General features: G+C 53.8%; 2 protein-coding genes across 6 annotated transcripts in view; both read right to left on the reverse strand.

Annotated features, from left to right (window-relative positions):
- Positions 1 to 16,306, reverse strand: part of ARHGEF18 (Rho/Rac guanine nucleotide exchange factor 18) — a 37,830-nt gene extending 21,524 nt beyond the window's left edge. The window contains exons 1-10 of one of the 5 annotated variants that reach the window (XM_065748832.1): positions 16,071 to 16,306; positions 12,435 to 12,571; positions 11,625 to 12,088; positions 10,276 to 10,480; positions 9,608 to 9,719; positions 9,126 to 9,183; positions 8,860 to 8,904; positions 8,525 to 8,605; positions 8,051 to 8,156; positions 7,765 to 7,939 (exon numbers count right to left, since the gene is read on the reverse strand). In XM_065748832.1, the coding sequence (XP_065604904.1) occupies positions 7,765 to 7,939; positions 8,051 to 8,156; positions 8,525 to 8,605; positions 8,860 to 8,904; positions 9,126 to 9,183; positions 9,608 to 9,719; positions 10,276 to 10,480; positions 11,625 to 12,088; positions 12,435 to 12,571; positions 16,071 to 16,146 (1,459 nt within the window). In that variant the 5' untranslated portion in view covers positions 16,147 to 16,306. Of the gene's footprint in view, positions 1 to 7,764; positions 7,940 to 8,049; positions 8,157 to 8,524; positions 8,905 to 9,121; positions 9,184 to 9,607; positions 9,720 to 10,275; positions 10,481 to 11,624; positions 12,089 to 12,434; positions 12,572 to 16,070 lie in introns of those variants that run through there. The other 4 variants (XM_065748828.1, XM_065748829.1, XM_065748831.1 and 1 more) reach the window with 4 other exon arrangements.
- Positions 16,307 to 20,906: 4,600 nt separating this feature from the next.
- Positions 20,907 to 54,377, reverse strand: INSR (insulin receptor). The gene is made up of 21 exons (XM_065748825.1): positions 54,202 to 54,377; positions 49,828 to 50,379; positions 37,676 to 37,991; positions 35,750 to 35,895; positions 35,313 to 35,457; positions 34,866 to 35,080; positions 32,484 to 32,610; positions 31,615 to 31,865; positions 31,292 to 31,459; positions 30,404 to 30,605; positions 26,647 to 26,918; positions 26,233 to 26,375; positions 25,481 to 25,640; positions 25,076 to 25,175; positions 24,762 to 24,829; positions 24,416 to 24,645; positions 23,990 to 24,100; positions 23,757 to 23,916; positions 23,099 to 23,228; positions 22,737 to 22,871; positions 20,907 to 21,542 (listed from the first exon to the last, which is right to left on the reverse strand). The coding sequence occupies exons 1-21, from the start codon at positions 54,278 to 54,280 to the stop codon at positions 21,188 to 21,190; spliced, it is 4,065 nt and encodes a 1,354-aa protein (XP_065604897.1). The 5' UTR covers positions 54,281 to 54,377; the 3' UTR covers positions 20,907 to 21,187.
- Between the last annotated feature and the right edge of the window lie 3,447 nt (positions 54,378 to 57,824).

Below are 57,824 nucleotides of genomic sequence, written 5' to 3' on the forward strand. Positions count from 1 at the left end.
GGCACACAAATACCATTTCTCCCCCAGCTGCAATCCCAGTGTCTGATCCACAACACAGTAATGTCCCACAGGCGCCTTCCAGAATTGGATTCCAGGACAAATCTATGACTCACCAAATATTATGAGTATTATGACCCTGACCTTTGGTCTGGAACGGTACTGCCCAACAGAAGAACTCTTAAAAGGTCATTTGCAGACAGTCACAATGCTTAGATAGAAAATTCAACTACTGATGGTTTTTCTCCCTTCAAATATCTATCATTGTGGTGTTTTAAAATGACTAATTAAAAAACCCAAACCCTTTAAAACACTCAAGTTCAGGCAAGGACACCTTTCATACCATTTCTAATGACAGAACAAGTTCACGTACTGCTTTAAAGCTAAGGATATCTCTACTGCCTATTAAATCCAACCAGCCAAAGAGGGCTATGGATAAGAGCTTCCTGGTGAAACAGCAGGTTTATGTGTTTTCAAATGTCTGACACTTCAGAGATCAAAGAGAACCTCATTCTTACACCACACAAGGTTATTATCCTTTCCTGAACCGACAAAGAAAACATGCAACTCTGAACAACACTCGTGTGAATGATTAACACAGAATATAAAAGCTGAATTTAAACGAAGATGCACAACACGGCGACAGAGAAACACCTCAAGTAGCTGCAGCACTCCAAAAGAGGCAGAGCAAGTGGATGACAAATGCCCTTCGGAAAGGGGAGGAGTTCCACTCGAACTTGAGGAAGTTTCTGTATTTGGTTAATCCAGGTCATGCACTTCCAGGAACTCGGAACTGATTTAACTTTATCCCGGTGGCTTCAGCAACCAGTGTTTGCTTATTTTGCTATCATGCCTAATTGCACAGAGGCAGAAACCAAATACTGGAAGAGTACACAGCGACAAGATACTTCACATTCTGAAACACCAGCAGTCCATGTGACAAAGCAACACCAGACTACATTCAGCTTCAGCTTCCCCCTTGCTCTCTCAAACCAACCTATCCCACCGTATCTGGTTTTATTGTCAAAACAGCACACAGCTGTGCAGAGGGCCAGTGTCACACCCAGCACTGCACTTCTGGGGGCTTTCATGTTTTCTTTAAGTACAGAACCCCATGCTGAAACAAATGGGCAATGGACGTTTTTCTTTTTAAGCAATACCAAATCAAATGAGTGCATTACACTAAAAGAAACAAGTTCTATTTCAGTTCTGTCACACAGAACCCTTCCCCCACTCCACAGGAACACCGCAGGACTGAAGCTGCAACGATGACAATCTTAAAAGGTATTTAAAGCATTTCATATGTAAACATTAGGTGGAACTTCAACACACCGTGTCAGATGGCTCCTGGTTGACAGCCGAACTTCACGGGTTTATTTTTATACCATACTAAAGGGAATTTAACTATTTCATTCATCAATTTAGAAACCCAAATCACACAGCCTGCTGCTAAACTCTTTCAAAAGGGATTGCACGGAACAGCTGAGAAGGAAAAGTTTCTTCCCTTAGTTTTACACAGAAGATGTGGAGACTGCAGTAACAAAACCACAGCGGAGTATCTTCGAGCAACAGTCAGCAATTTGTCTCGTTCGTTGGGGCAGCAAAACCCAGCACAGCATCAGATGCATTCCTTCCCCAGAGTTAAGGGATCTGACGTGCATCCGAGGCACATCTCCGCGCTGCAGCCCCAGCGCCTGCAGAGCTGCGTGCGAGCACACAGGGCCGGTGCTCCACGAACACAGAGCTGCTCCGGCCCCGGCAGCGGGGCGAGAACCGCCTGCACACGAGGCCGCAGCAGCAGCTCACCCCCCTCAGCCTCCCAGGGGCTCTCAGGTAAGGGCCGCCCCACCGCTGCGTGCCCCGTCCCCAGGTTAAGTCCCGATCCGTAAATCCCGCGCAGGATTCACAGTGAAAGCGAAGCGCAGCGCCAGGGCCCAAAGCCGCGCTCCCACCGCAACGACCCCGCGTGCCTCCCCCCACCCGAGGCGGCCTCCACGCCCGGCCCTGCGGGGGGGGGGCTCGGGGCCGGGCGGGCCCGCGGGGCGGCACCGCGGGGAGCCGGGGACGGCCGGCAGCCCGGGCCCTTACCGGACTCCCCCGGGAACCGCCGAGCCGCACTCCCGGTCCCGGGAACGGTCGCCACAGAAACAGGAAACGCCCCTCCGTGTCCCGGAAGCAAAAAGGGGCGGGGGGAGCGCACACCTGCGCATGCGCGGCACCGCCCCGCAGAGCGCCGGGCAGGTGAGGGCGGGGCGGGGCGTCGTGCGGCTCGGGGACACGCGGCCCCGCCCGGTGGCACGGGGACGGTGAACCGTGACACGACAGAACGTGCCGAGCGTGAAGCGAGCCGGGAGGAGCGTCGAGTCGGTCACCTGGCTCCGCACAGCTGCACCCAAACGCTGCCGAGCTCCGGCAGCTCCCCGGAGAGGAGCACAGGCCGCCGTGAGCCTCCCCTCAGCCCCACTGCTCTGGGCCCTCAGCCCCCCCTTCCCAGCAGCAGGACCCGGCAGTTGCTCTCGTTAAGCTGTGTGCAGCCGGTGATTACTCTCTTAACTTGTCTGGACCTCTGCAAGGACCTCTCACCACCCTCGGTAGAGTCAACAGCTCCCAGGTTTGGAGTGCTGGTGAACTTATTTGCAACACCTTCTCATCCTACATCCAAGTAATTCAGGAAAACTGCCCTGAAACGGAGCCCGGAGGAGCTGTGCCGTGCGGGTTTCCAGGGGACCTGCCTTCCATCAGCCCCTGCCTGCAGCACCAACAGAGACAATGGGCCGTTAATAGATGGCTCACAGCATCCCAAGTGACAGCTTTAGCACGGCACTGTGTGTGTTTGTGCGGTGCCAGGGCTTTACTCTTTACTCAGAGTTCATCATTCAAAGCCTGGCAGGATTTGCTGTTCAACATAGTCTGTTTGCAGCAGCTTCTGCCGAGGTGTTGGGGTTGGGTTGGCAGCACTCACCTGCCCTGCAAGCACTGTGCCCTCAGCAAAAGCAAAGGAGGCACTGTTTCACTGTCAGCAGCTTCATGCACTGACCTGTGTAACTAATCTGCTGGGAAAGTGGTTCCCTGGTACCCATAGGGTCTGTGGTGGGACAAGGTGCTAGAGCCACCAAAGAACACCTCTCTGGAAAGAGGAGAAATCAGAACACCTTGCAAGCTCCTCTCCCACCCAACCTGCTTCTCCCTGAGCTCCATCACAAATCTGTGCATGTGCAAGTTGCCTGTAAAGCCTGAAAATGCAACATGTGCTGTTACAAAGCAAAGCTTGAAACCCACCTTACAGCTTTCACACACTGCTTTGGAAGAACCTGACATCATTTTGTCTGGAAGTAGGTTGAAATCCTACTGCCATGAGGCCAATACTGTCTCTAGTTTCCACACTGCAACCTACTTCATTGATTTTTTTTTTCATCTTATATTTGCAAGCTTTTCAGAAATGATCCCTTTTGTTCTGCTGCTGTACAGGACTAAGTACAAAAAGATCCGGATTGTTTATCGGGCCTCTCAGCACTAAAGTCATACAGAGAAATAATCATTAAATAAAGCAGTTTGAGGGTAAACAGCTGGCTGCCACTTTGTGCCAGATGAATCCTTGGACACTCCAAACTTTGTGCTTCGCTATAATATTAAACTACAGCACCACAGCTTGCCCAGTGACAGCTTTCATGGAGAGAACACGCTGTGCTTGTGTGGCTGGCCTCAGGGCATCTCCACTGAATCAGTGCAAAATGTGGCATAGCAACCAGCTGAAACACTCCATGGCTTAGAGCTAAGGTTTGAGTTGCAAAGAAGAGAAGAGCACCGCACCAGCTTTCTAACCCTGGGTAATTCTCTGTAACAACAGATGTTTTCTTACAGAGTGGGTAGCGAGTAGCTTGCTGTCACACAGCCTGCTGCACTTGTCAGGCCAGGTATATGAGTTACTGAGGAAAAGCAAGGAACAGTGCATTGGAAATGTTCCAGACAAAGGCAATTCTGCCCACAAAGAACGAAGTGAAAAGCAGAGAAGCACTGAGAGCAACACACTTTTCAGCTTCCTTGTCTAAAACCTCAACAGTTGCTGTGAGCGTTCGGCAGGGCTCTGCAGATTCCTAGTTCAGGGTTTCCTCTGAAACCAACCTCACAGACCACTTTCACAATTGCCTTAGATCCCATTTCGTTGCCTTGTTGACTACATTAACCCACAGCCTATCACAGTCGCTCTGGTTTTGCCTGTTTTATTTGGACTCCTGTCAGTAATCACTCATTCCAAGCGGGACTCCCAGGCCATTTATCGCTGTCATCATGTTACAGCAGCCAAACCTCCTTTTCCCCCAGAACAGAAGCTTTTTTGGCAGTTGTGTCTCTTTCCAGAAACAGTTTCAGGTTGCCTGCTGCTTTTCAGATTTCCCAGGGCTCTGTGCAGCCTGTGAGCAGAAATCTCACAACAGAAAATCGACGACATCCTTCTGATGGAAAGGTAAACCTCTCCTTCCCTTATTGGTGCTGCACTGGGAATTCTAAAAGCAGAAGTGTGTAGGTACAAGAGCAATGTAAGAGCTGAATTTCACACACTGCTTTTCAAGCCCAAGCCAAGAGCTGTCCTGACCAAAACCTACCAAAGCAACTGCAGTAGCAACCGTAGGTTTGCTTTAGAAAAAGACAATTGATCTGATCTTGCAAAAAAGAACTGGGGCTGCACCTTTCCCATAAGGTAATGAAGATGTAATACTCAACAGAAGTCCCAGACATCCCACCTCTACCCCAGTGCTCAAGCTTAGGCCCCCAGGAGGGAAGCAATCCTGCCATCACACCCTTGGCTTCCCTCCTGTATGGGAACTGTTGAATCACGGCCTGAACCACTGATTGATCACCTGAGGTGAGCACCGAGTCAGCCATGGGGGCACAGGTGAAGGTGATATACCTGTGTGAGTGGAAGGGGTGGAGCCTGGCTCCACATCTCCCAAACCCCATTTAAGGGCTGACCACCACCAGGGAAGGATCTCTTCTTGGAGATCCCTCCCACGTGGAGTCCCCTGTGAGCCTTGTCATCATAAAGGTGAGCCATCTTCTCTTTTGTATTATCTGTATACTGTTTATATAGAACTACTTAAAATATACCATCCTCTATGCTATCTCCTTGCGGAGTGCCATCATTGGGAGTTATTTACCTTACACCTCCATGGCACAGCCTGCTTGGAGGGCTCCCTCCTGTCAGGGCTTTCCTGGGATCCATCATAACTCCCATTGCATAAACACTGGAAGCATGTTTATAAGAAAGGATTAATTTAGGCACAGAACCTTTTCCACCCTTGACAGCAGAGGCTCAAAAGGAGCTTTCTTCATTTCCAGGTGAACAATAAACCCAGAGCCTCTCATCTCAAAGTTTATACAACAGCAAAATTTGGGTGGCTGCAGCTGTTGAGATCCCAGTTACCATAAACACTGCTCTTTGTTCTTCATCCCTGCCAGACTCGTACCACTCCGTCTGGGAGACTGAACCTGGAGCTCCCACCTGCACCGAGAGGCACAGTGCTGCAGTGTGAGGGCGGATGAGAGGAACTGGGAGGGAGAGGTAAAAATTACCCCACGCTCAGCCACCCAGGCTGCCTACCTTCTTCAGGGTAGCAGAAGAATGGTAATTCTTTGCTCCGATTTAGAATTCCTCCTGCTATTACTTTGTCTAAGAGCTCTTGCTCCTCTATCACATCCCAGCGGCAGCCACAGAGAGTGATAAGACCTCAGACATGAGAGCGGCAGCTCGTTCCAGCCCTCCTCCCCCGGCTTCAGCCCAGCCCTTCATTAGTTTTTATTGTATTTCCCTTCTCGGAGCCCGGTTCGTTTTCCACCACACGGTGGTGCTGCAGTTAAAAATACCACGGAGATCACGTAAACGCGAGCACCTGACCGAGAGGTGGACCGGGAGGTGGCTGCGGGCCAGAGCAGATAGCTGGGCGAGCATCCCGAGCTTCTGGCAGCGGCTGCAGCTCAGCCCCGACGGAGCGGCTCTCGCTTCCCAAGGGCAGGAGCATCGCTCCGGCTGCACGGTGGCCCAGATCTCGCTTCTCCAGAGCCCTGTGACCCACCGGGAGACCACGCGCTGCTCCTAGCTGCAGTCACAGCAGCTGGAGATAGCAGCTATCAGCTCTGCTGCCCAGCAGCAGCTTGCAAAGGTTTCACCCTTGTGTAATCCAAATATAAGCACTCTCGGGCTAGCAGCTGTCGTGCAACAAGTCCTCTACACAGATCTGGACACAGAGAGGCCGTTAATTGTTACGAGCATTGCAGATGCACAATTGCTCAGCCTTAGTTAAAGCCACCAGAAAGGGAATGCATGAAAATGAGCTGTGCTGCCCACGTTTGCTCAAGCAGCATAATCCCCAAGCAACCCAGAAAGCCAAAAGAGATGTCATAGTCCCAAACACAAAGCAGTTTGTCAGTCACCATGGAGTTTTTCTGCTGAATGTTAATAACATTTGAGGACACGGACTCCTCGTGGTAAGTCTAAGTAACAAGGTAAAGGTTAAGATGACTGATTTCCAGTCCCCACACACTTGCAATTCCAAGCCACACTGCCATTTAGACAGTGTGCTCCTGAGATCACAGAGCTCCAAAACTGTTGTTGAGAGAAGGATTGCTCACCCTAGCAGTGACCCCTGAGTTCCCTGGAGCAGGACGTGGCTCCAAGCTCTCGCTGCAGTGTGGGTCAAGGGCTACCTGCAGCTGCTCAGATTCAGGTATTTCTGGTACAGCAGCATGCAGCACTGCCAGCAGAGCCCTAAGAGGTTCCCGAGGCAGAAAGAGCAAAGCACAACTGCCTCCTCTCAAAATACTTGAGTCCCCTCTAAATGTCTACTTGCTTTTACTCAGCTCCCTCCTTTCTACTTTCTGCTGTGATGCCTTCAAAATGTTCACTAATGGCCTGTGGTCCTTTTCAGTTCTCCTCTGCCCTGAAAGGAGAGTATGTTTCTCACACCACATGCACAAGGGCAGCCAGAGCTTCTGCTCCAGGAAGGTTTTACTGACCTTAAGAGCCTCTGAGAGTTCTTCACTTGAGCATGAGAATTATTGTAGGATACAGGGTGGAGAAAGAGAGCAATTCTCTCATTTCCAAAAGATTTAATCTACCCACAGACAACTCCTCAGGAATTAAAGTGTTCTTCAGTGCCCTGAGGACCTGCCAGAAGGGGAAGGGACAGGGTTCATCAGCCAAGGCCATTCAGCAAGGCCCCGGGGAGAGCAGCAGGAGGACAGAGTCCTGTGCATGCCTGCAGAGGCACAGCTGCCATTCTCATGCACCACATGCATCTGAAAAGCAGCATCCTGGGAGGCCCAACTCAACTGCCGTGTTAGTTGTTAAGGGTCTGGGTGCTCCAGGACTCCCTATGCACATACACGGGCTGGTGCTGAGCTGACTCATCACTGCATTAGTAAAAAAACAGCCTAAAAAACAGCTTCACTCGGGCAGCAGGGGCAAAACAGAGCATTGTGAGAAAACAGCTTGTTAAAGTTGACCTAGAAGCCTCCTTTGGGAAAGGGGCAGGAAATGATTAGGTGGCCAAAGATAACAAGGATAAAATATTGCCCAGCAGGATTTAGACTATCTGGAGATTGACCAAGCCAGGACAAGCAGCAGGGTGGGTAAATCAAGCCAGGCAGAAAAGTGAAGCAACCCACAAAACCCACGGGGCTGGCTGAAGCAGGGGAATGGGTGTCCTGTGCAGGGAGGGCAGGGAGCAGGTGAGAGCCGGGCTGGGTCAGAGCAGCAGCGACAGCCGTACTCACTCAGGCACTGCAGACCACTTTTATTCACGAGGGGTTTGGCACACAGCGAGCAGCTGGTGCCACTGGAGAAAACCCCTGGCACAAGCTGGTGCCGATTGACCTCTTTCCAACTCTCTTTTGGCTCCTTTGTTTCTTTCTCCTTCTCTTTCTCTTTTGATTGCTCTTTGTTCTTACCCTGGAAGGAGAGAACAACATAGATCCATTATGCCTTGCACTGCTCGCAGTCTGTTGGTTAAACCAAGCAGGCAGGAGTGGCACACAGCAGTGCAGTGCATCTGTCCCTCACCTTATCCTTCTGCCAGGACCCGGTGACACGGCTCCGCAGGGAACTCAGGCGTCGCATCACCTTTGTGCCTTTCTCTGCTTTGTCACTCTTCCCGCTGTCCTCGTTTCTGAAATAAGACCAAAACCATCTCACCTGATGGAGAAGACAACTGACCAAGCACAGGTTAAGGAGATCACTGATGAAGTTTATCAGAAGCATTGCCTTCAGACCCCATCCCTGGACTCTCCACCCCCTGGAGGTTCTTGTTCAACATCAGTCATTCTTGAAAATAAGGAGATAAGCTTTCAGATTTTGTCTGGCTCTGGTTTTGGTCAGAGTCATGCACAACTGGGCCCCAGTCCATGCTGAGCCATGGCAGACACCAATATCCTGTGCACAGCATTAGCAGGGCAGTTGAGCTAGATGAATAGGGGCTAAAAATAAGAATCTGCTCCATGGATACGAAGTGTGTGGATTACTGCCCTCCTCACTTACTCGTTAGACAGGAACTCAAACCAGGTGAGGTTCTGCTGGGAGGAATCACTGCCTTCTTGCACACAAACTCTCTTTTTCGCTCTGTACAGGGAGAAGACATCAGTCACACAGCACATGACACAAGAGCAGATCTTTGGAGATGGGCAGCAATGCGTTTAGAGACACAGAAGAGATATTTGAAGTGCTACTTCTCTGTGCAGTTCCTCCCTGGCTTCACTGGAAGGATATGGTGATTCTGGTACCCTCCCTACTTGACCACTGGGCTCCACACCTGGTTTGCAGGTAGGTCCCAGGCAAGACCTCCCTGCCCAGATCCCTCTTCCAGACACACTCACCCATGGTACTGTTTCAGCTCCCGGAGTACCTGCTGTACAATCAGCCTGTGAGGGAAAGGGCAGAAGAAAAGCAAAAAATTAGAAAATTTCCTTTGCAAAGGAATTCTGCACCCCACAAAGAATCAGGCACTGTTTTATGACCAACATTGAGCCATGCTCTAGTGTGGAGTGGGATCTCCCTTATGGCTTGCTGATGGATCTCCAGTAGCTCAGATGCACTCAGAAATTTCAGTTATCTCAAAGCAGCCAGGGCTGACAATACCTACACTTGGTCTGGGGACACATGGTCCTTCTCCAGCATCTCCAGAGCAGGGGGTTCAACACCTGGAACAGAAAACACTCTCAACAGACACCCTCATTTTCTGTATCACACCTTCCTTCTCCAGTCTATATTACACTGACTTCCTGCTTGCAGCTAGACAGGGGCTGCCACCACCCCAGAGACCCTCCAGCTTCCCTGCATGGCTGTTCCTGCTGTTACTTCTGGACAGTTCTCTACATTTGGCTGAGTGTGAGTGGGGAATGACCAGAACATGCCAATGAGTCACTGGGGGCATGTCTGTGCTTAGACTGCTCTGAGCTGAGATCAGACTCCAAGTCAGCTTGACTTCATCTCGGGAGCTCCCAGGACCACATGGAAGAGAAGGGCAGAGGCTATCTAGACTTGCAGAGGCATTTATAGCTGTTTTATAACAGAACCACAGATGAGCTGAACTCATTTGAAGCTATACATGTAGTCTACACGAACCTTCTATGGCCGAAAGAGAAGTGTTGAAACTGCAGGGCATCTGGGGGGAGGCAGCCTTGCAGGCTGATGGGATGGACTGTGGCCTCAGTCTCTTCTTATCACTGGCACATTCCTAGAGAGATAAAAAGTCGTGGACATCTTTGGTCCTTCGTGCACCAGGAGAGCTTCCACCAGGGCACAACTGGCAAGGCAGAGAATGGGGCTCCCATGCCAAGTGCCAGCAGTCATCCCTGCCTTCCTGCAGCCCCCCGCCCTGTGTGCCCACCCAGAGAGTGCCAGGGCACATCCCTCACTGCATGCTGCTAGCTGGGTACAGCAGAGCACAGGATTAGGCCAAGACCTAAGAAATGCTTCTTGTCACCAGCACTGTCCCAGAGTCTCAGTGGTGAAGCTGGTGAGCAGCTGCTGCATGGCCTAAACTGGGGGTGGGAACGTTGCTGGAACAGTCAACTCTTCACTCATTCCACGCTGCAGCAAGGGAAATTCCAACTAGATATTTGTTAAAAAAGGGCTCTGCAGCAGCCAGCTCCCAGGGCCTTTGTCCTGCAGTTTGTCCCACAGAAGAGCAGCCCCGTCCTCGGTGAGGCTCCTGCAGTCCTCCTGGTTCCGTGCTGGTGGGAAGGAGCCAGCCTGCAGCTGGTGGCTCCTGCACCCCATTGCACACTCACCGCCTCCTCCGAGCCCGGGCAGGCCGGGCTGCTGTGCTGCAGTGGCTCTATCTCCACTTTGATCACCATGCTGCCCACGCTGCTGCTCCACGCTTCCCCCCGGGGCAGCTGCAGGGGCACACGAGGCTGCACGCAGGACCCGCTTCCTTTCTCTGCCTCCTCCTGCTCGGGATCACTGCCTCTCTCTGTGGTATCCAAGCTGAACCTAATTCAGCAGAGAGGAAGAAGCCAGCTTAGCAGAGCCATCCCATAATGCTAGGCACAGAACAGCCCCTGCCACATCCTGACAGTCCTAAAAGGTCTACAGCTAAGACAAGGACAGCCACCACAGCGGGCACATGGGAGAGGGAATGCCAGGAAGAGTCAGTTTGGACACCAAGAAAGCAAAAGCATTTTGTCTGGCTGCCCTCAGCTGGTCCATGAGCTCCTCAGCCACCTGGGATGTCCCGTGCTGGGATGTACAGCAGCTCCTGGGACCCTTCAGCTGCCTCTCCTGTGTAGGAGCTGCTGCCTCGATGGCTGCAGTGCCCTGTGGGCATTTAGAAACGGCAGATGTGGTCACTTGTTGACTCACCGCCGTGATGCCATGTCATAAATTCTGCCCCTCTGGGCCCAGGTTTGAGGAATGGAAAATAAATAAACCCTCCTCAGGGAAATGAGAGGCAGAGCAGCCCCCCAGCACCCCATGGCATCCTGAACACCGAGTGCTGCAGCACCAGCAGCACAGGAACAGAGTGGTGGACAGGGCTCCGTGGAAAATCTCACTCTCTGCAGCAGGTTCTGCCTGCAGCTCACTGCCATTGGTTCCTACGGCCAGGCTTCAGGGAGCGTGTGCTTAGAGGACAGCAGGGCACGTTCCCCTTCCCTACCCCTCCACTCACACATGCTTCATCGCTGACCGAGGAGACCAACGCGGACGGCCGCTCTGTGCCACCGCTGCTCGTGCTCCTGTTGCTCTATAAACTGTGAATGATCCACGGCACATGGCACAACAATGGCTCTGAGAACCAAAGTCAGAACTTGATAAAGAACTGCCAAGATTTCGGGCTGAGATAATTTTAGGGCACCTTATAAGGAGGAGAGAGATAAATAGTCATTGCTGGCTTGCACCTAGCTCCCAGCCAGCAGAAGGATCAATACATTTGCCCGCAGGAACCCAAAGCAGAGCACTGCAGGAGCGGAGCACAGCAGTGATTCCAGGCCTGGAAAGCACCCCCAGCTTCCTATCGCACTGCCTCTGTCCCTCCCCATCCCACCCCACATGGGCAGTGAGCACACAGCTGCTTCGGGGCAGGAGATCATCCATCAGCAGTGCTGTGTAGCACACGTCCCCTCTCGGGCTGTGTTACCTGCGCCTGCAGTCCACAGGTGACAAGGGGCTCTCCCAGCTGTGCCTCCTAGACGTAGACATGGATCTCACCAGCGTGGGGAAGGACCCCGTGGCCTCCTCAAGGTCCAAAGCTTCGTCTTCCTCTGCAGGACACCCAGCAGTGCTGGCAGCTTTGTTCAGAAAGTGGCAGTCGGCCTCACCATATCGCACCGAGCAGGAGATGGGATTGGAGAAAGCAACATCCACAGACATTGTGCCCAGAGCCCCTGCTCTCTCCTCCAATAAGCGAACAGCAGACGCAGCCTGGGGGGCTGGTTCTGACTGTGCTGCCATCTCTGGTGCTGCACTGTTGGCTGGAGGGCTCAGGATCCCCAGGTCTTTGTAATACTCTGTGCCATGCAGAGCGGAGTCTGACAGGAGATCCTCTGTGCTGCTGTGCAAGTCTGCTGCTGGGACATCCAGCTCTGTGGAAGATGAGTCCTCCTGCAAAGGTGGCAAAGGCTCAGCCTGAGCACAGCGAGTCCACCCGAGAGCCTCGTGCACCATGCTGGGACTGCCCTTCTGCAGGGACCTGCCCCATACCCAGCAGCTGAGCTTGCTCCAGGGTCTTACAAAGGTTGCCTCCATCCCCTAACATCTCTCCATGCCTCGTTCCCACTGATGCTCAGCAACAGAAGCACTATAACCTTGTATCCCTAGTGAGTTTGGGTCAGTACTCCTCCCTCCCATCCCCACTCCATCTCAGATCTCACTGAATGCAGTGCTGACCCAAGTGCCAAGCCCAGCTGCTGTCCTGCATGGTGGTAGTGGAAGGAAAGAGGACACTTGCCTTTTCTTCAGCTGTGCTGGTGAACAAGGGGTCATCCTCAGCAATCAGGGATGGGAGGAAACGCTTGGGGCTGTGGTACTCCAAAGCAGAGGGACTGCGGTCGGTGAGCTCCCGTAAGCACGGCTTGCAGTCAGACCCTGCAAGACACAGAGGGTCACAGCGTGCCACGGGATGGCCAGGGTCAGCCCCACAGAGGGGTGGCACCAGGAGGAGCCCTCTGCTCCCTCAGTTCTTGTGCTCTCAAGGATGCCACTGGGCAGTAGGATTGGAGGACTTCAGGCAGCACTGAATCATTAAGGTTGGAAAAGACGTCTAAGATGAAGCCCAACCATCAGCTCATCCCCACCACTCCCACAGAACCCCGTCCCCAAGTGCCACACCTCTGCAGCGGTGGGAAAAGGCAACTCTCCCACCACCAGCTCACTCTGCTCCACGTGGATGCTCCCCACGCAGAGCACGGGGGGGGGTGTGAGCTCTGAGTGTGTGTGCACAGCACCCAGCAGCTCATTGAGAAACAAGCAGGGCCTGGCCTCGGTGCAGCACAGAGCATCGCCCGGCTGACTGCAGCACATTCCTATGCAGCGAGACACAGTGTAAACCTCAGCCACGATCTGAACCATCGCATATGAGTCACGGAGGCCCTTTATTCCTCTGAGATGCACACAGCTGAGGGGAGTGGAAAAAGGCCAGGCTGCAGGCTGCAGTGCAGGGCTGAGTGCTGGGGAACAATAGTGAGAGGCTGTGAGCTGCAGGCACCAGCTTTTCTGTGCGAAGCAGTGTTCGTTGTGTGCAGCTCTTTAAAGGGGCTCTGGGTTATACAGCAGAGAAAACAGCCCACGAAGGCACTGTTTTAATTCAGAGTTTTCCTAAAGCAGGCCGTCTAAGAAGGCTGTAGGATTGATTTCACAGGAAACTTCTCCTGAATAGACAAATTCCCGCTGTGATCGAAGTGCCTCAGCTGTAGGGTTGGGTAAGGGTCACCCAGCAAGTGTTAACATCACCTTTTGTTTCCAGATGGCAGCCAGAAATGAGAGTGCTGGCCAACCATCGTGGGTCCTGGCACAACCCCAGGGAAGCTGAGCAGCCAAAGCTGTCGGTGAACTGCAAAAGCCACTGAACCCCAGAAACAGGCTGGGATTGAGTCCCAGGTAAGCTGACCCAAGGGGAGCAACCAGGGGGATGGGGACATGTGAGGACAAATCATGTTTCTCCTCTACAAGCCCAAGGACGGACACAGGAGCAGGCTGCCTGCCTTCACTGTCCCTTGCAGCAGTGCCTCAGAGAGAGGAGCAAAGCCCCGAGAGGCAGAGATGGAGCTGCAGGAGCTGACAGCTGCTCAGCCTGACAGAGGCCAGAGCCCTGCGGGTTGGGCTGAAACAAAGGGGTGTTTTCCTGCAGAGTGGGTCCTGACCAGTGCCAAAGCTGGCCCTGCACCAGGCTCCATCCCGCAGCTCTGAAGTGGGTCCCTGGACCAGACTCAGCTCCTCGGAGGCCTGGAAAACATTCCCTGTCCCGTGCGAACTTTGGCTTTGGCTGTGATGTCAGCTGCAGTTGATGCCCCCCAGCCCCACCACACAGCTCGTGCCCCCCCAGACACTTCAGACACTGCTGTTCAACACATGATAAATCAGCTTTGCAGCCAGTGGCAGTGACCGTTGGGCACCAGCACGTGGCCGCGGTGGTGGGGACACCATTTTAGGCAATGTGTGAGCACCACGCTGGATCCTGGGCTCGCTGGATCCTGGGCTCCTGCATTTACGTCCTCCGTTGGGTGACCCTGGGCTAGCACCGCTTGGGCACAGGGATCTGGTGGAGGGGCTCATTGGGGAAAACACATCTCCAAGCATCAGGTTATGGTGAGATGAACAAGGAAGGAGCACACAGGAGCTGGGAGCATCCCTGTGTCTGAGATGGAGGTGGTCACCCCTACCCTAACCCTAACCCTGGCTGTTGGAAGGGTGCCGCTCCATCCTGCTGCTGCGTGGTGCTCAGGGGATGGCCCTGCAGCTCCCCGGGCACAGCCAGGCACCTGCATTCACCTTTCCTCTGCTGAAACTGGAGATGAGATGACAAAATGACACTTCCAAGAGCACATGCTGTTTGGTTAAGGGGAACATTAAGCAGATTAGGTATTGCTGTTGCTTAATTCGCCTCTGGCCAGGAACCATAAAAGGTTATGGCTGCAGGGAGCAGCTCCACCAGAGGAATTCCCAGGGTAGAGCTGGGGACAAAGCATCACACATGAGTGGGGCTGCACTGTGCTGGGCTTTGCAGAGCATGGAGACGCTGGGCTTCTGCCTGGGGAGGAAGGAAGTGGTGGCTGGTGTCCCTGGCACGCGGCGGTCTGGGGCAGCCCTGGGGTGTATGGTGCCACTGGGACAGTGGGACCCACCACCTGGGTCCAGAAGGAAGAAAAATGCAGAACAAAGCTGGGCATTTCCCAGCAACTGGGGGGTAGGGGCTGCTGGTAAGCTCTGGGAGCCCCCCTGCCCTGCCCTGCTGGCCCAGCACAGCCCTGCAGGATGACCAGAACTAGAGGGGCAATGAACTGCAGAGCAAGTGCTGAGCTCACCGTGCCAAGATCGGATAAAGCGCAGCACTTCGCCCGCGCCGGGCCCCAGCTCTCTGGGCACTGGCAGCAGTGGGGATTGGCTCACACAACCGGGGCTGAAGGAGGGGAGAAGATAAGGCGTCCAATGCTGCAGCACGCTGCACAGCAAGTGTCCTTATCACTGCCTCTGGGACCTGGTGCTCCGGGCATGCGGGGCCAAGCGAGCGGGGAGGGGGCTCAGCTGGGCTGAGCAGGTCTGCAGCCCCCCACAGTACCATGGTACTGCCCAGGCCATGAGCTCAGGACGGCCGTGTCGGTGCTTGAGGGCACTGGGGCTGATGCATTTTGAGCCTTTGCAGTGATCCCAGCACGGTGTGGGGTCCCCAGTGCAGGGCTGGGGGCTGCTCCTGCTCCAAACCAAGCAGCTCAGACCAGGTTCTCCTGCACATCCACAGAGGGAGAGGAGAGCGAGGGGGGAGAAAAGCACTGGTGCACATCACAAGCTCTAATGGCACACAAGCTGTACCCAAAAGTGTCGGGCCTAGGGCAGAGCAGTGTCCAGCTCCTCCAGGACCACGGCTGTCTCCTGTCCTGGGGGTCTCCCTCCTCCCCTTCCAAGTCACAGCTCTGTGCAGCGATGAGGCCGGCTCACACAATCGCTGGTGTTTCCCATCCCACGAGCCACCACAGCCCGGCCCGAGCCCTGGGCACGGGGCTCTGAGGCTGAAGGAGCATTTCACCCAACATCTCCTGGGACACTGAACTCTGAGCACAGAGCTCGAAGCTCAGCCTCGGCCGGCAGCACACACACAGCTGCCTGCAGGCACTGGGACCTCCGGCTGCTGGCAGCAACAGAACGTATTTATTACAAAACCAGAAGGCTGATTTTTAACCCGTTATCCAGCACACGAAGGCATGGACGTGCCGTGAGAGCAATCGTAGTGGAAGGAGCAGCAGAAACGGACACGTAAGCAGTGTCCCCACGGAGAGAAGCAGTGGGTGCCGGTGCTGGGGGACCCCAAGCTCCCCACTGTCCCCTCCAGCCCGCACAGCTCGGCCCTCGCTCCCCACACTCACACCATTACCTCGCTTAAAGGACCACCGCTTCTTCCAGCGCTTGGAGAACGACGGCCAGGAGTGATTGAGCAGTGAATCCGACATTGGGGGACCCCCTGAGCCCCACCAGGGACAGCTCCGGGCGGGAGAGGACGGCACAGATCACAGCAGAGCTCAGTGCGGTCTAAGGCAGCGCTGCAGGCTGCAGCCCAGGGGCTGCCAAGGGGGGAGTGGAGCAGCCAAGTGTTTTGTCAGAAGTATCAGCTGATGGGAGCTGCAGCCAGAGAGAAATTCCTGCTCTCCAGCGTTCCCACCTGTGTGACAGCTCCCGGGCTTCCTGCGGCAGGGACCGGTGACCCACGGAGCAGATGATGCAGGTGGAAGCAGAACGTGGGCACTCAGCACACCCAAACCTGCCCCGAACTCCCTGCTCCATCCCCTGTTTTCTGGGACCACTCCGGTGTCAGGGGGAGCCACCTCCAAACTGCTCCCCGAGGTTTCCCCCCTGTGCTGCTGCCGGCACAGCCCGGCTGCTCTGGGGCCTGCTCCGGGGCGGTGTCACACAGGGGACGACGGCAAAGAGCATCCCCCCACCCGGCTGCAAACCCCAAAGCATCGCCGCCTCCGCGGGGATCCACCCACCCGTCGGGGGCACGGCCACGGTGGGCTCGGAGCCCCGCGCTGCCCGGAGGGACCCGGGAGGACACCCCATGGGTTAAACCCCAACCTCCGCGCACTGGGGCGAAGCTGCTTCCGCACAGAGCCCCGAGGAAACCGAGCGGCCACGCCGACACGAAGCCCACGCGCGGAGGGCAGCGACTCACCCCGAGGGCCGCGGGCATCTCCGGCAGTGTCCTCGCGTGGGCTGCGCGCCCCAAACCGCCCCTGCGGGGACCCGGGCGCTGCCGGGCGTGGGGCTGCGGTTGCCGCGATCGTCTTCCTGTTCCGCTCGGAGAAAAAGCGCTCCGCGTGCGGCGTGAGAGCCCGGGGCACGCGTGGGTACAGCCCCACGGCTCCGCGATCCCACGGCGCTGCTCCGGCCCGGCCCTGGGGCGGCGGCAAAGGACCGAAGCGCTGAAACGCCGAGCGCCGATCGGAACCGGACCGGCTCAGGCTCCAATAGAGACCGCAGCTTTGGCAGCGCTTGGGATGGCGGATACCCCGCGCTCCAGGAAACCGCGAGAGCGAAGAGGAATTAAACTTCCACTTCTCTGAGGTCCGCAAGAGCGCGGCGACCCCGCACCGAGCAGAGCCCGCCCCGCATCCCATCCCACCGACGGCTGCGGTCTGGGGCCGAGTGAAGCGGTGCAGCCGTAGGGGCGGTGAGGTCCGGGGCCGCACGTCGGGTCCCGCCCGTCGGACCGTCGGGGATGGCAGCGCTGCCCACCCTGACCGACGTCCCGAGCCCCGCACCGCTCCGGGCCGGGGCTTCGCGGCTCCCCCTGCGCTGCAGCGGCGTTCGGTGCTGCAGAGACGGAGGTGAAGTTATCCCGGCTCGTTTATGCAGAACTGTAATACGAACAGACATTGCTCAGCGCTCTGTTGCACCGCGAGCAGTTTATGCTCAGTGATACTGTGCCCATCACCGCGCGGCTCTTACACATGAAAACACCGAAAACATAAAGGGGACGGTTTGGGGTTTTCTTCCTTTCCTTTTTTCTTTCTTTAAATCACGGCGCATTTGGTCCTTTCTTTCACACACGAGGGATCTGCAGTGCCATCTGCGTGCTGAGCTCAGGAGCGCGGCGGGGAGGATGGTGTGGCTGCAGAGCACACCCCCCCACGGCCCGGCCCCGCAGCCCCGGGAGCAGCACCGTACGAAGGCAAAAAACGCGACCAGGCCGTGGGAGTTGATACTAACTTTATTATACAATATTTAAAAAGTCATCTCTCCACCCGTCCCCCCATCGCTTGCATTGTGCTGCAGTTAATTTGCTGAACCCGCGTGGGTTAAGTGCTCACTTCTGAGAAGGACAAGCAGTTTAATCCTAAAAAGAAATACACGTTGGATGACAGCAGATCCGGTAAAGCCGTCAGCTCCGGGCTGCTCCTGAACAGCCCCACCCCTCCTCCGAGTGGAGCAGAGCAGGGGGGCACGGAAAGGCCAAACTCAGTTCAACCCATCTCATTTGAACAGCCCCACGGAGGGGGCTCGGGGGTAACCGACACCGCCCCTTCCTGCCCCCGTCTCCTATTCTCCTTCATCACACTTAGGTCAGTAACACAGTGAGCAACTTCTTCCAAAGAGATACCAACATTATAAGCAACAAAACTAGAATTAAGCAAAGTGCCCCATTGCTATAGTACAAATTTAGGAGGAAAGAGATCTACCGCCCACAAATTTGGAGTACCCTTAAGCAACCACGGAGCTTCTTCCCTACGCACACAGCACAGAACACCCTCCTTGCAGCTCGGTCTGTTTCCTACCACATTTCCCAGCCCAGAGCTGGCACAGTTTGCATTATCACACGATGAGCTCTTCTATTTTACAACACAATCAGTATTTACAAGCAGCCGCGATGCGCTTTGAAGCCCACGGAGAAGCTCTGCAACGCTGCACTGCACGGCAGAGAGCAGTGCCAGGACTGCAAGAGGCGCTGGGGAGGAGGTGGGCACCGAATGGGTGCACCAATGGTCCTGAGACCCCTGCAGCCCCACGGCCCAGCACTCCCAGCAGCGCAGGGCACAGCAGGGCACAGCAGGGCACAGCAGGGCACAGCAGGGCACAGCAGCACTGTGGTTTCCTGCTCTGCTGCCTCCCGAGGCCGCAGTGCCGCGCAGGTTCGGGGCACTCCCACTGCTCCCAGCACCGCGGGCAGCCCCACGGGGACGGCCCCACGCGGCAGCCGAGGGCCGGGAGCACAGAGCTCAGAGCCGGGGCTCTATGCCAACGTCCCGCGTTCATCCTAATTCCGCAGCTGAGCATCATCTTTTGCAGCCGCAAGTGGCAACCGTCGGGGCTGTTTGTTTCCGTAAGGGCGGAGCTCGGGGGATGAGGATATCGTCCCTCTGCTGCCCCGCGCTGCTCCGGGTGCAGAAGGACCGCGGCGGGGATGCGGTGACAGCACCGGGTACAGCTGCCACGAGCGGCACCGTGTGCCAGCACGGTGCCGGGCCCCGCACAAACCTCGTCCCACTCGTGCCGTTATCGTCGCCGCTGTGACATCAGAACAGCGCACGCGGGGACGGCCCGCGGCCCTCCAGCCCCGCCCGCCCCTCCGCTCACGAAGTCCAAACATTTAAAGGGAACTCTTTTTAGCGTCTCCTTTTGAATCGGCCGTCAGATCCAAATGTGCTGCTGCGCACGTGGAGCTGGAAGCGGTTTCCTTTGGTCAGCACAGCTCAGAGAACAGCGACCGAGCTGCTCCACCCGTCCCCCTCCATCCCCAGAGGTGGGAGCAGCTGCCGTGGGTTTCTGCAGCCCAGAGCACGCGGACACCTTCGAGGTGAGCAGGATTAAAAATCTCCTTAAGAAACACTGAGGTAGAGTGCACCAGGAGACGACGAAGTGACCCCACCGCCTCCGCCCGCCCCGATGCTCCAGGTACACACGTACAGATTCTGCATGTTTTCTTTAACAAATCGATTCTGCTTTTTTGTTTTTGTGTTTTTTTTTTTATACAGCGTTCTATATATTAAAATAAATTAAAAAATTCTCTTAAGAAAAAACTTCTCTTCCTTAGAAAAGCGTTGAGAATTCGTCTCCTTCCCTGCAGCGCAGCTCAGAGCCGCGAGCGGAGCAGAGGAAATGTAAACGAGGCCTTTGGAAGTGGAGCTTCTCCCCCTCCCCCGTGGGGCAGCGCCGGGCTCTGGGGCCGTCCCCACCAGCAGCCCCCTCACAGCAACGAGACACATCCATTTCACGGTTACTTTCCGACTCCTTGTGCTTATCGGCTCCGTCTTCCACGCACACAGCAGCGAAACAAAGCTCGGTCCACAGCCGAAGGTGGACATTCCCGAAGGGCCTCGGCCCCACCCATGGGACCCATCAGCAAATCCTCCGTGGCACAGCTCCTCAGCCCCTCCTGCTGCAGCACGAGGTGAAGCAGCAGTGGAGCAGCACACGGCGGTGCCCGGCGCACTGCGCCGTATAAATCTTGAAAGTGTTTTACAAAGCCTTGTCAAGTATAAACTGAACACGTACTTCATAGCTCCTAAAAGGGTAACCAGCTAAAATTAGTTCCTTCTGAAATCTTTGGACCACTTTAAGACCAAACAATCCCCCGAGCTCTCCCCTCCTCGAAAGGACCATAAACAGTCAATAATTTATACGAAGTTAAAATTTAAACTAAAGACATTTTAAATATGTTACAACAAACAATATATATACTCGATGCTGTAAGGACAGAAAACGCTATCTCAGATCTGGGGACTCCTACTTCGTTTGGTCTTGAAAGGACCCATAAATCTCAGATTTCTGCTCCTTTGGCTCCCAGCACATTTTCCTCATTTCTTAATGAGAGAAAACCTACTCCCAAGAGTCCTCGGTATAAAAATAATCTGTGTAGGATTCAGTCACTCCGGGGAAACGGGAAAGAGAGAAGTACGTGCTTCCGAGGAGAGGAAAGCTCCCGTGAGAACATACAAAACTTATGTACAAAACAAGAAGTGTGTATTTTGCTACGCATATGCACCCCACATCGATATTCTGCACACGCGCACGCACCCCGGGGCTCCGACCCATTAGAAAAGTATGAAAGCAGCAGCTCTTGGTCAACGTGAGGATGTGGTGACCCTCCCCTGCAGTGATGAGGACACCTGCCTGCCCGGGGCTGCCCTGGAAATGCTTTGTCCTGCAGAGGTTCGTTCTGCACCGTTACACCGCAGCTCCGACGCCGCACATTTCACGTCTCTGTTGGCAGATGCTCCTCCTTTAGTCGAACTGACACGGTCGTTTCCTGTTTTGCAACCATGGTTACAGAGAGGAGAGCAGCCATGGAAACCTCTTCCATTTATGTTCACAGATAAGTCCACTGACAGCCAGACAACTTGGCAAAAAAGGGGAAAAAAAAGTATTAATCGTAAGATGATTAAAAATCCGAAGAGTTTGTAGATGTGTGTCATACACTGTGGCAGCAATAACAAAGAGTCCTGAGATCTGTGGAGGGGAGGAAAGCAGACACAGCCCTTGGGCCAACAGGAGGCGTTAGGAAGGACTTGACCTGGGCATGGAGAGGATCCGCCCGTTCTTCTTGCCACCGTTCATGTGAGTGTAGGGTATGTGCTCCTCGTAGTTCCCCTTGAGGGCCATGGAGGGCCCGTTGTCCCTCCCCAGGGCTTTGTCCCTCTGTGTGTACGAGGAGGGATCGAGGGGAATGCTCTCCATGTTCTCGAAGTCCATCTCGTACTCCTCTGTTTCCAGAGGTTTGTTCTCCTCGCTGTAGAAGAAGGAAACCTCTTGGAAGCTGGGGTGCAAGTCCTCCTTCAGCATCTCAATGATCTCAATGAAGGTGGGCCGCATCTTGGGGTTGTACTGCCAGCACATCTGCATCAGGTTGTGCCTACGTGAGGGAGAACACGAGTCAGGGACGGAAGAAACAATTCTGCTATGGGAAGAAGCACACAGAGCAGGACCGCCCCGACCCCTCTCCCCACCCCGAGCCCTTGGCTCTCTCCCATCTCCATTTTCCCCCTTCTTCCTCTCAGTGCTTTTTCTCTGTTTCTGCCTAGATTAAAAATTCCTTCCAATTCCTTCCATTGTTCTTGACTCAGCTTCCAAAGGAAACTGGGCACAGTCTGCGCACTCCGTATGTGCACGCTCTTAGAGCCATCTCACAACTTTTAATTCATTCAATTTTAACTCAGCCTGAAAGTTTCTACAGCCTCGCAGAAAAGGGGAAGCCGTACAGAGGACAGAGGTCAACAACACACCCAAAAAGAAAGGCTGCAGCAAGAGGTCACGTGTTACTGCATCACCAAGAACAAACTTACAAATCTCCTGGGTACAAAAATAGTTTCAAACTGGAGTTTGCAACAGCCAGGAGAAACACGTCCCCAGGACAGCGGGCTTTTTCATAAGGGCACTCACAAAACATGTTTATTTCTGAGTCTGGGAGTGCTGCTTTGGCCATCGCTGGAGCTGCTGTAAGAGGCTGCTGGGAACAGGGAGCTACTATTGGCACAGCACGCTGCTCCAGGGGCTCCTTGCACCCTCCTGGCCCAACACCCTTCTCAGGCTGAGCACTTACTAACAGGATTCTTCTCAAACACTCTGACAGCAGCAGCTTCAGGAGCATCTGGGTCTGGTCAGGGGATGCAGTCACTGTCAGCCCATGGGTGTCACGAGCAGAGGGGGGACAGTAACCCCTAACCCCATACATGAGAACGCCTGGTTGCAGTCTGTCATCCTCTTTGGGGGCAGCCTTGCACCCTGTCTCTAGACAGCGTCCTCTTTCAGGGTTGTTGATGCAATGCTTACTTGCATGCTGAGCTTTTCCTGCGCTCTGAATTTCATTTTCTCCAGCTCCTGTGCTCACAATGTCGGCCCCAGGCTGGTCTGATTTCCCCTTGTAGTGCCAAGGGCTGGGCTCACTAAGGATGCTTTGATTTAGTGTCTGTGAGAGGTGGCTCACTAAATTCTGCTTTGTTTCTCCCCAGGAGAGAAGTGGGTCAGAAATGCCACCTGTGGGGCTGCCTGCACTGCACTTCACCCGTTGGGTGCAGGTCTGTTGACTGGCACCTGCTCCACTACTTACAGTCTCTCCGGGCAGTTGTCAGGCTGATCCAGGTATCCTCCATCCATCACAAACTTCAGCACCTGCTCGTTGGAGAGTCCCTGATAGGGCTGCTCTGCTAAGCTGCTTATTTCCCAAAGGACAACACCAAATGACCTAAGCAAGAAACAAGACTCCTGGTAAGAAACATTCCGGAGATGTACGAGTGAGTCACGTTTGGAGAACACACACGCTCAAAGATCACAGCACTTTAAGAAAAAGGTTTCGAAACAACGTCGTGTTCTGCCCACACTCCGCAGACAACAACTCACAATTCAAACCACGTGTGTAAGAACAGTGAGCTCCCAGCCAGGATCCCCCTGGGACCACCGAGTGCCACTCACCACACATCAGAGTACGTCGTGAAGACGCCGTCCTTCAGCGATTCGGGCGCCATCCACCGCACGGGCAGCAGTCCCTTCCCCCCCTTCCGGTAATAATCCGTCTCGTAGATATCTCTGGTCATGCCAAAGTCTGAGAAAAGCAATGCACGTGAGTTCAACGTCTCTCCTTCCACGCTGCTTTCACTGTACACCGTCCCTTGACACTAGTGTCAGGATTAGCAGCGCGTGGCTCGTTGTGCCCAGCACCTTCTCTGTTATCATTCTCATGAAAGCAAAGAACAGTGAGATGAGCCCACGCAGCTCAGGTGGAAAAGGCAGTGAACGTTTTTTGGGTAGAGGATGGTTAAACAAGCTGCTCTGGCCTTGAGGGGGACAATGTTCTTACTGAAGTCCATACAATTCTTTTACAAGAAAGAAAAATGAAGTTGGCTTCATTTCCAAAGGCAACCAGAGGAAATCACCTGTGTTTATCACAGGATGGCTCAGGTTGGAAGGGACCTTAAAGGTCATCCCATTCCAGCTCTGCTGTGGGTGCCCCACCAGCTCAGGCTGCCCAGGGCCCATCCGTGGCCTTGGACACCTGCAAGGACTGGGCCTGGGCTCCACACACATCCCAAGTATGACCCCCAGAATTATCTTCTGACCGTGAACTGAATACCTCCAATTTTTACAGTGAAGTCCTCTGCAACCATGCAGTTCCGAGCTGCCAGGTCTCTGTGAACAAACTTCTTGGCATTCAGATAGGCCATGCCATCGGCGATCTCTGCAGCCATCTGGATCATCTCCCTCAGCGTCGGTGGTGGACGACCGGGGTTATTCTGCAGCAAACAAAGCTGTGTTAAAACACCAACCGAGCTGCTCCGTGTCACCACACACCGCTCCCGTCGGTACCTCAGCATCGGGTCGCAGAGAGCGGAGGTAACTTTTCAAGTCCCCATGTGCCATTAACTCCATGACCACCAGAGTGGGCTGGCCCTTGGAGACCACCCCGAGGAGGCGAACCTGGAAAAGAAGGAAGTTCCATCAGGACTGAGTAAGGGCACATGGGGCAGAGCCTGGCTGTGACAACAGGGAGTGAGGACACAGCCACCAGCAGCAGCCAGGGCCCTGCCGGGCTGAGCACACCTGACACAGCCATGGGGAAGTGACGCAAACAGGTTCACGTGCTTTATAAAATACGACGTGGAAAAATCCTAGCTCTCCTCATAGACCACTTCAGCGGGAAGGCTGCTTTGATTAAGTGCAACATCAAGCCTTCAAGGCATTACAGAAATACTACAGGATGGGAGGCTCTGAGCTGCGACCGGCGCCGCTTACCACGTGGTGGCAGCTGAAGCCCTTCATCACGGAGGCCTCGTTGAGGAACTCGATGCGCTCACGCAGGCTGGCCGACTCGTTCACCGTCTTCACAGCCACGCGCGTCTCCGGCTCTCCCTTCACGATGTCCTTGGCGATGCCCTCGTACACCATCCCGAAGGAGCCCTGGCCCAGCTCGCGGAGCAGCGTGATCTTGTCCCGTGGGACCTCCCACTCGTCGGGAACGTAGACTGCCAGGAGAGACACGGGTGGGTTGAGCGTCTTCTGAAGGGCACTGCTGCACAGCACTGCAGGTCTGAAAGATCCCCGCACAGAAAGAGGGCCCAGGAGCCCTCCTCGCTCTTACCATCACTGGCACTGAGGTATTCGGGGTTAGAGGACGCGTAGAGTGGCCCAGTTGGTCCTTCGGTTTGTCTGGAAGAGGGACACGAGCTGGTTATGACACGCTGCAGCCTTGGACACGTTTGGACTGAAGGACTTCTGATTAATTCCCACAGAGTGCAACAAACAGCAGCTATCCCGATTTGCAAACACACAAAAACATTTCCTAAACTTAAGTTACATCACCATCTAAGTTAGGAAATAAACACCGAGTTCCTTCCAACAAAGGAAGAGAATCTTTGGATGAAAGTTTTGCTTCGGATAAAACAGTGCACTCACCTCTTCCTCACGAGCACGTACGCAGCTCCAATAATCCCAGCAATGATTATGGCAAAAATAATCGGAACAATTATAACAGCAATATTAGGCTGAGCATTCACTAAGGGAGAAAGAGAGAGTTGGAGGTGTTAACACGGGTCTCAAAACGCAATACAACCTCTGCCTTCAACAAACAGGGGTGAACACAAAACTGGAGGAGGGACCACGGATTGGAACAGGAGCTCAAACTGCTGCTCAACACCCGAATTAAGAGAACAGACACTGCTGACCATTCCTGCCGTACTGGAAGTAGGTGTACCGGTAAGCACTTCGTGAGCCTCCGCAGCTCCCTGGGCACTGCGTGCTTCCAGCAGTGATCTGGGCTCCTATCGAGGTTAAAACGCCGAGAAAGAAGGCAGCACTCACAGTAATCAGCCACGTAGAAGTAGGTGGGCTCTGTCCAGGAGCCGTTCCCAGCTAGTGATGTGGCTCGAATCCGGACGCTGTAGTTCCCGGGCTGCAGCCCGCGCAGCTTGCAGCCCTGCTCGCTGGCAAAGTGCTTACGGGAGACGCAGTAGTGTGCTTCCTGCAGGAGGAGGGAAGGGCAGAGAGCTGCAGCTCTGTAACAGGACACTGCATTTCTTCCTCTCCTCCTCGATGAGCAAATGTACACAAATAGGGTTTTCACATGCTCAGGACTTTTCCGATAGCGGTCTGCCCTGGATTTGCATTTTACAGTGCAGTAGTTCGGATTACACAGACGTGTGCCATTGCTGTACCAGACCTCAGCCCTGAAACCCAAGCTCAGCTGGCAGTGCTCCACCTGCACGGTGCCCACAGCTCTCTTACTGTTCAGTGCTTCCCTAACTTCCCTAAGCAATTTAAACACACCTAGTTTCTGACCTTCTGTGCGATAAAATTGCAAAGAAAAAGTCCATACAGAATGTTAGCAAATTAGATATCAGAGAGAACACCTCACCACGTCTTGTGATGGCATGGGAGGTGTGTGCCGAGGGAAAAGGAGAGCCTGGAGACAAGCAGAGGTCCCCCCACGAGCAGCTCCCAGCTCTCACCCATGGGCAGCCTCCCACTCCACCACAGCGCAGCCACCGTCGTGTGGAGAGGCACAGGGCTGCTTCCCAAGTGTGCTGTGTGAAGGAACAAGAGCAAATCCTCACCTCTGCTTCCCCCAGACGTCCGTAGTTCACTTCGTACAGCACGATGAGGCCATTGGGCTCCTTGGGTTCCTGCCACTTCAAATGCACAGTGTTTTTTTCAACCAGTTCATGGGTGACTGGACCAACAATGTCATCTGCCTTAGCTAAAAGCAAGGTCGCAATTAATGACATTTATTTCACACCTTTTTCGAGACACAAAACTGACAAAACTTCATTCATTGTCTTTTCCCATCAGGAAATAGAGGGCACCAATCCTCCACGATGCAATGGGTCAGCAGGTGGAACAGAGGATCTCAGTGATCTTTTCCACCCTGAACCATTCTACGGTTCTGTATTTCTGCAGCTGGTGCTCCTAGGAAACACAGCACTTTGGAACAGGCACCCACCCAAAGCAAAGCTCATCAAGCTAATTACCTTCTGGCATGGTCCTGGCACTGACATAAGCTGCAACGCTGCAGCGGGATTCCTGAGCGTCGTGGTTACACGCGTGCAGCTCAATGCGGTACCCCGTGAAGTGCCGCAGCCCCGAGATCACCAGGGACTCCTTGGACTTCACTTTTTCAAAGGGTTTCTGCTCCTCTGCACTCTCAGATGCGGCTGAGGAAGAGTTTGGAGAGGAGGCGATGGTGGGGATCACCACGGTGGCGTTTGCCATGGAGCCCAGGTCCCTTCGCTTTCTCGATGGCCTATAAAACCACATGACAACGTTATTTGTTATGTCCGAAACGAAGATATCCATCTGAGAATAAACAGCTAAAACAGGATGGCTCAGAGTGCAACTGAAGACCCATGTTTGCCATGAAACAAAGAAATTCCAGACTTTCTGGTTTTGTTTTCTACGCGAGGAGTCCACCTGAGCCCCTGTAATGCACACACTGACGTCCCCGAGCACAGCTCTGCACACAGGGAAAGCCCACCTCGAAGGGATTGGGAGGATCTCCCCATGGCACAGAGCACTGCTGCCCAGCACACCCCGCACTGCTGCAGTGCCTGGGAGCTCATCTCCACACTCAGCTGTGAGCAGACGAGGTCATCCCACAGCCCCCAGCTCTGCCGACCCTCCAAGTGTCATGAAGTTGTGCTTATAAAGCAAAGAGGCACAGCTCGCTGCTGCACACGTGCTGTCCTGGACCTCTGGTCTGAATTTGTCCACTTAGGCAATGTAAACCTTTTCCTAAGACAAAATCCATCCAGTTCTCTTCAGCAGAGCAAAGCATAAGGCACAGATTCAGAGTAGGCACAGGCTGTGCTGTGTGTGAACCGAATATCGCTCCTCAAATTGTGCACTTCGGTCTGAAAATCAATTCCTTGCTGCTGTAAGAACAGGAGCAGCAGTGAGCACACCAAGCTGCTGCACAGCACGACACCAGCACCATCAGCAAACACAGCATCAATCCAGCAGAATTAGGAGCTGCTCTGAAATGCCACTTTCTTGGAAACAGAAGGAACAAAGGTGAGAAGAGGACCACCAGGAACGCCAGGCTCCAACCACACGGTGAACCCACCACAGGACTTGGACGCACAGAAGGAATTGAGTGCACACTACTCATCCACCTGGGGATGACACTGCACGGTCAGCAGGGTGCAGTCCAGCTTTCCATTTTCTCTCCCTCCCATTACTAATTAACTCCAGAGGCACCGTCCTGGAGCTGCTGTTACCTCAGTGCGCGTCATTCTGAGCAGTGCCCCCCAACAATGGGGCAGAGGGCAGAGCCCAGGCCCCCTCCTCCCTGCTCACAGCAGAGCTGCACACTGCTGCTTACAACGTGTGCGTTCAGCTGCTCCTCCTGCTCAAGGGGACTCTGTTTTTCACAAGTACAACAGTTATCTGATCACTGACGCAACACAGGAAAACAACAGAAGCTGTAAACCCAGATCTTCCCTCACTCATCAGCCCGGGTCTGCAGTTATTTTCTTGCCAAATCCTCTTTTCTGCACACCCAGACCTAGCATAGGCTGCTGCTGCTGCCAGCTCGCCTTCCCCTGCGCCGGCACAAGAGGTCGTGTGTCTGTCCATACCATGGATGGCATTGGATGAGGAAAAACAGAAGAAAGCTGCTTTTAATCCAAGTCCTTTCCCAGACCTCACTCACTCTGTAGCTCACTAATATTTGCAATGGCAGAAGTGTGTGACAGAGACTGAACAGAAGGACAGGGACAGAGAGAAGAGCGACGCTACTTCTTCAGTAGTGATGGTTGAGAGCAGACACAAAAATACATCCTGAACAGCAGCCAGTTACTTCCCCTCTGCCTCTCAGGACTTTTATTACTTTTGAAACCTTTCCACGCTTTCCACAGAGCCACGGAGCTCCTGAGGCTGCAAAGCACCTGCAATGAGCTCCTGCACAGCGGGGCAGCTGCAGCACGCTGCTCAGGGCATCCAGCTGCAATTCCTCCAGGGATGGAGGCTCCCCAGCATCCCTGGGCAACCTGGGCAGCTTTTCATGGCCCTTCCGCTCCAATCTGTGCAAAACGTGGCCCAAGATAAGAGCAAATAACACAGGAAAGAAGAAACAAAGCATCAGGTGCTGATGGCCACTTTGTTCAGCTGCAAAGGGAGGTCACAAAGCACGTGGTGCAGAGGTACCCAGTAGCTCTGACTGGGAAGGTGGGTATGGCACAGAGCATTTGGACACTTGTAGTCTGCCTTGCCAGAACAAATGTACCCACAGGACTTGTGATTAGAGCAGCCAGTTAGCTGTGCTTACGGAGGAGGAAAAGCAGTACAAGGGGAAATGGTTTCATGCTAAAAGAGGGGAGACTTAGACTGGATATAAGGACAGAGCTCTTTACAGTGAGGGTGGCGAAGCATTGGCACAGGTTGCCCAGAGAGGTGATGAACACCCCATCCTTGGAGACCCTTCCACCCCAAATCATTCTGCAGTTCTGTGAGATGTTAGGGGAGTGATTTCTCAGCTGTCCTGCAGCCCTGCAGCCCTCTGCTCCCTGCTGGCCCCATCTCTGTGCTTCCTCCCCATGGCCACAGGCTCTCATGTCAAGGGGAGGCCACACAGTGGAGCATCGTGAGAAAGGTCACTCCATGTTCAGCTGTCAGGCTCAGGCCACAGGTGTGTTATGCACAGAAAAAACAATTCTAATCCACACTGCCACAGCCTGAAACCTGTCAGAAAGGACACGCAGGATGCATGTCAGCAGAACAGTACTGTTACTGCTTGCTCATAACTTGAAGAGTTTGCTTTTAAAATATTAATTGGCCTAGGGGCTGTAGAGGTTTCTTCCTTAGCAGGCTGACAAGGTGGCACATCCTGGTGATTGGTTTCTTCCCAAAATACATACCCCAGAAACTGGCCTGAGAAGCATCCTGGGCTGGCTGTATAGTAAAGTTAAAATAAAACAAAAAGAAAAGAAAAAAAAAAAAGAAATCAGATTGTCAGAATTATCTGCCTAAAAATCTGTGGCTTTGCACACAGCTTGCTTCCCCTGTGCTCTTAAACACAGAATGTCCCGGCACTGACACTCGTCCTTCTGATCAGCACTGAAAGGAGTGATGTGACAACTGCAGGCACCACGTCAGACCCCAGAGAAGAGGAATACACTCAAGTAATAAACAGAACTCAGTGCAGTAGGGTAGCTTTTGTCAGGCAGCTGCAAATAAACATTTAAAAGCTAAGGGCAGGAAGCAGAGAAGAACTTTAGAGCACAGAATACCTGACAGTGAAGAGTAAATCACTACGGACTAACCTGATTCCCAGTGCTCCCTCTGTAAGTTGCATATGAAGTGTGAAGACATTCAACACCACTTAATGTGACACCGTGTGTGCCATTCAAAACAGGACATTCACCACCCACAGCAGTTGCATTCCTCATGGTATTGGAGGTATTTCCCACACTAAGCACAAGGGAGACCGCAAATACTGCGCTGAAGGAGCAGGCTGTGGCGTGGTACACTTCCCTTTTTCTTTTCCTTTCTTTTCCAAGGGATGAAAAGTGAGGCCACGACATTTTAAGACAGAAAAAAAATGGCAATTTTTGGCACCACACGACTTAGAGAGAAAGCTACAGGGCTTCAGCTATTTGTGGAGGATTCTCCCTTTAATCTGAAGCTGAGAGAATTTGGAGAGAGGAAACAGAGTGTGCTCTTCCAATCCCTCAGCAGCAGCAGTGCCCAGCTCCCCACCCCACACTGCGCAGTGCTTGCTGCTGCTCCCACCTGGGGACGAACACCTCGTTGTGAAGGTAGTTCTCGAACGTCTTGCGGAAAGCAGACTCCTCCAACTCCTTCTGGATCTGAGAGTCGGTTTTAGGACAGGAACAGCATTCTCCACTGACATCCTCGCTTTCACTTTGGTTATACTTCTGAGGGTCTTCAGATTCAAAAGGAGGAGACCACGTCCTGGAGGGCAGTTTCAATCCTATGGACAAAACAGTGTTACTATCGCTCATGCTTGGCATGCCAGAAGTAGATGTTTGATCCTACCAAGATCCAAAATGAGCACACACAAGATTCATGCGCATTCTGCCTCCCACACTTTCATATCTAGGGTCACATTCCCTCTCTGATGACAGGGCTTTGATTCAAATCTGTGCTGACTCTGAAATGAAGCTCAGATGTCACTGTTGCCAGAGCTCTACCCCTGCTCCCCTCAGTTTGGGAGCACGTGGCAGTGGACTCTGGGAGTTCTCAGTGGAGCTCTGAATCCTGAAAGCACTCCACACCCTAAGGCACAAAGCACCTTCAAAAATTAACTCGGCCGCTGATCTCCAGAAGTGCTGCAATGTCTTACCTCGCTTCTCCACAGCTGACATTGAACTTGCAGCTCAGTTCAAAAAGAACGAGTGCAGAAGGGAGATCAAAATATACATACACTTAAATTCTTTGTGAAAAAAAGGTTTTGAGGATCCTTTGCATGACTTGGCAATAGTGACTAAGGCAAAAGCAACTGAACGGGGGAAACCACAGCTGTGTCTCAAAGCTGTTTCGTGAACAGAAATGCACCACAGCATCTCCAGAGTGTGTGAAAAATCCCCATAAATGCTGAGACAGCTCCACCATCTGGAAGGCCTGAAAGGGGCACACGGAGCGAGGACTGGAGCTCACCCTTTAAGCAGTAATCGAGTTCATAAAGCTCACTGTCTTCTGCCTGCTGCTGCCAGAACACCAGGTAGTGCGTGATGTTGCCGTTGGGCTCCGAGGGCGGCTTCCACTTCAGGATGATTTGGGACGAAGAGTTGGAAACAGAAATCGGATCTAACGGGACTGACGGAACTGTGCGGGTGGAAAAGAGACAGAGGTCACCTCCACCGCAGCGCGACAGCTCGGCGAGCGAGTTCCCGTTCCCACGGAGCAGCGGCGGGACACGGCAGCCACAGCCGTGAGCACCAGCCACAAGCCAGCCGCGGTGCAGCGTTACTGACACTGACCTGTAGCGTTGGTCTGGACGTAGATGATCTCACTCTTCGCACCGTACGTCCTTCGTTCGTCTGAGAAGGTGACCAGAGTTTTAACAAACACGGCGTACTGCGTCCACGGCTTCAAGCCCCGCAGCAGCCAGCCCGGCTGGGCCTGGGCCTTGGGCTCGTTGGAGCGCGGCGGAGGGTCCACGTCCACGACCGTCCAGCTGTTGGAGCCGCACGCATCCTGCCCGTCGAACTCCGTCACGTTTTGGTACGGACTTAAAAACAAACAGAAAAGTGCCTCGAATTAACAGCATCCTGACGTCGAGCTTTTGGAGGCGTTGACTCCTGAAGACATCCCTTATCCTTGGGATAAATTCTAATTATCTCATCCTGTGTACTCTGGAAATAAAAGCGTGGGGAGCTTTGCAACCCTCCTCCTGCCAGCACCACGCATCGGGTACTGCTCCACACACAGTCCACATCAGCTCAATCTCAGCTAATTATTTTCAGCTGCACATAACCAGGCTGGCAAAACTGATTTTTAAAACATTGTTTCCCACCTAAAGGGGAATAAATAACTCTGGAGACAGTGGGGAGATGGTCAGAGTATGCACTGCTGGAACAACTGATGTTGGGGTTGCTCCTAAATGAGGGATTTTGACTTTATACAACTCAGTTGAGTCAGGGAACTTAATTAGCACTTAGACAAAAGGGCAACATTGGAAACTTGAGTGTGGTCTCTGTGACGGTCTGACTCCTAATTAGCTATGACCACAGCAGTCTTAATATCCACTCTTCGATGCCAAATGTCATTTGTGGAAGCCCAGCACAGCTTTTGTTTTGTAGCCCAACCATGGTTGCTGGAGTTCCCCTCTCCCTGAGCTGCCACTTACGCTTCTTTGTAGAACAGCATAAATCCCAGGAGGTCACGGAAATCAGGAGGCCAATAGGGCTCCCACTTCAACAGGATCTTGTCATGAGATGTTCTAATGGAAGAAAACTTCAGCAATTCATTTTCACCTGTAACAAAACAGAAGCGACAATAATTTTGTTCATGCTAAGAGGAAAAAGAAAGTTTTCTGTTTTTCCAGTATTTCAGAACTTTCTGTTCGCCAGGGAAAACTAAGAGAACGTTTGTATTGAGAACTACTCATTAAAAACTTATCTGAATTCAGTGCTCTCCCTGCCCTAAGCCAGGGGCTGAGGCTCCTGCCAGATAATATTTTCCTACAGTTTTATGAAAATAATCCTATAAAGAGCTGAACTAAGTTCTACTAAGTGTGAAATGGAAGGGCAATGCCTTTTAAAATTCCTGATAAGGCACACACGTGGAGCTGGTAATAGGGTCTGCACCGCTCCTGCAGGCAGCTCCTTGCCCAGGAGCAGCGTGGTCCCTTCGCAAACAGCAGCACAGGACCACAAGCAGCTGCAGAAGGGTGGAGTTCAGATTCTCAAGGGAAGCATTACCATATGGTATATCCAAGGACAGACTGCACAGCCCTGACAGGATTTGCCACTCCTGCAGTAGCTGCACACGGGACGGAGAACATTCACTTCGCTGTCCACACATCCAGAACAAACACGGTGTTGTGTCTGGGAGTTGGTTGTTTTTGGGTTGTTTTTTTTTGTAAACAGGATGCTGCCAATGTGAAAACTCGAGCTGAACCATAAAATCAAGAAGCCAAACACACCAGCAACGTGTGGTTTGAGGTGGGGGCAGCACAGAGAGCAGTGCAGCGAGGCAGGGTTAAAGCTGGCACACAGAAATGTGACCGTGTGGTCCAGCTGCCTTCAGCACAAAGCAACCAGCCAGCCCAGGAGCTGCAATGCCACAGGAGAGCTGGACCTGAACCCCAAGTCCTGCCTCATCCCGCATGCGGGAGGGCCTCGCTGCTGTCTCGAGGGAGGAGATGACCTTTTCAGACAGCTTGCTCCTTGTGCTGCCTCTGATAGCCCCGAGGGTGCGGCTGGCTGTGTGTTTTTGCACTGGGACTGCCAGTTTGTAGGTAGGTAGTCATTATGCTCCTCACTCCCCCTGTGCTGGCAGGCCTGTGTGTGTCGATCTGTGGCAAACCAGATTGGGAAAACGACTCAGTTGTTAGGTTTGTTCACCAACAGCTGCACAGCTTAACAGAAAGGACAGAACTGAAGCAGTGCTGACTCCGAATGCAGAGAAACGGTGCAGCCACAGGATGATGTGAGCATGCAAGCTGTGAGGAGAGCAAGGCACGGAATCCACAGCTTAACAGTGCTGGGGGTTTTGGTGGCGAACCTGTGTCAGCACCTGACGGTTGGATGAGATGACCTCAGAGGTCTCTTCCAACCCTAACAGCACTGTACCATCCTGTACTTGATCCTGTTCCTGTACGAGTTAAAACCGTGTGAGGCTACACAGCAGATCAGAGCAGAGACATGAACCCAAGGCAAGAATAACAAAGCAGAAATGGACAAAAAATGGCCACCCCAGATTACCTCTATGATCTGGTTCACCAGGCAGCCAGCTATGTGTTACCAGCTTCAACAGGGAGTGGGGACTGCACGTGGCACAGAATGGGAACAAACAGCAGGGTTGAGAGTAAAGGAGGGAAGTACTTATGGCAGTACTGCTGCCAAAACATGTGTCTACAAAACTACACCTTCAGTGGCATGCCTTTAGTTAGAGCACCAAGTACCAGTCCTGTCTGCTTTTCAGCTGTGCTGATACAGGCAGTGGGTTATTGCTGTCACTGAAGGAAACTGTTAGCTTAAAAACCTCTGAGAAGCATAATAAAAATTGTGGAAAAAATTTCGCTGAGAGGTGTCATAGCAACCCCCTCAGATGGCTCCAGGCATGGTGAAAACCCAGCTCCTCCACAGCGTTCACACAGGAAAAGAAGAGGAAGACAATTAACTGAGCACTCATCAGTAACACAAGGTCCTGGTTTGGACCGAGGCTTTGTTGCGCTCAGCTCTTCGAAGAGACACAACAATACACTCAGCCCTGAAAATCTCACAGCTGAGCACACAAAGAGAAAACTTCTGAGGACCGAAGCTGGCAAGGTGCACTCCTGGCCAGAGGCAGCACCCAGGAGTGCTTTACTCATGGCACGCTGACAGTGTCCCTGCAGTGTCCAAGCAAGTGGCCAGTCACATGCCTGGTGCTTTACCAAAAGGACAAGGACAGTCCCTGGACAAAAATCACACGCTAGGCTGAGAGGCATTAAGAGCATGAGGTCAGCAAAGACAGAGGGAAAGGAAAATGATCCAAGTGCCAATGCATTCTGAAAGTTCCTTACATGAGGCTTGGTCACCGTTCGTCTTCAGGGCTATGTCGTTCCTCTCCTGGCGCCCCTTAGTCCCAGAGATCTCTTCCATCTTGTGGATTTCTGACAAACACAGTTTGGGATTATAATGGAAGAAGAGTTTGCCCCGTGCTATCGTGAGGTTGTGTTTACTCCAATCCCAGAGCTGGCGAAGATTCTGGTTGTCCAAGGCATAAAATGAGTAATTTCTGAAAGCAGAGAAGGAAAATGTTGGTAGGGGATCCACTAACTGCCCCTTCCCACGTGCCACCCCCTGCCCCAGACACCAAAATAAAACCAATACAAACTGTCCTCCCTGGTAGGCAGAGGAATGTTTAAAAACAACGTAGGGATTGTTTCTCAATAGAAAACACCCTGAATAGTGCTGGCACCCCCGACACTTCAACGTAGTGAAATCAGATATCTTTTGAAAGAACTCACCCAGCTTCTAAGGTTTCTCCTCTAATCAGATGTAGTTTACGAAAGAAAGAAAGAGAAACCAAGGCGTAAGACCGGCGGATTTTTAGGTAACCTGAGATTTCTTCTATCAAGCCAAGATTCGCTTCTAGCTCAGCTGCTATGTTATCTAGGGAGAGGAAAACATCAGTTTTAGTTTTCTGATAATGAAGGAGGAGCACACCAATATCAGATCCCCAAAGTAATCAATTTGAACTACTCTATGTAAACCCAAAACACCTTACAAAAATCACTCAGCAAAAAATCCCCTTGTGAGCGTGAGAAGGACCTTCGCTTTGCAGTTACTTCTCTCTCAGATTCAAAGTGCTCAAAGCAAAAAAGAAACGCCCCAGGTCATGGATGGTGTCAGATTCAGATCTGACATCCAGTGCTCCCTACACCCTTCTTCATGCACAACTTACTTCCTCCACGGATATTTATAACCAAGCTTCCATTAACAACGGTGCAGCCACGGAGCTCCTGTGCCGACGTCACTGAATCAATAGTCTTCTCTTTCCCATAGTCACAAACCTTTGGACAGGGCCCTGCACAGGGAGTGCAGTGCAAGCTGAAAAACAGAGGGTCAAGAATGCAGATGAAGTTCTCTTTGAAGAATATACTCTGCGACATCACCAGCAGCTCTCCAAAGCAGAGTAATAAAGCAGAACCATCCTGATAACATGGCGTGGGATCCGCTCGAGGTGTGCAGCACACGGCTGTGAGGAACTTCCAATAACTGCTGATTATTCTTAAAACTGTCATTCCCACATTTCAAACTCTGTTCTGAGTGCCCTGGCCACCACAATGCTGCACAGTGCTACCCAAACCCAGGGCCTCCACACCAAGACACCCAATGTCTGCTCTCCATCCCAAGAGCATCCGCCAACGAGCAGAGCTGGCTCATCTGGGAATCCTCTGATGAAGGACTGTGCATGGAGTTGAATTGAAAAAGGCAAGCAACACGTGCTTCGTGCTCTGGGGAAACGCTTCTTAAATAGCAGCAAGAAAGTTGACTGCTTGCCCTGGTCATAACACCACAAGAATTTGTTTCCAACTCATTTGGAGAACTAAATGCTCCAGGAAAAGCCCACTGTAGTGAGGTCCCACTGACAGCAACCTGGAACAGGCACAGGAGAGATGAGATGGCTGCTGTTACACAACAGCATATCTACTTTGGGGGCTGCTGGTTCCTTCTTTTGAAAAGCAAAACAGGAAATGGAATAAAAAGTTCTGTCAGAGTGAATTCCCCGAAACTGTTCCGGCAGGAGCAAATGCACGGGAGCACAAAGCTACCGATATTCATAGGAAGTCTGACTCATCTCTATATATAATGTTATTGTGGGACAAACAACAAAGTTTTCAGCAATATACAGCTCGGTGACATCAATTATGTAATTCCTTTGTTGAAAAGCCCTGGGAACAAGCACAGTGGCTGTTCCCTGCTTTGACTTGTGCTACGGTTGTTTGTGCATTTCTGTCTGGCACAGCCTGAATCTGCTCAATGAAAGTAATTATGGGGATGAGGGACAGACATTCTAAGAACGGCCCAATCAAAACGTGCTACGCTGTCTTGATTAGACACAACTTCTCCCCGTTGCACTCAATAACAAGGTGTCCTGCTCCGAGGGCTGACTGCAGGGGAAGGCACGCAGCCTGCTGAGGCCGCTCTGTTCTCCATTTCCCACCCCCCCTTGGTTACAGGAGGACCCCTCCAACCTGAGGACACAGCCTTCCTCTCCCACTTTTCCAGGAAGAAACTCTTGGTACATAGCAGGTAAGCCTGTCAGCTTCTAATGGCTTCAATTAGCAAGGCATTAGTTTGCAAATCATCTTAAAGTAGACCAGGTCATTGTCACAGACACTCAAACAGAATCCTGGTCTCGAAACAGACCACATATCCTCCAAACCCAAGAAATAGAAGCCCAGCACCCAGCAGCAGCCCAGCACCCAGCAGCAGCCCAGCACCCAGCTGCAGCCCAGCACCCAGCTGCAGCCCAGCACCCAGCAGCAGCCCAGCACCCAGCAGCGGCCCAGCACCCAGCAGCGGCCCAGCACCCAGCAGCGGCCCAGCACCCAGCTGCGGCCCAGCACCCAGCAGCGGCCCAGCACCCAGCAGCGGCCCAGCACCCAGCAGCAGCCCAGCACCCAGCTGCAGCCCAGCACCCAGCAGCAGCCCAGCACCCAGCAGCGGCCCAGCACCCAGCTGCGGCCCAGCACCCAGCAGCGGCCCAGCACCCAGCTGCGGCCCAGCACCCAGCAGCAGCCCAGCACCCAGCTGCAGCCCAGCACCCAGCTGCGGCCCAGCACCCATCCCGCAGCGTCTCCCTCGCCTGCACACCCGCACTTACTTGCTGGAATTCATGATGTACCCCGACGGGCACTCGTGGACGCACTCGTTGTTGTGGATGACGTGGCAGCCCGACTCGCGGGCGCTCCTGCACTTGTTGTGCAGCTCCTGGCAGAAGCCGAAGGTGACGCAGCGCCAGCCCTCGAAGCGGTAGTGCCCGGGCGGGCACGTCTCCACGCACGTCCCGTCCAGGTAGAAGTTGCGGCAAGCCACGCACCGCTCCGCGTTGTTGGGCTCCGTGCAGTCCCCCAGGCACTCACTGTGACAGCACTGCCCGTCCGAGGTGCAGCCCTGGGACTTGCAGGCGGGTGGGCAAACTGCAGAGTGAGAGGGGACAAAGCTGAGTGCTGCAGGGGACCGGCACAGCCCCAGCAGTGGGCACGCGCCGTCCCAGCCCCCAGCAGCTCTCCCTGGGAAGGGGCAGTCCTGGAGCACACAGCTGCTTCACCTGCACTTCTCAAGCACAGACTGCAAATGTTAAGAACGTCCTAGAGGTGTGCTGGCATTTCAACTTCGTTCACGCTCATCTTCCAAGAAAGCAAACTGGGTTTTGTTTTGTACACAGATAAAGGAGCCCCTCCTTTCCTCTATGACCCCTCTCTGCCCTTCTCTGTGGTCCCTCTCCCCTATAACACTTCCCTGCAGCCCCACAGCCGCTGGGTGAGCACTTCATTTCCCCTCTGCTCTGTGCTGGGGGGGTTCACTCAGGGGAGGCTGCAGTCACACTGATGCACCACGGTGTTATTTTTAACTCCTGGCACACTCGTGCCAGCTCTCCATGGACTCATGCACGCACTCAGCGTGCCGGTCCCGTGGCACGGAGTGCTGCTGAGGTCCCATCAGAGCAGCGGGGAAGCAAAGCCCGTGCTGCGGTGCTGCACAACTGAGCAGGCCGAGCAGCCGGTGCCAGCCCAAGAGCAGCAGTGGGTGGGACGGCGTGGATGAGCAACCTCTGCTTCATCAGAGCCAACGAATCCTTCAAAAAATAGGAGCTGGCTGCAGCCAGAGCTGCGTCCCAAGGTCGGTCTGACCCCAAACATCTGCTGCTCCCCTACCGCAGGTACTGCACTGTGCATCCCCCAGATCCGCCCGCTCAGACAAAGCACAGAGGGCCTCCCAGATTCACTGTCTGTGCAGAGCTCTCGCCCTTCTGAGTGCTCGGTCTTCTCTTGTGACCTCCTCACTTAGAAATGGCCAAGGATGGCAGGGGCAGGGTGCAGGTGGTACCCGGAGCAGACCAAGCAGAGGGACGGCCTCGTTCCGAACCATCAGTTCTGTGCTCCTTACGAGGCCACGGACACAGCTCTGTCTGGCAGCAGATGTCACGGCTGCAGTTTATTAGATACTGGCAACAGGAGAACGCAGACAGAGAATTCCAGAGTTTTGTCCAAAACAACTATCAAACACACTGATTGTGGGCTGAAATCTCAGGGCTGACTGGGGAGGGGGAAGGAGCAGCCTGAGCAATTGCTCACCCCTGCAGAGCTCACCTCCCCCGGGGCCCATGGGCAGCAGCAGTCGGTGCTCACGGCACTGGGGGACAGCACTTTGGGAAACTGTCCCTGGCGCAAAAGTCGGGGTGACACGGAGCACCTCCTCTGCCCGATGCCACAACAGCTCTGTTTGCAATGGAAACCCATCTGCAACGTGCTGTGCTCACTCACAGATCCTTCAACTCAGCTGCACACATTCACAGGGCAGAGCCCACCCGAACTCCCAGCTCTGAAGGACTGTCCAAGGCACAGCTGAACTACGCTTCAGTTGCTCTGGATGTTTCTCTCCTTCCTGCTCTGAGAGCTCTGATGTGTGAAAGACAGCTCGAAGACAGCCACGCAGCCAAGGCAATGCTGCTGTTCCCCCCATCGTGCTCCCCATAAATCATCAGTCGCTGCTCTGTGCAACCGCATGGGACCACAGAGCCGACCAGGTGCCGTGCTCTCCCACCCAAGCACACACACCCTGCACCACATTCTTCAAGCACCCGAATAAAACCCCTCTGGGATCCCCTGGCTCTCACTCGTGGCCTTCCAGCCCCTGCCCCGGGAGGAGGGCAGCATCTCTGTGCTGGGCCGGGGGAGCGTGGGCCCCAACGGATCAATGTTTAACCAGCAGCTCTGCAGTGCTGGGACACCACGCAGAGCATTCTGGCTGCAGATCCGGGCGGGCACTTCTGTGCACAGCTGAGGCCCAGCGAAGGGGGACGGAGGCAGCAGAGTCAGTGCAAAGGAATTCCCACCTGCACAGCCCTCCCTCCCGGGCCTCAGGTGGGAGCACAACACCGAACCATGAGCACAGCAGCACGAGCAGCTGTGGATCCACGCTCAGCAGGAAGGAGAGCAGTGCTGGGCTGTCCAGCCCACGAACACCACCTGAACATTGAGGTGTGGTTACCAGCATTTGCATCTGGTCTCATTCGGTGCTCGCTGCTAACAAAACACAACCGGGAGAACGGCCACAGTAAAATAAACCGAGCCACCCTGGGAGAGCTGCGCTTCCCCTGCGGGCAAACCGGATCACTTCATGGCTTCTCAAAGCCAACCCAACTGAGCCACCACGAGCTCCCAGCTCAGCCAGGCACACAGCAGCGCTTGGGATTGTCTCACAACTCTGTTTTTGCACTCACGATGACCTGCTTGTTTGTGAGCAGGGAACCCACCAAGGCTCCGGCGCCCGCAGCGAGCGCGCAAAGCGAACCCAAGGTCCTGCAATCAGAGCTCCCACTGAAGTGTTATTTATAAAATTGAAGATTGAGGAACATCACACCCCGACCCCCCTGAAAGGCTCTGTGCTCACACAGGAACAGATAAAATTAACTGCAGGTGCCTCTCCCTTCCCACAGATAGCAGCTTCCAAAAACAACACGCCGTCACTACAACATAAAGGAAACTCTTCCCATTGACATTTCTCTGGGACAATATTACAATTCTTATCTCGTGTTTCAGGAAGGATAAGGAAAACCTTGTGTTGCCTCCAGCCCCTTTCATAAGTGACGCGCTCGGACGAAGCCACAGTGAGCAGCTCTGATGCTCCAAGTGGGACCGGTGCCCCACTGAGCTGCATCCCAAACAGCAGTGGGACATCCCAGCACCACCGCGGGTCAGCGAAGATAAAAGGGGTTGGGGCTGTGGTATCAGAGGATGGGGGCTGCTGGAAGAAGTGGGTGCATGCAGATAGCACCAGGTCGAGCTCTGGTGCTGATAGAGGAGCGGAGGAAGGCAGACCTTCAAGGAGTGGTCTCCTCCACGCTGACCTTGTGCTGTTTGCACTGTGCAGGAACCCACTGTTATTCTCATGCACTTTTTCCTGAATAGGGAAATTCGCCAACACGTAGTTTTTGCCAAGGATTACAGAAAACTTACCATGAGGAACTCATACATGTCTGTAAATAGGCACATACACACCTTTTGATGTACACAATAACAAATACAGGTTCATAGGTTCATAAGGTTGGGAAGGACCTACAAGATCATCTAGTCCAACCATCAAGGACAGGATGACCATACAGGGACAGGATGAGCAGCTCTGCCTGGCCCCACGCTGACCACGGCCCCTGCACCCAGACCCTTCTGTGCCCCTCTCGCAGAGTTCTCACCCCACTCCCCTCCACCCAAGCAGTGGGCATGGGGGGGTGGGCTGTGTTTGGGGATCTTTGAGGACCTTTCCAACCTTTATGACCCTATGACCTCAGAGCAAAGCAGTTCTCACTGATGAGACCTGGGAAATAAAGGTGAAATATAAAATGAAAATGCTGCTCAAGAGCAGCTCTGTTTTCACTCCTCAGCACCTTCCAGATGAGCAGAACCCACGAGCAGGTAAAAACAACCCCTGGAACCTGGCTAAAGTGGCAATTGAGTTGGCAATCGAGATCATAACAGCCAAACACAGAGTTTGATTTGAAAACAGCAGCACTGTTAAGGGCGGAACAAGTGTCACAAAGTGCACGTGGGGACAACAGAGCCATGAATACCTCTCCCAGTGCCCGCAGCACTGCTGCTGTGCTCTGGCAGGCAGGGCGAGCTTGCTCCTTGTGCTCTGTGCTCAGTCAGAGGGACGCTTTGTGCAGGGATCCCTGCTCGCCTGGTTTGCTTTTCCTGCCCCAAATAACACTACACCTCCAGGCAAAGCTTGGAGCCCCCAGCCACTTATCCCTAAACACAGTGATACCAACACAACCATCGCTGCTCTCGGCCTCAGTGGTGACTTACAGCTGAACTACAACAGGGAATCTGCTGTCCCTGCAGGACCTGGAGGATGAGGGCCACGAGGTTCCTGTCCCCACAGCAACCTGCAGCCTCCAGGAACACGGACACCCACAAGGAGACAATGTGATGGCAGCACGGGCATCAGGCAGCTGGCACTGCCCATGGCCAACACAACAGAACAGAGGATTTGTATGGACACCGAGAGCAGAATCCCTGAAAGCGTTCGGGGAATTTCTCTGTAAACCTTGGCTCGTGTTTTCAGTCCCACCTTGCTGTTGTTCTTTGAAGTTCAGTCCACAACCCAAGGATTAGCTTTTATCGCTCAATGGTTGATGTGCCACCCGGGAACCTCATGAGAGCTTCCTGTTAATGTTCAACCGGGCGTTACTCTGACATACAGCATCTTGCAAACATCCCGTCCACTTTAACCTGCTCTTCATGCTGAGATCCCAGGAGCACAGTGCTGCGGTGAGCCACGGCTGTCCCAGACAGCAGCCATGAGGTTCCCCACCACCAACACAGCCAAAGGTCTCTGCTTCACTTCGCTTCGCCATCGGCATCACGCTGCAAGCAGCGGGGTCTCAGTGCTGAGTGCTGAGCCAGGACGGGCCCCAGGGGATGAGCTCAAAGCTGGCATCTCATGGACTGAGAAACAGGCACACAGGGATGAGCAGGAGTGCCTCCATGTGCAGTGACAGCCAAAACCCACCATTTTCTGAATGGAGGTCTAACGTGAGCTACTGCTTCTACCTTCAAACCTTGTCTGGAAAACAAGGAATGATGCCATCGCAGCAGAAGTGTAACCTTTGCCTTCTGAAAAGATAAGGGAGGCATAAGACGGCTTTTCTCAGGGCAGAAGGATGTTGGAGTAAACAAGGCACTGAAGAAGGAAAGCTAAGTTGCCACATTCAGCTTGAGGGGATAAGGAAGACTGCTTGTAGGTATGGGTGTGTAAAGATAGGGCACAGAAAATAAGTGCAAATTCATACACAGCCAGCATAGAGTGCACAGCAAACAGGGGAGCAGAGCTGTCTGTAACAGAAAGGGAACGCAGCGGGCGGAAGTGTAAGATTAACCACAAGGAGATTAAGCTGATAACTAATGATCTACACAGAAATGTCAGACAGAGGTTAAGATTTTAATCTGGATGGATTCCATGGTGTACTCACGAATTGTAAACATAGACACTGGGGCTGAAGTGGTGCTCGAGGATGAAGGTGCTGCAAAGGAGCCAGAGAGGAAGAAGGAAGAAAACCTGCAGAGCCTCTGCTTCACCTCCTGGCAGCTGAGGGCTGGATGGGCAGAGAAGGTGATCCACCACCCATCCCAACACTGGGAGGGCGGCAGGGAGCCCTCCTGCAGTGCCCACTATTTCCCACATGCCTATATCCAAAGCTGAACACCACAAAGCATGTTTCCCACGGCGTAAAAGGTTTCATGGTTTTCTCTGGATCTACAGCACTGCTCGGGGTCAAAGGCATACGCTATCTGCACCCCTACAGTGCTCCTTCACACACTCTAGGCATTTTGGCCACATCAGCTCATGTCCACTTGTCTACACACCCTTCTCTCTTCACCCAGAGCTGCAAGCATGCCCTCCACAGTTTATTTCTAGGTATAAGAATTTACTTAGCAGTACTGAAATAGATACTGTTTGCTCGCAGTCCCAGAGCCAAGTAGCTGAGACCTCTCTATGAAATAGATTTTGATTTACTACTTGTCCTTGTCATCTTCAGAGCACCAATAATCCCCATTTTCCAGCAACTCAATGTAAAACAATACACAGCCCCACACCAACCCCCCAGCCCAGACACACACCCACTCGATGAATTCTCATTACAATGCTCCCTATAGTTTGTGAACTACAGGGTATGTGCTTCTGCTTCTCTAATCAAAGGCCCAAAGGAAACACGATAAAAGTGATACAAACTCACACAAATACAACCCAAAGGAAAACCAGACGACTATAGATTGGTACAAAAAAACCATCAGCTATATTGCACAAGCCACCCTTAGAGACTACAAATCTATTTCTCCTTGTAAATTATGCAAGAGAAAGCTGTAATCGGAAGGAATTTAATCCCAACCCAGTTGTGCCACCCCGACAAAGAGGCCAACAATGGGGGAACCAAACCTCCCAACGTTACACTGAACCCAGTGGAGATCTCCAATCTTGTTTCCTTTCTGACAAAGGTCAGCTGCCAGAGCCCTGGAAATTCAGGGTAGTTCACGTGCCTTTGACGTGGCTGGATCTTACATGTGGACTGACTGCCACTCAGTTCAGTAGCAAGGAAGCAGCACAAGTCTCACCATGAGCCGTGCTGGGAGCCCTGAGAAGCTCCAGCCCTGTGAAGGCAGAGGGAGCCTTATCACAACAACATCAGCATCCACTTCACAGCAATTAGGACTATTTAGTTGATGTCATAAGTGTGAGCCTTGACACCTGCTGGTCCATAAAGGGGGAAATTACTGCAGAGGAACAAACATACGTTCGTAATCTTACAGTGGGTAGAGTCCTCTTGAACAAAGGCACGCAGGCCAGCTTTCTCCCTCAAGAAGGTGACATGGACTGTCCTACAGAAACCCCCGCAGCTCTATCAGTTTCTCCAGAGACAAAGAGCCCTTTTCTGAGCAGAGCAGGAAGGTTTCAGATCTCAGCTCAGAACAGCCACTCCTGTGAGTGGTGTCCAGCTGCAGCGGCCCCGGACAGCACAGCCCATCCAGTGCTCCACCTGCTGCATTCAGGCAGCTCTCACTTTCTCCTCACCAGCACAGCTCACACGTGGTATCCCAGGAACAAAGTGATGCGTGACAAAGGGACCTTGTTCCAGCAGGTTTATGGGCTCAATGCACACCGAGGTTCCCTGGGGTGCCCGGGGCGGGGGGGTCCTGGCCCCACTGGGGCTGCTCCGAAGCCGTGTGCTCCTCCAACACGCCTGAGAGCCGCGGCCTGCCATCCCAGCGGGTGGGAGCACCTGGGCCCACAGCTCTGGTTGTGCTCTGCAGAAGGATGTCCCACCTCAGAGCTCTCTGGTGCTCTTTCACTTCGTTTCCATACAGAGCCAAGGTGAAGCCACGCTCCAAACAAAGCATCACGCCGCGCCAACGCTGCACGGAGCCAAAGTTAATTCTGTTTGTCTTAAAACATCACAAGACAAAGAGAAAGCTGCACCCCCAGCACCGTGCCCCCAGCCCTCACTGCGGACCCCAGCAGAGATCCCGATGGGCGCACGGCCCCGCAGCCCGGCTCTGCCTTCCGCCAACCCACTGCACTAATTACACAGCGTTAACACCCAGCACGCTCATTCACAGCCCTCCAATAGGAACTCACACACAATTATAGGACACAATTGGGAAGCACGAGTGCTGAACTCATACCCAGACATTGTTATGGGTGGAGAGAAGGCTCAGTGCAGCTTCCTGCAGGACACCACTGCCCCCACACCCACAGCCCTTCAGCACTGCTCACACCTGGCAGGTTTTGCACGTGTGTTTTTGCATCATTTTTGGTTGTTGGTTGTTTTTTTTTAACACAAGATTGATTTACAGCAGCAATCCCTGTCAAACACAATCCCTGACAGACAGAGATGCTTCAGAGAGCACTGCCAAGGGACATATTCCAGTTGCTCTTCTTGCACACGCTGAATATCCCTCTTTGTACGGACCCAACTGGTTCAGGGCCCCTGCAAGGCCTCCCACAAGAAGTCCTTTCAGCACGCAATGAAAGAACGCTGCACCGTCACACAGGACGTCCGAATTTACTCTCCTCAGTTTCCTAGACCTGGGGAGGAGCACGGCATTGTATCCACACAGCACTGCTCAGGTTTTTCATTTTGTTCTTGACATTTCTCTGCCTCTGCTGCCATGCCTGACAGCAGCACGTCCAACAAAGCTGCCCACCCGGGGCTGCCAGCCTTCCACATCCCCCAGGTGTTCTGCTGGAGCACCCTTGGCATGGCAGCCCTGGAAATCAGAATGGCATCAAACCACCACTGAGGGCTGACCCAACCCCACCAGCACCCACCACATTGGCAGGGCGGCACACGAGGGGTTAAACACCTCCGGGAGTGGGGGAGGGTGGAGGAGACAGAAGTAACGGGGCACGCAGGGTTTGCTGCTCATGGTGGTGGTGGGGGGATGGTTGGACTGGATGATCTCAGCGGTCTCTTCCAACTCCATGAGAAAGCAGTGAGCTCTGGTTCCAGTGCCCTGAAGACAGAAGGGATCAGACTTCCTGCTGAAGTGCTGGTCATGGATGGGGGAGAAAGAAAACCTCCACCCCATGCACTGCAGCGAAGGTACAATGAGGAAGCCCCAAAACCCAAGCACAGTGGGACCAGAGCTGCACACGTGGGGATTTACTGTGAGCTGGAATGGGAAGTACCCAACCCCACAGACCCAAACCATGGGCATCTCCCCCAGGGCCCAGTTTGATTGTACCACACCACCATCAATGTCTTAAGTGCTCTTAATAAGCTCAAGGGAACTCGTTTGGGACGTGCGGTGTTCGGAGGCATCACAACAGCCCCAGCACTGCACGCGGGGCCCAACGCTGCCCACTTGGCCAGGACGGGAACAGACGCCCCACCGAGATTATCGGGTGTCAGCTTCCATCTGGCATCTGTCAGAGCTGGGAAGAAAAAAGGCAGGTCTTATCAGATCTGCAAATAAAAGAGCACTTCCACTTTGTGTGGTAGCAACTGGAAACATTTCTTTGTGTGTGAAGCTTTAAAAATATCTTGCCCTTGGGGTTGGCTAAGTCCGCTCGGTGCTCTGAGACCCCTTTCCCATAGAAAGGTAATAAAGCAAAGCTTATGGGGACAGAAATTCCCAGCACATAAAAATTACAGGAAACTGTTGCTAAGTAATATTTCTACCTAAGTAAACATCACAAAACGTTTCCCACACACACCTCTGAACTTTATTATTCAAACCTGCCTTGAAGATGTTCGTATTTTCAGAATCCCTCTTGGCACAGTCCCTTGAAAAGCACTTGGTGCTGTTTCTCAGCAGCTGAAAAACACTTTGGGCTGAGCAATGTTTTTCTGAGCTCTTTGTTGTGTTGTTTGTACCAGGAAACAAAGCACGCTGCTAAAGCAACCCTTCAGATCCTTACCTGTCCCCCACCTGTCCCATTATTTTTCCTGGATAGGTCACAGGAAAATGAAAGGGAGATCTGGCTGCACGCTCAGCCTCCAGACCTGCTCACACACCATTAAAAAATCCAGACAAGCATCATTATTTTCATACAGTGCCTCTCTGCAGCAGCTCCATTACGTGCTGGTTACTCCAAATCATTCTCACTTCCACCTGCTCTACTCCACCCTCTTTTTCAGCCCCAATGGTTCCACATACCATCCGCTGCCTTTTAATGAGGTTAACAAACTCCTGATTAATTGATAGAGAGACGAGTATTATCTTCAATCACATGACAAGTCTACACACAAACCCCACACTCCTGGCTGCACGAAGTCCCAAGACCACAAAGATGGCAGAAAGTGATAAAGGTTTCATTCAGGACGAACGGGAGCAGTTGGATTTCTCTGTGCCTGCACTTCAGATATCTGCTCTCACACCCCAGGAGCACGGCCCCCCATCACCAACGGGCTGTCTGACATTACTGATCCTTTTCCTGCTCGTTTTTATTTGGCTGCTCTGCTTTTCCTTCCTGTTACCTTCCTCCACCTCTGGATGACCCAGCACAGAAGGAGAAGGTCAAACCAGGGACTGACAAAAACATCGGACTGCTTCATATTACACACGGACAGAGAGGACTGAGCGCACAGGGAACTGGCAGGAAATCCTATTTCAGTGGGAATTGTTCCTTCCGCGAGAGGAGTGACAGACATATCGTGCTTCTATTGCACTGGGGGGGGAAAAAAGCAGAAAAAAATGCAAAATATGAAAATCATGTTTGGCAGATCTGAGCTGAGGTCTAGGACGTGGCATTTCCAGCATTTTTCCTGTCTGGATTCCTCAGCAGAGACGCTCTCTGCGTGAACACGCTGCACTGAACTGAGAAGAAAATTTTTACAGCAATGAAAAGAAGTGTATATGTACTAAAACAAAACAAAACAAACAAAACACTTCTAGAAACGTGGGCCGAAAAGACAGAAAACCTCCAGAACAGGCACAGCCCTTGGCTGCCACGGCCAGCACAAGGCTAGACCCAAATTCCAAACCGACTGCATATTTCTCTCCCTTCCTACCCAAAATACAACATGAGCTGGCCCGAGCTGAACCACCTCGCTTTTCACAGCAACACGAGTGATGCAGGAAAAAGATACGGACAGTTCTGGGGAAGCACATCCTGAGCGACCCACACTGCACCTGCCTACACATCCCGGCACACACACACTGCGCGTCCCCTCCGGGTTCCCCACATCACCCCCGGGCTGTCCCAGAGCACACAGCTGCACACGGACACGTCCAGTTCCTCCAAGCACCACCTGAGCTCTGCAGGAGATCTCTGCTTTGCTGTGTCCAACGTTACCACCATGTGAAACATTCCTGGGCCGCAGGGTGAGGTCCTGGAAGAGCCTCTGAGATAACTGCACGCTGTGACTGAGCTGGGGTGGGAGTGAGCCCGGATAAGCTGCCTGAACGCAGAGGGACATGTGCTCACATCAGTGCCCTCAGTCCTGGGCATTGCTGCAGAGCTCTTTAGGCAAAGGAGAGCCCGGGTACAACAGTTAAACAGGAGAAGGACACGTTATGGCTGGCAAAGAGGAGGGAAGGCAGCAAGTCCACCAAAAGATTCCCTACATCAGTGCCACAGCCTCCGCCATAGCACTGCAGCACATCAGAGCCAAAAGTATAACAGCAATTTTAAAAGAAGCTCAAAAGAAGTGTGAAAAACCCCTCCAGAAAGGTTAAAATAACTTCTGAGGCCAGCAGGCAGGTGTCACGGAGCACAGCTGCCCTAAAAGCACCAAACTCAGCATCCAAAACAAAGCTCTGTTCGACCTCTCACCCTGGGAAACAGCAGCAAACTGCACAAACGCACAGCAAACCAGGTGCACTGCTGATAACGACTGTATACCAAAAGAGCATCCAAACTACAATGCTTTATAACCTCATGTTTCCTTTTAGAGAAGAAACACACGTGGACTTTCGCATGATCCTGCTCAAAGCCTGTTATTCCAGCAATAAAAAATAACCACTTTCTTTAAAGGGAAGCGAGACAATTTGGGGTGAGGAGTAGCAGAGGGGAAACCACATTAATTTCATTAGTTTATGCTCACTGCTAGGAATCCCATCTGAAATCTGGCACTCAGCACTCGGAGCTGCCCTTTAAAGCTTGGCAAGAAATTCTCCCCAGCCCGCAAGTTTCCTAATTTCGTCTTAGGACACACTGCTTCATTTGGATGCACTACCACCAAGGAGACAGGCAGCTCTAAATGTGTCACTTTCACCTCAATTCACTCTGCTCCTCGGCGGGCAGACTTAACAGAAATCAAACCAAATATATAATTACAACCAAAATTAAGGTCAGTTTCAAGCTTGGAAGAAACAAACCTGTATGAAGTTCAAAGCCACCCTAACGACGGTGACGAACCGGGGCTGGGACGGCTGCTGTGCACCTCCTGGCACCAAGGCCGCCCTCCTCCCGCTCCTCCCAGCCTCCGCTGTGTGCAAACACCGCTCACCCATCCACCTCCCTCACACCTCTTTATGGCAGGAAGGTTTCAGTATTATTGCATCCTTCCGGAGTCAGGTTCATCCCATAAAACCTTTCCCCTCCGCTCCGCTCCCGCCTTTCAATCCACCCGGATTCCTAATCCCACAGCCAGGCCCCGAAAGAATTCCTAATACTGCTAGGCAGACGACAGCTACACGCACAGGGCACAGTCCCTGCCTTCCCAGGGAACCCGAACACAGCACTTTGGGGCGCGCTGTCCACGTGTTGGCCAGCAGCTGATGGGAGCAGCTCAGGGCCACACACACCCACCTCTCTGGCAGCGGTCGTGGGTCCAGCAGCGCTCGATGAAGATGCCGTTGATGACGGTGGGAGGGCAGTTGCTCTTCCCTTTCACGGTTCCCGGACACACATCTCCACACTCCTCCTTGTCATCCTTGTTGGCGATGATGTAGTTGTCTTCGACGGAGTCCAGGATCCTGGACCAGTCGATGGTGGACAGGTAGCACAGCTCGTTGTTCTTCTCGATGCGCACGGCGCCGCGCGTGATGTTCATCAGGTTGTAGAGGCCGATCTCCTTCAGGTGAACCATCTCAAAGATGACCAGCGCGTAGTTGAAGAACAGATGCGTCCCTCGGATCACGGTGAGGTTGGGGAAGAGGCCCTTTAAGCTCTCCAGGCCGTACACACGGAACAGAAGCAAGTAGTCTGTAATCATCGTCAGTTTGGGGAAGCTGAGCTCGCGGAAATCCTCAGGCTTGGTTTTAAACATCAGCAGTATCTGCAAGTGGCCCTCAATCACCGTGCAGTTCTCCAGCAGGCTCAGCCGGGTCAGGTTGTTGCGGATGTCCATGCTCCTGCAAACTGGAAGGCAAAGAACAATGCTCTTTATTTGTTCTCCAGAAGGTGACTGTGAGCTTGCTAAATACACACGTTTCACTCAGAGCACACGGACGGGTCCTGTCCCACAGAGCACGGCTCGAGCGTTAGGAAACACAGTTGGGAACTCTCCCCGGTATAGGATTACAAAACAGGACTGAATGGGGATTTCATAACTTTCTGCCATCTTGAGTTTGTGGGCATTACCTCTACCACGGCTGGAAAGGCAGCGCCGGCCCTCGGACGTCACTCAGCGTTTACCGAAGCGGAGGTGTCCATGCAACACAGACTGTTTTCTTTAGATAGCTATCAGCAACACACCTACCTCAGTGCATTGTGCAATCAGAGCTGGGGGGCAGGACAGAGTCACTGGGAACGGTGGCAGAGTGCTGCCCAGCAGACAGAGCCACGGACTGCACCAGCAGCCGCCGCTCGAGGTATTGCTCTCACATCTCGAGGTATTGCTCTCACATCTCGAGGTATTGCTCTCACATCGGGTGCTTGGCTGCAACTCCTTCTGTTATTTTCTAAAGGTTGCAGAGCTCCCTGCCCCGTCCCCAGGTCGTTTGGCTCAGGAGGAGCTGGCAGAGGCAGAGCTACAGAGCAAGGGGGCAGGCAGTGACCCACACATCCAGGCAGCGGGATGAGGCAGTGGGGATGGGGGATGCTCTGACTGCAGGTGGGGAAACCCAGAGCACGTTGGCTGCGATGCGCCCCAATGATGGGCCCTCAAAAGACAAAAACAAACACCATACCACTGCAGGGACTCTGCCTACAGCTGAGACATCCCCCTGCATACACATCCTCCCCTTGAGAGTTAACAGCGCAGGGTATTTACTTTTTTGCTCACTGTATATACAGTCCACTGACTATAAAATTAAGCTTCAAGGAATCGCTTGGCAATAATCAAGCCCTATAAAATTATTGTGCACGCAAACGTCGGATAGTTCCGATGGTCAAACTCCCCATGGCTGCACTGAGGCCACTGCTATGTGAGCTAAAAATACATTTAATGCAAACGCCTTAATGACCTTTCAAAACTGCAATTAAAAAAGGAAAACAGAACCGGCAGTGGGACTCAGTGTCACTGTCCCAGAAAGCACTCAGTGGATGGAGCTGAGGGGCACAGAGCACCACGGGACCGCAGAATGGTTTGGGTTGGAAGGGGCAGAAGGAAAGACCTGGAAGAAATTTCAACGAGGCTGGGGTTTTTTTTTGGTAACAATTAAAATCAGCACTTTTGTCTCTGATTCTGAGCCCAGCAAAGTGTCTGTGCTAAGTGACTGCCTCTGCCACGGCCCCTAACGAGCTCCTGACATTCACCCGAGGGACACCACCACTGCTCAGGTGGGGCCAAGTGGAAGAGCTCCGGCAGAGCTAGAGGAGACCTGGAAGGGAACAAACTGCTTTCCAGCCACACATGGAGTGGAAGGGGGGAAAGCACAGGGACCGCTCCCCAGGGCTCCGTGCACTGCTGCCCTCGGAGCCAAGCAGTGCTTCCCAGGGCCCCGCACACGCAGAGCCCCGTGGCACTCAGAGCACGTTACAGACCTGTTTCTGGAACAAGCAAGGTGCTGGGATGGTAAACCTACAAAGACTAAAATGCTCCAGCCAGATTTTTCCACCTGGAGAGAGAATCTATTTAAGATTTGTCTTTCATCATCCACTTCAGGTTAGTTTTCATGTGTCAACTATCACCCGAGCTCCTCTGTCACGGCCCCAGGACCAGAGGGAAGGAGCCACGACCCCGTGAAGCCAAATCCACACCTCTGCTGCAGGGCCCTGGGCCTCATCCCGCTCCGCAGTGGCACACGCAGCGCGCCGCAGCTGCTCACTCACCCATGCAGTTCCTGTTACCCAGACAACGAGAAGCAGATTTAGGCGAAGTAATGACTGGCTTTGCTGCCAGCGAGGAGCTGCTCCTCCATCTCTGGTTACTCAGAACAAAGTGACTTAACAAAAATCCGATAAATAATCTGATGAGGTTCACTGTGCTGCCCCGAAAGGAGAACGCTGCACCACCCGAACGCCGGGACCTCAGCCACGTCTGCACCACCGGGGCCGGGACAGCAGGGTGACACAGAGGGACCACAAACCATTTCAGACCATCAGGGAACTGCACACTTGGCTTCCACTGCCTACTCGAAGAAGTGAACTATCGAAGAAAAACGGCACTGTCTGACGAAGCCCAAACCGGGGCCGCTCTACGTACTGCCGCCTCGTAGCAGCAGCACTCCGAATGGGGAAAGGGCCCATGGGGGATCCCTGGGATGGACCCAAAAGCATCCTGAACAACAGCAAGATCCAAGAAGCTCTCAGCTGTGTGGGTACGGACCCGCAGCCCAGAGGAGTATCCCCACGGCTGAGTACCCCCAGGGCAGTATTTCAAAGGGGAGAGCGTGCTCTGGTCTCCGGCGTCTGCGCTGGCTGAGCCTCCCACCAACCACACGAGGAGCCCCGTGGGGATGAAGCTCACGTTGGACGGATGCTGAGCAGCAGCTGAGGGGACCCCACACGGACACAGCCCTGGGGAGAATCCCCGCGCACAGTGCTGAATACGAAACACTCCTCACCCGGAATACCACCCCGTGGGCTCCGCTGCGCAGCGAACAGCCGGTGTGCTCACACAGCCCGCGTGCCCCACACCCACACTGCGTGGAACGGGGCCACGGCAGTGACTGCGGGGCCCTGAAGTGGGACCTCACTGCACGAGCAGGCTCACAGATCACTGCAGCGCTCGCGCCGTGTGAACGATGCACATTCCAGCCCAGGTTTTGCTTCTGCACCCCGTGTGCCGCTCCTGTTTCTCCATCCATAATTGTACAGCACGTTTTCCTTTCCTACCGTGGAGTAACACAGCCAGAACACGATCCCAACCGTTCAGTTTTCACACTCGCACCCCAAAAAGCACAATAAGCTTTTAAATCAGCATATAACCACAGCGCTTTGGAGCGGCAGCATTAATAACGTTTTCAAATTAGTAACTGCTGGGCTGGAGCAGTGCGTGCATTTATTATTAGTGCTATATGTCAACCGGCCCCATTCCTCTGCGGGGAGGGCGGTGGGGATGTGCCAGCTGTGCCCCCCCCGGCCCGCACACCTCTCGGGGTCTCTTTTAAGGCTTCAATGCCAAACCTTCGCGTGAGGATGGACGGCGCTCGGAAGCGCACAGCAGAGATGTGGGGCTGCCGGCAAATCGCTGCATCCCCTGCTTCACGCTCTCAGTGCCATCCGCGTTTCAGGAGCGCCCATCGCTGCGCTGATGCGGAGCTGCCCCCTCCCTGGGAAAGCCGACAGGCGGCCCGGGCCGTGGGTCAGCCCCAGCGCCCGCTCGGCTCTCTTTAAACAAATACGTCCGCTCACTTCAAAGCTCAGCGCCCATCGCCCAGCACCGGACCTCCCCAGGGCGGCTCCGTGCGAGGGTTCGGCGCACACCGGGACCGCGGAGCGCCCACAGCCCCGCGCTGCTCCAACCCCCGCCCCCCCCGGGCCCCGCACAGCTCCGCGGAGGCCCCGCGCGTTCGCAGCGCCGGAGGAACGCGGAGCACACGCGGCGCGGAGCGTCTCCTCCCACCATCCCCCCCCCCCCCCCAAAACGGGGCACAGTTCGGGGCCGAAAGCGCCGAACCGAGCGATGAAGGTCATCCGAACCGCCCCCCCCCACCTCCGCGGGAGCGCTCCGGGCCCCGCCGCCCCGCGGCCCGGCCCTGCCCCGCCGGGCAGAGGTACAAAGGGTACCGGGGCCGCCCCTCCCCGCCGCGGTGCGGGGCCGCAGCCCGGCCCCCGCCGCCCCCCGCCCGCACTCACTCTCGGCGCGGCCGCCGCAGGCCGCCAGCACCACGGCCACGGCCACGGCCACGGCCACGGCCGCCGCTCTCGGTCCCATGGCCGCGTCGCTGGAGCCGCTCGGCGCGTCCCCGGCGGGGGCGAATCAGAGGCCGCGGGGCGGGCGCGGGGGCCGGGCCCGGGCTCGGGTTCGCATCGTCGGGAATAGCCCCGCGGAACGGCCGCGGTCCCCCGCGCGGAGCCCGGCCCGGCGGCTCAGGACGCGGCCCCTCCGGCGCAGGCCGGGCGGGCGGCTGCCTCTCCTGCCCAGTAAACAAGGGGCTGCCCCCGTCAGCTGCGAGCGGGCGGCGGCAAGAGGCGGCGCGGAGCCGGGAGGGGACGGGACGGGGCGGGGGAGGAGCGCCGAGCGGCGCAGCGCAGCGTTCCACCTGCCGGGCCGGGCCGGGCCGGGCCGCCCCGCGGCGCTGAGCGGCGCTGAGGCCGCGGGCGGTGGGAGCGGAGCGCGGTGCGGCGCCGCTCCGTTGGGTCCGCGTTGCGCCCACAGCGCGGTGCTCCGCGCGGACGGAGCGTTGCGGTCCTTTTTTCCTCCTTTTTTAAGCACCGTCGCTGCGCGGTTGCGCTGAGCCGTTACCATAGGTTTCCTGGCAACTTCCAGTAACGTTATCAGGCGTTTGCTTTCACCCATTGCTGCAAGACGTGGAGCTACGCGAACTGCGGGAACAAAGCTTTTCCCGTTCTGAGCCGCTCAGTAGAGAGGTTCTTCCCCACCTCTTTCCCAGCTCTCACTGCTGCGCTCCTCTCGGAGCAGCTCAGAGGTTGCACCATTTTAAACACGCGTGCGATTTCTCCCTACGAAGTGGAGGCACGGGGTCGAACTCAGAGCGGTTTTGGGGGAGCTGGCTCTGCCCGTCATCGATGCTTCGCAGTTGGATGGGATAAGGTCAGGGCCTGAGTCAAAGGCACCTGCGTGTGGACAAGAGCGGCTGCGACAGCAGCTGGGCAGCGGTGAGCACGGGGCAGGCCCGGCCTGAGCAGCACTGCGGTGTGGGAGCAGGGCTCCCCCCAGCTCTGTTCTCGGTGGCATTTCCTCAGATGTACACTTCCATCTCACAGCTGCGTGGGACACTCAGAACTGTGCTCACTGCGGAGCTCTGCAGGAAGGGACAGCAAAAGCCCCGTGCTGTGTGAAACGTTAGGAGCCAAACGTCCCGGCAGAATTCATAATGTGACTGTAATAGCAACCTGCTCCCGCTTACTCACATTCTCGCTGCTTTTCATGTGATAATAATATCATCTTACAGAAGATTGGCACGGGACAATTAAAGGCTACAGCTCTATTATCTTTCACTAAAACCCTATTTTTAGTTTCTAATCGCTGATGAGGAACATTGGTGTGCAATCTTTCCCATACAGTGGCTGCCCTATCCTCGTGGTGCTGCCTCAGCATCACATCCATTTTTCTGTTTAGGACCAGATGTCCTTCCCTGCTCACAACTTCCTCAGCACACATTATCTGCCCTCCTGTCCTCTGCGGCTGTGGAAGAGCTGCTGCTGTGGCTCAGTCTGTGCACTGCTGGCGGGACACGGCCAGGAAGGTTCCAGAACTGCCTCCTCGGTGAGGCCTAGCGCTGAGCACGTGGGGAGAGGTGGCCTTGGGAAACGGATCTCATCCTGTTTGGAGTCACACAGAGCTGCTGCCAGATCTAATATAAAATATTTCGCGTCATGGAGTGACTGAGGTCCTTTCTTACCCTTCCTTCTGACAAACGAGCACTCCTTCCCAAAGGGAGAGAGCTCAGGATGAGGTCCTCGCCCTTCACGCTAAGGACAGAAGTCCCAACTTTTTGCTGTCGAAACAGGAAACGCTGTCAGATCCTTCCAGATAATTCTATTGTTACTTCAGCGAGTACAACCTCTGCTTGAGGTGAAAATGGCAGAGGGCATCTCCACCACATCACTTCAAAGCCATGGGGGACGAGGGAGGCGCGGGAATGGCAGCGCTGCCCGTTTCACCCCCGCCTCGTCCTGGCTGATGCTCAGGTTCACAGGGGCAGGCACGATGTTTGAAGTGCTTTCCATTCCTTACCACTTTATTGTTCTAAGTCAGCACCGAACTTCTCAACTAGAGCACAGTTAAATACTTCCCGATGGGCACAACCCCGTGTCACTGCGACCCACGGCCCCGGCCCCACTGCTGCCTGCCCCACATCTGCTGCACAGTGCTGGCAGCGTGCGGCCCCATATCAGCAGCCACGTCACTCCCTAACACGCAGCACTGGCACACTGTGCCCCAGGCAGCCATCTGGCTGTGCCTGTTCCCATCTACAGTTTGTGTGGGGTTTTTTAATTAATTCATGCACTTTTTTTTGCTAATCCGGGGTCAGAATTGGAGGGTCAGCCCCTCTGGGCAACATAGCCCAGTTCAGCAAACCGTAACCCCGTGCTCCGCGCTGCTTTATCTCGTGGTTTGCATTTTGGACAACACAGAACTCCTAGTTCCCACTTCGATAAGCAGTTTGTTCTGTAGCTAGGAGACACACCCTCACTTTGTAAATGCTACAAATCAAGCATATCTAATCCACTATTCACTAGCTGCCGCAGCTTCCCACTTCCATCTATTAGGAGATCGTGCCAGGAATGTCACGGTGTCTCGTGTGACAGGTGGCACTGATTCAGCTCTCATGTTTGGGAACGTCACTGTTGGTCAGTGGGAACACAGCGATGCTCAGCAACGCTCCCCAGGGCGAGGACGACCAGGCAGCTCCAGGCCTGAGGAATGCCATCAGCACTCCACTGCACACCAAGACATCTGATGACCATTTCCTGCTCCTGTCTGCCGTATTATTATGGTTGACATTTGTTTTTTCATGTTTGTAACTATTAATTGCAAGGCTTTGATCTTGAGGTTGTAAGTCAGTGAGAAGGGAGGGGGTGCACCACGTGGGGAGCAGTCAGACAGGACCTCCATCTGTCCCCTGGTGTGGCCAATGCCTCTGGCTGATCAGCAGCAGTACTTCAACTTGCTGCCTGGAAGTGGCTATCCTGCCAAGGAGCCGAGCAAGGCCCAGCCCCGAGCCTGATAAACATCTCCCCACTTTGATTTCCCAAGCTTTGGGAAAGTTAAGCAACTGTCACCTGACGACGTCTGCAGAATGCCATCTCTATATATAATGCTGTCCCAAGAAGAGAAGCACACCAGAGCCCCACAGCACAACATGGGGCCGAGGCCTGAAGTCACAGATCACACAACCACCGCCATTACCTCAGTCAGAAAGAACTGTCCCTCCGCCCGTGACACCGCAAAGCCCCGAGTGCTCTGACTGTTTATTCTAAGTACCCCTGGCACAGACCTTCCAAGCATCTCCGCATCACTATAATTACTCAGTGAACTCAGGAAAAGCAAAGACTGCAACTGCAGATGGACAAGGCAGTCATTGTGTGCAGGGAGACCGCTGCCCACTGAGGCAATTAATCCATTTGGTTCATCAGTGCAGAAGGTAACATTCCTCCGTGGGGTCAGAGGCAGCACAGCACCAGGGCACTGCTCCATGACATCAGAAGGGACAGATTCAATCTCCATTCTGCCACCTTATCCTTCAAAGTAACACCCACCCACAAAACGTCAGCACTCAAACAGCACCTCC

This window comes from Cyrtonyx montezumae, unplaced genomic scaffold, assembly GCF_038088225.1.
Source record: "Cyrtonyx montezumae isolate F1298 unplaced genomic scaffold, pur_monq_1.0 scaffold_51, whole genome shotgun sequence".
NCBI classification, from domain to species: domain Eukaryota; kingdom Metazoa; phylum Chordata; class Aves; order Galliformes; family Odontophoridae; genus Cyrtonyx; species Cyrtonyx montezumae.

What these genes read in the sequence shown, in the direction of transcription:
- INSR (XM_065748825.1), bottom strand. Translation starts at nt 54,280, where the DNA reads ATGGGACCGAGAGCGGCGGCCGTGGCCGTGGCCGTGGCCGTGGCCGTG. An exon ending in CGTCCAGACCAACGCTACAG is followed by an intron (nt 31,460 to 31,614) that starts GTCAGTGTCAGT and finishes CCACCCGCACAG; the next exon opens with TTCCGTCAGTCCCGTTAGAT. An exon ending in CTTCTACGTGGCTGATTACT is followed by an intron (nt 25,176 to 25,480) that starts GTGAGTGCTGCC and finishes TTTCTCCCTTAG; the next exon opens with TGAATGCTCAGCCTAATATT.